General features: G+C 41.5%; 1 protein-coding gene across 2 annotated transcripts; it reads left to right on the top strand.

Annotated features, from left to right (window-relative positions):
• The first annotated feature begins 13,886 nt into the window (after nucleotides 1-13,886).
• BASP1 (brain abundant membrane attached signal protein 1) lies at nucleotides 13,887-66,359 on the top strand. 2 transcript variants are annotated; one of them, XM_015249671.3, is made up of 2 exons: nucleotides 13,887-14,137; nucleotides 64,799-66,359. In XM_015249671.3, exon 2 carries the CDS (start codon nucleotides 64,808-64,810, stop codon nucleotides 65,477-65,479), a length of 672 nt encoding a protein of 223 aa, XP_015105157.2. In that variant the 5' UTR covers nucleotides 13,887-14,137; nucleotides 64,799-64,807; the 3' UTR covers nucleotides 65,480-66,359. The 2 variants fall into 2 exon arrangements, with proteins under 2 accessions (XP_015105157.2, XP_072814927.1); XM_072958826.1 differs by lacking the exon at nucleotides 13,887-14,137 and adding an exon at nucleotides 20,450-20,542.
• Nucleotides 66,360-72,089: the final 5,730 nt, after the last annotated feature.

Raw genomic sequence — 72,089 nt, 5'->3', positions numbered from 1 at the left:
ACAGTCAAGATGCAGAACGTCTCCATCACCTCAGGGTCCCTCAGGTGGCCCTTCTGTGGTCACGCCCACTTCCTGCCATCTCCCCACCCCTTCCTGGACCCCTGACAAACACTAATATGTTCTCTATTTTCATAATTTTTAAATTCAAGGAATGATATATAAATGGACTTGTGCCATATACAGCCTTTGGGGATGGGCTTTTTTCACTCAGTGCAATCAGAGAATCATCTACGGTGTTCATGTATCAGTAATTGTCCTTTTGATCCCTCAGCAGTACTGCAGGGCATGGACGTGCCATAGCGTGTTCCTTTATTCACCCGCTGAAGGAGGTCTGGGCGGCTTCCAGCTGTCTGTGAGTGGAGCTGTGTGCAAGTGGGCTTCACAATGCTGTCAAACTAAAATTTTGGCTGTGCCTTTTCATTAGGAAGCCATTTCTCCAGAGAAGCCTCCAATCTTCTATGGGGTTGGAGGGTACTTTCTGGCTGCAGGAAAATACAGGCACTGAGCTCTGGGAAGTGTTTCTGGCATCCGGTTATAGAAAATGGGCTGAGAATTCTACCATCATTGGGCTGACTCTCAGTTCATGTGCCCGCTTTCAGGTCTGTGCCTCACGTTTCTGCACTCACCAGTAACGATCAGGCTGGGGCCTCTTGGAGTTCTAGAGCGTGTTTCCAGTCAGGGCTGGGGGTCGGTGGTTTAGAGGTGGTTGCGTCGGATGAATGGTTGGTGGGGGGATCGGGGGGTACATTCATTCTACACAGGGACTTTCATCCCTCCTCCAACCCCCCACACTGCCCCTCTGCCTTTGGGGATCTGCCACCTCCAAGTCTTCCAAAGAATTACAGTTTAAACCGTTTTCTTTTTCATTAAAGGGACCACTTGAAGAAGTACTGTTGTGAATTGTGGAACTGTGATGCTTGACCTGGGTTGACAGAATTAGCAGGAGCTGCGGGTCAGAATCTACATGACTCAGGATGCTGGCTGTTAACAAGCTAATGTTGAAAGCCTTGTTAAGAACACTAAGCGGTTACCAACTTGAAAGTCAGTTTGTACTCTTTGGAACATTAGAATGCATTCTTCCAGACACATCAATGAGGTGTAAAAATAATTCTAATTTTGCACCAAATAGACTTCACTCTGTTACTCTGCCCTAGGACCAGTAGGGGGAGCATGTGCTTCCCTTTTCTTGATGCCAAGGACGTAAGTGGAGAGAACAAAATTATTTAATGGAATGGACTTTAAACATCAGAATACCTTAGGTTAAGTAACTGGTTTTGATTGGATGTACTTAACAGTCAAAGAAATGTGTACCTTCTGAGTAAAGAGGCGGTAAAGGCAGAGTGCCAGCGCCAGGGGAATTAGCACCGGTTACTCAGTGACTACTCTCGAGCACATGCCGTCCATCCCATGATGGCACTTACTCGTCCACACTTTCCGTCGCTCTCCACGTGGCGGACGTCTGAGTCTCTTTACTGGACTCTAAATCTCATTTTAAACAAATGATGCCAATACCTTCTAATGCAAGTGAGATAAAGCCTACTTTTTTTTATCATGAATATTGCAGGTCAAATGAATGAATGGAAACGATCAATGATTCTAATAACTTCATCTATTGCTTAATATACATCATACCCAGGGCTAAGCATTTTATAGATATTTGTTTACTTATTCTGACAACCACCAGATACGATTTTGTATCAGTCAATTTAGATTAAGTTATCCTGCAATACTGAAATCTATAATGATGAAAAACTTGATGGCCATCTAAGAAATTAATTCAGATTTCTGAAAATTTGGTTGCATGTTTACTTTCTTTTCTTATATATTATACATCTTATATATTGTATATATATTTGAAATGTCACTTTGAATAACTGATTTTCTATTAAACATTTGAAATGCATAAGAAAGAAATTGCTTAAAATCAGTAAATAAGTCTTTCAAATAATGTTGTAAATGTATTCTAAGTTGTGCTCAGATGCTACAAATGTTCTGATATATTATTTCAAAGACACCAAAAACTTAAGCATATATTTTCAAGAAGTGTTTTAGCCAATCAAGACATTTTATTATGCCCTGTTATTCAAAATTTTCTAATTGTTGGCTTAAGTGGGACGTTTCATATCAACAATAAACAGCTCCACTAAGAACAACAACAACAACAAAAAGTTATCCTGCAATAAAAAGGAGCCCCTAGATCTCAGAGGACTATGACAGCACATATTTATGTTTTATTCACATGACGTGTCCATCGTGGGGCTGTATCCCTGGGACCCAGAAGGCAGAGCAGCCTCTGGGTGGATGTTGTCGTCTCAGGTGACGGGACAGGATGAGCTGGTTCTTAAAACTTCTGTTCACAGTCACTTCTCCCCTCCATTCAATGGCCAAAGTAAGTCCCATGGCCCCTCCTGACCTCCCTGTGTCAGGGAGGTTTTATTCTATTTCCTGGAGACACATCTCAAATCATGTGGCCAAATTTGATATCAGCCAGGGGGGAAGTACCATCTTGCATCCAGAAGAGCAGCAAATATTTTGAGTAATACAACCCACTGCAGACAAAACGAAACCAGCAAAACCAAACCAAAACATAATGTCAAGGACTTAATAAGGCAGAAGTGTTAAAATCAAACCTCATATGCCACTTTTTTTTAAAACAGAGAAAGAACTAATTTTCACCTGCATGTTTTTATTTCAAGAGGTAGTTGGGAAAGGGGAAAAAAAAAGTGAAGATATTATCTTTAAGGGCTAACACCAAGAGATTTCCTTACAAAAGGGCCAATCTGATGTTATTTCTACAAATTAAATTCAGGTTCTAAAAATCTAGATTTCAGACAGCTTAGGTGGTCTCAAAGAGGATCCCATTTCACTTTGGGGAATTCTGTAATGGTTCACATTCATCACGTGACTCTGAAACTTACCAAATGTGTGACATAGCTGAGGCAGCGTTATTGTTTTAAGAGGAAATAATTTCACATCACCAGCAGCGTATTTTAAACTCTTGGGTACCTAGCCAGTCTTTGCATTTTATTTCCTTTCTCCTGTTGCATAGTCTTTTCTGTCAAGCAAATACTTATCAAGACACATAAGTACATACCCCCCATGCTAGAAATTGTTTTCTAATTCATTAGAATGTTCATTAAAAAGTCACCCCTTCTCTGGGTCTAGCATTTATCACACTACGGCAAGTAGCCAACCAGGTGGCAGTGTTTTCTTGTACAAGCCTGCCACCTTGTGGTCACTTGGAAAACCAGACTTGGCAAAACAGGTGCTCTGCAGTACTTTTCCTTCGATAAGTATTTTTTGACCTCCCAGTGTGTACCAAGCGGTGTCCTAGGTACTCAACTCACGACCGTTAATGAAATGGACAAGAATCTCTGCCCTCCTGGTGCTTACGTTTTAAAGGATAAAGACTTGCGTTTGTAAGTTAAAATTTGGAAATGTGACCCCCTTTTATAACCTGTTAACCTAATATCCTATGGGCATGTGTGCCGTCTTCCCGATCACTCCTCCTGCTTTATGTGAGCTGCTGTAGGTCAGCTCTTCCCTGTCTTATTCTCTGGATCCAATACCTCTTTCCCTGTCAAAGACTCAAGGACCCTGCACCTGTAATTACCCCCCCTCCCCTATATTCTCAGTCTTCCTCCCTCTCGCACATACACATGCTCCAATAGCTGACATCAAGAAAAAAAAAAACCAACAAAAAAGCCCTTTCCTTAATCCCAAATGCTCTCTAGCTAATGCTGCATTTTTCTGCTTTCCATCGCAATAAAATTTTCCAAAGTTTTTAATCCCTTGTGTCCACAAGAACCTCGTCCGCCTTGTTCATTGCTGAATTCTACTCCTCAGAACAGTTCCTGGCATTTAATAGGCTCTTGATAAATGTTTAGTTTGCACATGAATTCCTTTTGCAAGAATGGTGACTCCCATCAGACTTTGGTTTCTGGGTAAACTGGTATTTGGAAAACAGAAGTAGACAAGGCATTAAATCGATGAGAATCACGCTTAGCCCTTGGGAAGATGCCTGAACCTCATGGCTTCCCAATTTGTAAAATGAGGAACTGGACTACATTGGCGATGACAATTACCTATCAGTCTTGGGGTGAGATCTAATTGGTAGTGGCATCTTGGGTACAGTATTACAAAGAATGTTCTGGCTGGGAGAAGCCTGCTGTCATTGACTGATATGGATTGATCAGTGGTTGTGGCTGTGTACGCTTGAGTCACGTGGTTTCCCTCAGCTCTGAAAGTAAAGTGATTTAAAAAGACAGAGTCTCAAAACCTTGTTTTTTTCAACTGCATTTTAGATTTGAACAAAACTTAAACCTTTGAGCAGTTCTCTACATTTAATGATAGAGTAAGAATTAGACTCAACATTACAAACAATGATCTCCAGGAATAAATCTAAGATGAGTGAAAACAGATCTAACACCTACATATTTAGCCAGAGTTCATCTGACGTCTTATAGCACCAAGGAAAGGCCTTTTACTGTAAATTAAAAATGTTCCTTTCAGAAAAATGTCCTGCACTGTCTGGTGTTTATTATGCCTAGTATTTTATTTCCCTGTAAGATGTGTTATCTTCTCTTCTCTTAAGTTGGCTGGATTCATTTGCTTTCTTTGCTCCATCTTGCTTCTTTATGAGGAGGTAATTCCAGACCAGACTGACAAATATTTCAAGCTATATTTCAATTACAGGGACAATACATGTGAAATGAATGAGATTAAGACACAATAAACCTCAGAAGGGAGGGTAAGCCCTTTTAAATGGAAATCAGGATTAAATGGAAATTTTCATCACTTTACAGTTCAGTTAGTTATAAATGTTTTGAGTGGATTAAAAAGCCATCTGAATGGATATGAAGACTTAAAAGAATGTGTGGAGTTATCTTAGTGAAAAGAAAAGACAGTGATTGGAGATCTTAGCAGGAAGAAATTCTTAATGATCTAGATCAGGTTGGGTAAATCGTAGCCCTTGGGTCAAAGCTGACCGCCAACATGTTTTTGTAAATAAAGTTTATTGGAACACGGCCCCATCCATTTGTTTTTATGTTGTATGTGGTTGCTTTCCTGTGACAACGGCAGAGTCCCCAGTGGCAGACAGAAATCTCGTGGCTTGCAAAACCTAAAATATTTAGTATTTGGCTCTTTCTAGAGTGTGAGTTTCTCCATTAGATTTTATATTTTTGAAGGGAAGGATTCTACGTTGAACCTTGGTTTTTAATTTCTCTTTAAAAAAAATCAGTCCCTTTAAGATGATCAGTTAATAACAACTTTAAGAAACATAGTATAAAACATAGATTGATGCAGTGGGTGGCATTTTCTATCAGTAGTTACTGTGTCCTTTAAGCCAACTCTGTTTTTCTCTGCTCTCTGAGAAAGTTCTGTACCTTCTGCTTCCCCATCCTCAGCTGGGCTCTGCAGGGCGTCCCACCAGGAAGGGCGCTCTGCACAGCAGGACATCAGGGCCATGACCTTCCAGCCTGGATGCTTCGCAGGAGCCACTTAAGGCATCGTTGAGTCCATCCAGTTGGTTGGTTGGTTGGTAACAACTGCCCTCAGGAGTCTGCCTTCCTGGTCCAGGCTGCCTCTTCCAGCCTCTGGAGCAATTTCCAGGCCCTTGGGAAGATTTTAAGCAGCTGCCAACAAGATGTAAGGTGTCCGTCGCTTGCCAGACTCCCAGGGCATCCCTTCAGGAAGAAATGGGGGTGCCCTCTATTTCAGCCAAAATACAAGCCAAGGTCTTAAGTTTAAAAGAAACCCTTAAAATACAAATATTTCTTATTATTTTTCTGCCAACACAATAGTCAAGTCAATTCTTGTGCTGCAGTGTTTGCTTAAAGTTCACATCAAAATGCCTGGTTTTTAGTAAGAAGCAGCTAAGCGAGAGGGGAGGATGATTTCCCGATGGCCACCCTGAAGTCTCCTAGGAGCCTGAAGTCCCAGGTTGAAAACTTCTGCCTGAGACTGAAGTGCAGAGGTGGCATCACAGCCTGCAGTGAAGGTGGACACATATTCTGAACAGACCTCGCTCCCCTAACGGACAGTGTGCACAGTCCAGGGAGAGGGTCCCTGCTTCCTTCCTGCACCCTCCATCCACTCGGAGAATCTTCCTGTGTGCTCCAGCACAAAGATGCTGGTCTGGACCACATTATTTTTACTCTTTTCATACAAATACTTCAGTAGAATTATACTAAGATGGTTTCTGCAGTTTGCAGGTTGATATAATAAATGACCTTATGAGAGAATTTCCGTATCTCCAGTAAAAATCGTTATTGAAAAATTGTCTTTAAGAAAAGCAGTATCTTTTACATAAAGGGATATAGTGATATGTTCTTCTTAAAGTTGATAGCTGGGAAGAGTTGCCCCTTCTGACACACCTGAAACATTTTCTGTTATTAGAAATATCAATAGACCATAATATTACGATTTTTTTTCCTCTTGGCTGCCAGGAAGCTTAGAGTTAAATTCTTTGTGCAAACAGAGTGTCATACTTCAGGTTTTCCGTCAGAACTATCTGTGCCCTCCTGTCTTCCCTGATTCGGTCCTTAACTCTTATTTTTTCATTCCTTCCTTAATGGTCCTGTTGGTGGTGCTATAAAACCAGCTTCTTGAAGACACATTCTCTGAATGTGTTTTCTGAATTGGCTGAAGGTAAATCCATTTTCTTATATAATTTTCAGAACAACTCAGTGAAGCTGGTAATTTTCCCATTTTCCAGATGAAACCACTAAGGTTAAAAGACAGGGAGGATTGTGTTCAAACTCATAATGCTAGAAAGCGGAGGCGAAGTTAGGATTTGAAACCATTACCGTCTAAAAACTGAGCTTGTCAGCTCAGCCCCTGAGATGGACAGTTTCCCCAAGTCATACTGCAGTGGAGTTCAGCAGATGTAAAGATGGGATCAATTTTCCCATGGACGAAATGATCACAAGGATGAACAGTGAGAAGACTTTAATCTACAGAGTTGATAGTAACTTTTTCATAGGAGACTGAGACTGTTACACCAGATTAAATCCAAGCAGTGAACCAACACTGGAAAGACAGCGTCTAATCCTGTTGGTAATTAAATATATGCAACTTAAAACATATGATGGATGGATCTCATTTCTAGAAACTGAAACTGAGGAAGTATTTTAAAAGATGAGAACTATGTGTTTGAAGCTGCCATCGCAGGATTTATCAGGAGTAAAAGCCAGAAAGGAGACAATAATTGTCTTCAATAGAAGATAAAATGCTTAAGCGATTTTGATTTAGCAGCAATGACGCTCTAGATGCCCATTCAAATACACCGAGGAAGACATAAAACACAATGTTTCACAGAAAACAGAACTTTGTGTTGATTATGGGATCATTCATGCAAAAAGTAAGTTAATATCTGATGGAGTAGCAGGGACTAACTTTAGGCGAAAATCTTCCTGTTTCTGCAATCATCTCAAAAGCTGGGCATGCGGGCTGGGGTGGTCTCTTGCATTAGAAGTGGGTTGGATTAGGACCAAAAGGGAAGTACCAGGGCTTCGACACATTCTTCATCCAAACTGAGCCACTAATTTAAAGGCGAAGAAGCAAAAAGATGCAAGAAACAGAAGCGTAGTGTTAAAATACTGGGTGCCCGAGAGGCAGTTTCCACGTAGGGACTGCCCAGCCCGGAGCCGGTTTCTGGAGCAATCAATGTACCAAATGATATATTCTTTTAAAAAAATTATTGTATTTATTTATTTACTATTATATCATTTTATTTTACTTTATCTTGGTGGGGGGAGGTAATTAGGTTTATTTATTTTCAGAGGAGGTACTGGGGATTGAACCCAGGACCTCAAGCAGGCTAAGCATGTGCTCTACCACTGGAGCTATACCCTCCCCCAAAATGATATATTCTGATTCCCAAAGTAATGAGTGGTCATTGCAAAAACATTCATTCAGCATAGAACTTAAGAACATGGTATTAGAAAGCTGAGCAACCCTCCACCCACCTCTGAAATGACACCGATTCCCAGTGAGAGCTACTATTAGCAGTTTGGGCTGCAGTCCTGCAGACATTTCCCATGTGTTTATTTATAATGTAACATAAGGACAATCATACTCCCTATATTGTTCAGCAACTTACTTTAGGCACCTTAGAAGCTGTTTTTGACATCTTTCCTTTTGTTTGACTTTGATCAGATGAATATTTTAATCACTGCAGTGAAACTGCTTTTCTTTTTTGTTTCCTGTCCTCCAAGAATGTAGATGCTTTAAGACAGGAACCACGATTTTCTAGATGTGTTCAATACCCTGGTCCACCACTGTGATGGTCTGCCTCGTTGTCACAGATGGCATTCGGTTCCCCTTAAAACTACTGACACCATAGCTGGGTTTTGGTTTTTTTTTTGAGGAGGTTTTTGGATATCCTCAACTATTTATGCCAGTTTTTCCCTTAATGTATTTTAAGCCTGGCTCTCTCATTTCTGACTATCATACTTTTTTACGTTTGGGGAGAAGTCATTCTTTCTGACACTGAGTTGGTCTTATCTGAGTAGGGGATTCCTGGTCTTGAGAAGCAAGAGGATCACAGCATCTGACCGAGAGACTTAGGGAGTCCGTCCAAAGGGCGGAGTTAGGTTGCTGTTGGAATTTGACAGTATTTGCACTTGGAGAAGTCGGCAAAGCAGCATCCCTTAATTTACAGCCCAAATGCACATCCTCAGCGGTCTCTTTGGCAACTTGCTTTTGCACTCACCAGTTTGTTTTGGCCACCATTCCCTGCACTGCAGTTAAAGTAAAAATATTTTCATGACCAGTAGGGGCTGATCAGAGAGCAGGAGCTGGTGGTAACAAGGAGCGGGGCTGGACTTAAGGTTCACACTATTTAACGCTGGAACCTCGGTAGTCTCGTTTACCCAAAAGGGAAGCCACGTGAAAAACTGCTCTACAACATTCTTTATGCCATTGTAAAGTAACTTGTTATTTGAAGGGTTTAACCGGTGATTATGGGGGAAGGGTAGCCAAGGAATTAAGGACTATTTTCCCAAGACTAAAGTCCCTCTGTTCTAATCCCCTGCCGTGTGTCTGTAGAAACAGGCAGGCACTGCCTGAAAAAAGCCCTCACTGGTTAGTGAGGCAAATGTCCCTGGATCACCGGTTTTATGTATTTTCTTCATAGAAAATGCTGATGAGTTGAAAAATTGCTTTGAGATTGAAAGGATTGATGGGGGTGGGGTTGTGGGCGGGATTCTGGACTATGAAAGGGAGAAGGCAGTTGGGAATGAGAACTGTTTAGGTAGGGTACAATGTTGTGTTTTATCCGTTTTTTATCGTGGGCAAAAATGTTCCCAGTGTGGTGCTTAGGCCAGGTCGCTCCTTCCACTTCAAATCCAAGGTTTCGTGGTAAATACACGATTCCTTAGACTTCCCAGCTATCCTGTTACAGGACATACCCAGGAGGGTGAACTAGGGGACCTGCCGTTAAGCTGTTTTTTTCCAGTCACCCAGCGTGGAGTGACAGAGTGGAATTCAGAATCCCTGATGGGAACCTTGGCCATTGCTCTGCAAGGGGGCGCCTAAATTAGTGTTCTAGTCCACCTAGGTGGCAAGAAGGGCTCAGGGTGCAACTCAGTCCCTGCTAAAAGGAAAATCACTGTGAAATCTTTGCACTTCCAGACCTGCTACTTGCTGCAGACACCGTGTACCATGGCAAGAAGTAGTCCCCCATGCAGCGTGTGCTCTTCCAAAAAAAAAAAAAAAAAAAAAGAATCAGGTCTTTTCCAGCCTCATGCTCTTTCAAACCACGGATTCTCAACCTCCTCATACTGACATCTTGGGATGGATAATTGCCCGTTGTGGGGCTGTTCTGCATGTAGGATGTTTAACAGCAAACCTGATCTCTACCCATGAGATGCCAGAGCACTTCTCTGCCTTATACTCCCTTCCCCCAAAGCCTCCAGATACTCCCACAGTCCTCTGGGGAGCAGAAGAGCCCCTGCTTGAGACCGACTGATTGAAACAAAGGAAGCCCTTTCACTGGGCTACATGAAGGGTGAGGTTGTAATAATGGCGCTGGGGGTAGGGGATAGAAAGGGAGAAGGATGCGATACATATACAGATTTCAATATTTTCCTTGGATTAAAAATGATTAATATCCTTAAGAAAGAAAAGCTGTCTACTTTTCTACGTAATATTGGCTGTTTGGCCTTTCGCTTGTGATTTGTAGAAGAGATCTTGTGATCAAATTACAGCAGTTCAGTCCTCCACTCAATACTTAGCCGTCGAGCTGAATTGATCAAATTCCCTACATGGGTGTCCGAGGGCTCGCGTTAATTCAGTGGCCTTGAACGGGAGCCAGTCAAAAAGATGTCAAGCAGAGGTGGCTGGAGTGACACGGGGTGACATTACTGTCACTGTGCTTTTTGCTTCATTCATGTTGGTCTACAGGTTTTACTTGGGACCTGAATTCCCTTTTTACTGTTTAGGAGGAAAGGATGGGGAACTGAGGAAGATGCTAAGCCTTGGTGGGTGATATGAGAGGTACCAAGAGGGGAGTTATGGGTGAGGTTTGGAGGTGAGATAAGATGAGGTCGATGTAATCATCTATTGTATGCGTCTCAACTGACCATAGATATGATTTGAAAAGCTAAGCACATGTTGAAGTTGTCATAAACCTACTAATTTAGGTGCCAATGAGACCATGACATTGCAAGCAATTCTATGGCAAATCCTTTAGCAAAAATCAGTCATCACTGAATCATTTATCTTTTTGATGAATATTTCCATAATGCAGGTTATGCTTCACTGGAGCAAAATGTGTAGGCAATTGAAGATGACCGTGGAATTCATTTTACAACCCAGGAAGTTTAGCTTTGTTTATTAAGGAATTATTCATTCCTTTTGGAGAGTAAAGCCATTTTTATTTTCATGACTGTAATGTTGAAAGGTAATTAAATTTGTCATAAATTGCACCTTTAACATAGACTCACAAGTTCATTAGTCTGTAATCTAAACAGCTAGTGACATCCACAATAGTTAATATTAAAAATTTTCTAAACTCCAGAGCTTTAAATGCTTATTCATTAATTCCCTAAGTATGTGTTGGAAAAAAAAAACTTTCGAGAGCATGCAAATTAAAAATGTAAGATGTTAGATGAACAATTAAAAATGAGACTAAAAAATCACCAAATTGGATTTTACATAGTAATGTGTTGAGATATAATATTTTGGGTACCATTTGATGTATAACTATAAATTCTGGAAAAGCTTCCATTCTTAAGATTAATAGCACTATGAGCCAGTTTCATCATTATGTCATTAAAGAATTCTTTTAAAAAATCTTTTAAATGAACAACTAAATCTGATGGAAGACAAAACTGAGGGGACCTGCAGTCTCATTGGTGTAAGCTTTTGCCTCCCATTTCTATGGCAACCTGGGTTCTGTATTCCAATCACACCTTCTAAAGGCTTGCTTTCTCCAACATGAAAATTTAGCTGGAAGCACTGAAAGTACCAAATTATAATTTTTATGTATTTTTTCAAAAATCAGAAAAAGAGAAGCTAGAACTGAGATAACATCCAGAGATTTATCATGGAACCACAATAGGAACATATGTTTATGAATTTTAAGATAAGTTTACATGCCTGGAAGATCACAGGGACAAAAACTGAATGCTAAATGAAATAGCTACACAGATATCCCATAACAAGTACACTCAATAAATGCTTTGAGCATAAAATTGCTAATGCTTATTCAATTTAATAAGTTAAAGACTTAGACACTTGCTCACAACAATTAAACAAAAATGTAGAGCCCAATAGTTTTCAACCTAGAGTGATTTTTGCCTCCCAGGACACATTTGGCAATGTCTGGAGACATTTTGGTTGTCACAACTGGTGATGGTGGTGATGGTCATATGTGTTACTGGTAACTAGTGGATGGATGGAGGCCAATAATGATGCTGAACAGACTACAGTCCACTGGGCGGGTCCATCCCCCTGACAACAGAAAATTATCTGCCCCAAACAGGAGGTTGAGAACTACATCTAGCTTCATAGAGGGTGTGCTGGAATGAGGGTCAATTAATACTGACCATATTAAATTATTCAATATTTATGTTCAAATAAATAAAAAGCTTTAGAGGCAACCCTAGTTGTAATTTGCTTCCCTGTTCTTATGCCATGTTTCTCTTATACCATATTCTTTGTTCTTTCATTTCAATGGCAGAAAGACAAAAGAAGAAATGAAAAAGACAGCAAAATCCCTCTGCCCCTGGCTTTAACATGTGAACATTTCCAGCCCGCAGGCCTTTGTCTAATTTGGTGCAACACCTGTGCAGTCCAGGAGCCCGTTCCGCTGCAAAACCTCTAGCGTAGTATGGGGTCTTCACGACCACCCGGATTCATTTAAAATAGTAATTAAATTCTGGTAAGTTTTTTCCTATTAATTGAAAATGGACTTACCTTTCCCCAGCTGAATGCAGATGCAATTGCCTTTGGAGTCTGCCTCTCTAAATATGGTTACATTTTGTCACCCTGATTTTGGATAATATTCCTGCTCTCAAATCCACGCCCAGGTCAAGAGGGCAGAACCATCCTGGAGAACCAGCAGCTCCATCTTTTTTTTTTTTTCTTTGCTGAGATGTAGGCGACCATGAAAGTAATCCAGACACAGCCAGAGGGCGCCCAAATGCCGCAAATGAGAGTTCCAAAGGTTCAGATGGGTTTTGCGGGAAGGTAAAATTGGCTTTTGTTTAGTGAAAGAGTTACCGTTGTAAGCGATGTCATATTACGTTATTATTATCTTTGCATTGGCTTGCCAACAGATAAGCAAGGTGAGCATATCTGCCCACCCGGGTGGTTATTTCTTATCTCGGTATTAAACAGAGTCGCAGGCCCCCGGGACACCCTGACACACCGCAGTTGGCCACGGTTTTGATCTGTGCGTCTCTGAGCGGCACTGTGCGGGTTGCCTCGGCTAACTCAGTCTTCCTGAGAGCTGGCTGCCATCAAAACCCGACGGTTCCTTTCCCAGGGCTCTTGTCTTCACTCCCTCCTCTCCCAAGTCCCGAGAGCACCCTCGCAGGGGCAACGCCGCTCGCCTGGACAGCTGGAACTTAGCGCCGCGCTCGCCCAAAGCCGCAGCTTTCGCGGCTCAGCCCAGCGAGTGCGGGAGCCGCCAGCCCAGCGCGCTTGGTGCCCCGGGGGCGCCGCCCAGACGCGTCTACCGTTGGAGGCCACCCTCAAACCCGCGGGCATCTGTCCTGACGGGTGGAGGGGAGCTAGCTGGTCACCCCCAACCTCACTGCCTGCCCGGGTATCGGAATCTCAGCCAGACGTCTCGAGCGGCCGGACTGGGATGCTGAGACAGGTATCAGGTGGCAGGGGGGCGTCATTCATCACCTCCAGGCAGCCCTCTGAGTGTGAGCGAGAGCCCGAGCACGTCTTTTCCAACCGTTCCAGAGAGGGAGAAAGGGGGAGAGAGAGAGGGAGAAAGAGAGAGAGAAAGTGCCTGTAGACAGCCCCGCCGCGCGGCGGGGGAGGGGAGACGACGAGGGCTGGGGGCAAGCTACTGGAGAGGAATGGAGGAGAGGTGGGGAGGGTGTGGGAAACAGGCATTCAGGGCTGATGTAGAGAGGCAGGAGGAGCACAGGGATGAAGGGAAGGGGGGAGCGAAAGGAGAGGACAATCCCTTTGGAGAAGGGGGTGGGGGGGACCCGGGATGGAGGGAAGGAGACGTAAGGAGAGAGAAGGGCTGGAGGGGATTGAACGGAGACGGGCGGGGCACCAGGACTGCGGAGAGTTGAGGGGAGGCGGGCGGGGCACCGGGATGGAGGGGAGGGGAGGGGAGGGGAGGGGAGGGGAGGGAGGCGGGCGGGGTGAGCGAGAGGAGGGAGGCTGGGCGGACGGACGCGCCGGGGGAGGGCGCTGGGCAGGAAGGGGAGGGGGAGCGCGAGCGCGAGAAATGCAGAGGCTGCAGCGGCGGCGGCGGCGGCAGTAGCGGCAGCGGCGACGGCGGCGGCGGCAGCGCTCCAACTCGCTCCTCGCTCCGGGCTCCGCCGTCGAGCCGGTGAGAGATCTTCTGCCAGCGGCCAGGCACCCGACCGGACGACACCAGCGACCCGGGCCCCTCGGCGGCACCGCGTTCACCCAGGGGCGGCACAGGCACCCAGAGCCGGTAAGGAGGCGCGCCCTGTCGCCCCGCTGCCGCGGCGGACCCGGGGTGCCGGCATCCCCGGGGCCTCCGTTCCCCTTCTGCACCCGCCCCACTCCCGAGGCCCTTTGTTCTCTCCCCTAGCTGCAGCCGGGGCTGAGGGGGAAACGGTGCAGGGCCCAATTAGACGGCGCCGGACACGGGATCCCCTCAGTGACTGCTCCGTCGCGCTACGGGGATCTGGGGTGGTGGGGGCCTCGGAGGTGGGTGGATTCCGCCACTCGCAGGGTGGGGAGGATGGAGGGTTGGTGAGCCTGATAAATGGAGTTGAGGGGGTGGGTAGTGGGAGGGAAGCTTCTAGTTAAGGAGGAAATTGCCGCCTGTGAAACCCTTTAATCCACTGAGACCCGAAGAGACGGTTTTGTGAGGCTGAAGAGTTATCTGTCATCGGCACCATTCACAGCCGGGAAGAAAGCGCTTGGTGCGAGGGGCGCAGCAGCAAAAGATGGAGGGTGGGGGTGGGGTGGGGCGGGAGTTAGGGGGAGCAAGAATACGGGGACTCTGGTGTGATCGGAAGGAAGGAGGTGCTTTTTGGTTTAGCAAATGGGTTTCCTTGACCTGTGGGACGCCCGAATCTTGGCTTGGGGTGGCCAAAGAATGCGAGGTTCACACGACAACGTGCCTCCAAAGCACATTTGAGCAGATCAGAGCCCCAGCCTCGGACGTGGCTGAACTGCTTTCCCATTAACCGGTGGGCTACATCTGAGCATTTATTTTTTCGAGTCTTCGCCTTCGCAGAATGCGCTGGGTGCCCCTACCCGCGCGGCCCGGCGGGGAGGGTGTGAGCTTGAACCTGACAGCGCGCGGCCCCTAACGGCCCAGACCCGCTGTGAGCGAAGGTTTAGGGTTTAGCAGGTTTTGCCTGAAGCGCTAACACTGAAACCCGACGCCGGGTCCCTGTTGCCCCTCCCCGCCTTACCGTCCCCTCCCCCTCAAGAATAAAAATTGCAGAATCCCTGGATCCGAGCGCACACACAATGCGTGGCTCCAAACCGCATTCTTTTCATGAATATTCATCGAACGCTTGGCTGGGCTCCTTATCTGCTTCCCCAGAGACATTTCCGCCTTGAAACGAACTCCGCGAACAGTCTTTGCCTGTGTAATTTTCACTCCGCTGAAATTAGTACAGCGCTCACGGGGGCATTTTTAGTACCTTAAACAGAATTGACGCCACACCTCGGTCTGCCGCGAGGCCACTAGCACATCTGTGATGGCGGGTTAAAATTGGACACTAGCATCGATGTGGTCTTCCTGCTATAGCAGTGTGGATCAACCTCCCAGGGATTACCGGGGCTGAGATCCTCAGCACTGCGGGCAAAATGAATGAATCGGGACTGTAATTACCTATTCCTTTGTCTTGGCCTCGCGCATGCGCCTGAGAGCAGGGTGTGGAGGGCCCCGGCAGCCCCATCTGATCTCTGCATCACCCACCCACCCACTCCCTTACCAAGCCCAGGAACAAAGGCGTTTACCCTAAATGTTGCGTGAAACCCTTGGACACAAATGACAAGTTTTTCCCTCCTGTGTGTATATTTCTTCCTTTCCAGCCTATCTAATCGTTTGCTTTCTTAGTGATTTCAACTGATGAAAAATAAGATTAGCCTTGATGGTGAGGGCAAACTGGATTAAATATTTTTTTGTAACCGAACACTGCTATTTTCTAATACTGTTCATTGTTCTTTTCCTGCATCGTTTTGCACTGCAGTGATGGTGGCTCTCTTAATTTGCATCAATTAACCGTTTCTCTGACAGATTTTTGCTGTTGGCCATTTGATTAAGGGATATTCGTCTTAAAACTGACAGTGGGTATCGCCCCTAGTGTCACCATTTGGGAAAAATGAAGACATTTTGGCATTTATGTGAACAAGATGGCCTACAAAACCCAGAGCTGAGAAAATGGTTACCTTATCAGGATCCTAACTATATCTGTTTTCTCTTGATTTCTTGATTGTTCTCCCTTGATTTTCCTCATTGTTTCATTAGGGATCCCAAAGATGAACCCCATGGAGTTGGAAATCCACTGATGGGGAGGAAGAAGTCAGCTGGGGCTGCTGGGGTGAAGATGATGGTTGATTAAGTTCTTAATTTTTTTTCAATGTCTACCAGAAACCATGATATATATATATACATACATACATACATACCTTTGGTGGTTGATGGATGATTTTCTTCCCAATGATGTATTATCCAAGGACCATGTACGGCCCTTAAGATTTCTTTTTGGGCTAGTCTGTTCTATCAACTGAAAGGAGACTTAACTGTGTACAAAATAGGAGCTAAATATTATATTTTCGCAATGGCACGTTATGCTTGAAAGAATTTTATGCTTAAGTATTCTCAGTACATCCTGGTAAGACAACACGTGGCAGGAAAATGGGAATCATCTCTTTTGTCCCTTTTAATAAAAACTTGATATTGATCAAATTTAATATAGCAGAGCCTTTACTTGGTAGGGTAGCTGCCTGGTACCCTCTCTACTTCATAGTACTGAGTGGGTTTTTTTGTTTGTTTGTTTTTTATGGTTTAGGGGGCTAGATGTAGATTTTTCTTTTTCTTTTTAGGTTTTGTTTTTGAGGGAGGGATGAGTCGGCAGACAGACCATATGCAATAGCAAATATATAACAATATGCCCCCAATTCAATGAGTCTCAGGTTTTTGAGCAAGATAATTTTTCAATTGAATTCTAAATGATCATTTACCTTATTCTTTTATCCAGCTAGCTTTTTGGCAAGCTGTAGCAGGTGGAGAAAGGGAAAATTGGGCCTTGTGACAAAATGCACCAACAATGACTGTATTATCAGTGGCGCCAGTGGCGGGCCTCTCCTTAGCTGGTGCTCCTGCTTTCTTTGTGGGCAGAAGAGGGCCTTCCCTCCCCCCAGACCACCCCAGGGTGAACATCTAATTTGAACACCCTAATCTGAATGGAAGAGCCCTATGGGCTTCGGCTTCTTATCTTTGGAGGCGTCTTTATAATCTTCCTGGATTTACTAGAAGATGTGATGTATTCTGTCTCTTTAGTTTTTCTTTTTTTAAAAAAATTCACATTAAGAACAATCCCAAACTATTGTTTTCCGTGGTCATAAGTGGAGTGTGAGAAACTTAGGTTTGGAGAGGATTTGCTCACTCTAAAATGGACATCTGTAATATTTCACTGTGGGGAAAAAAAAAGCAAAATCCAAACCCTTTTTTAAATCAGTTAAGGTGCCATGTATATTTATACACACACATAATTTATACATATAGACTAATGCTATAAAATAAGATTTAATTAATGATATGAAGTGAAACTGATTGGTATAGACTATCATTTTATAGTGCTTCATAATAGTCTTCGGAAAATAATTAATTTTCTGTTTTTCTCAGTGTATATTGAAGGGAGAGCCTAGCTAGTCTACTAAGATGCTCACTTCTAAGTTTTACCAGTGTACCCCTGAAACAAATGGGTTGTATTGAGCATCTTAAATTAACATGTTCATTTACAGGCTTAAACATTCACATGAAGCACTACCGAACTTGAAGAGCTGTAATAAACAATGCTTACTAAATAAAAGATTTATAAAGTTGCTCTGCCTTATTTTTCTGATCACTTGTAAAATTTTGTTTTGAAAAATATCCAGAAAAGGCCTACCAAGTATCATTTGTCAAAAGCAATTGCCTTTGGTGTCTGATTCTGTTAAAAGAAACGCTTTGATTTGCGCAGGTCTTTATCTTTCTAATATGTAGTTTTTACCTACTCATTTTACACCCTTTTTATCAAAAGATTCACATCTTCTTAATGACTGTTTTAGCTGGTAAACTGGAAACCAGGTAACTGAGGAAAAGCCAAACGTGTAGATGCGTTGAAGTTCTCGGGGAAATGGGTGTGGTATCTGTCTTTTTGTCAAGTTTTCTCAACTCCCTGAATCTTTTCCATTTATTCTGACTCTTAAAACTTTGGATGACACAATGCAATGTGAATTTTACTCTTCAGCTTAATTATGGTGGGTTAATAGCAGGAAATAACTGAGGTTGTGGACAGCCGGAATTTTTTTTTTTAAAGGAAGTAGTCTTGATCGGGAGGCGTCCTCGGGCTTAGTTGGTTTGAAAAATCTCTAGGCACTGGCTGGGCCACTTTGGGCAAATTACTTCAAACCTCTCTAAATTTCACTTTATAAAAATTGCTATTGTAAAATTGGAGTAATAATTCCTGTTTTTAGGCTATCCGAAGGATGACACGTATGTCTGGAAAGTGTGTAAGGACAGTGGCTGGCTCTTAGGGGCCCCTCGCCCTCTCAGTCTGCATTATCAACACAGGCGGTGTGATTGACATCGGTAACTAATTTCTCTATATTAAGCTGCAGTTTTCTTCCATGCTGATTAATCAAGACCTGAGGGTTTCCGTGTATTCAGTCAGAAATAGGATATTTCAAACCACATAGAGATACATATTTGAAATTCCGTGAGACAGAAATGTATGGGAATTTGCCCCAAAGTGGATTGAGTGAAGCCAGAATGGCCACCCTCATCAAATTTCCCATGGCTGCTTCTGGAACTCAAGAGACAGCATTTAAGTTCTTTTGAGAAAATATAGGAGTAGTCTTAAAACCACAGGAGCTCCCAGCCTGCCAAAGGAGGATTTTTGGTAAATGCCATTCCCTCCACTGCTATTAAGACAGACATCTAGGTAAGTGTCTTGTGAGAAAAAAAATGTCCAGTAAACCTTATCAAAAGTAAAAGATAATCGTGTAGATAATCAGATTCTTACCAGGAAAGAGTAAAAGTGGAATTTTGAAACGATACAAGCCTGGGAAGCAAGGTGATTAAAACAACATTCTCTTCTTCCCTGTGGAACTCAGAAGCCCGATGAGATGGGATGCAGAGAAAGTCTCATCACGTGTTTTCCTTCTGCGTGCAAAGAATTTAAGTAACTTACAAAATCAGGCTTTCTAAAGGCAGCAGTTTTTTTTTTTTAAAATAAAAACAGGGAAAGCAGGAATTGTGTGGACTAGCCAAGGCTGCCAGTGAGGGGAGGCTGTGATTGAGCATACCTCGAAGTCTAGGAATAAATTCCTGAAAGCCTGAGAGATTTAGAAATAGAAGCCATCTGCAAGCACAACAGGGACCCAGGTCATAAGGAAAGATGTCAAGATGATATAAGAAAGTGGTGTTCAGTGGGGAAAGGCCGGGCATTTACACATTTCCTTCTTATCGCTTAAACACTTTATGAACTTGTTTTTAAATTGATTTTTTTATTCTCTTGTTCATTTTGGATGAGGGAGGAAGGGCTGGTCTTCACTGGTTTGTTTCTTGAACTTTGCTTTGAAATATACGTTTCAGCTATGGTTTGTACACTGTAGGGAGTATGGTGTTTAGAAAGTGTGACTTGGAGGGCTGAGTGTGGAGCCAGATTCACTAGGTTAAGAATCTTGTCTCAGCCATTGTCTAGCTGTGTGATCTTTGGTAAATTGCTTAGCTTCTCTGTGCCCCACTTCTCATCTATAAAATGGGGGGGTTATAATGCAGTTATTATAGAGATTAAATGAAGTCATCACACACTTAGGACAATGCCTTACACATATTTTCTGCATCTCTATAATGCACTTTCACTGTCAAGTGATGAGGAGACCAGCTTTCTTTACTTCATCCTCTATGTCTGTAGCTGTCTCTATGCTTATTTCAAAGGTCATTATTGCAAGACAGGCTGTTGGTGGTGCCGTGGACAGGAGTTGGGAGAACATAGAAGTCTGTGGTTTAGAAAAATCCTCTTGTACTAGTTTCAAAAGTCCAAAGTGGGTAGATGGATACAACTCCAGCCTCCCAACTGAGTTGGTATTGAAATGAAAAGCAATGATGTGAAAGTCCTGAGAGCCTCAGAGAAAGGCTCAGTGTTTTGATATGTTGACATCTGGACTCCACTGGATGACCTTGGGTATTGACAGAAGTCCTTCATATTCCTGAAACTTGGTGTTGTGGTGCCCTGAATCAAGATGAATTCATTAGCATTTGAAAGGAGTATCTTAGCCCTTAGTACAAAGATTGTATAAACCAATTTAGGTGTTTAAAATCCTCAGGACACACCAGGTGCAGGCTTTCGCTTTCCCACATCCCCACCACCCACTCCAGGAGTAAAACTGAAGCTTATCTTATGCAGGAATGTGACTGTATCACCTGTTGACAAAAGTCTTTGGAAATAATTATCCCCCTGGCAACCTCAGTCACTGTGGAATCTTAAAAAAAAAAAACAAAAACAAGAAAGTTCTTTGGAATTTCAGATATTTGAGATGGATCATCCTGGAATCTGGTTTGACCTTTTAGGCATTTAATTCTGGGATCTGCTTAACTAACTTGTTTTTGGCCTTCTGGATCCTTGGGCTTTGCTGTTCCATGAAGGTCAAGTCATTCTCATTTTGGCTAAATTATTTTTTTAATAGTTTCTTTAAATGGGTTTTTGACTCTTATGAATCAGGATGATAATTATATTTAACTTTATCTATCAGATATTCACTGTAGGAAAGAGATTTTGGATATGGTGATTGTATCATTTAAAAAACTTCATCAAAAATTTTTTTCTTTTATATCTAGAGAAGTTTAGGAATGAAATTGGACACTTAATGAAATTGACTATTTATTGTATGTCATATGCTTTAGTTGAATTTTATCCCCTCAAAAAAATTGTTAAATGCATTTTATCTGTGAATAAATGAAAAATAGAGGGTTAAATAATGTACCTGAGATCCTGGAGCCAAGAGAATGTGACAAAATTTGAACCCGTGTCTGATGGCCCCACGCTATTCTGTCTTTCCCTTAAGTCTTGGCCATTTTATCTCATGTCATATGGACACTTGAGGATAAAACGGATAACCTGTTCCAACATATTAACATCTTCAATAGAGAGAGTTGTACTAAGTTGTAACATGAAGAATTATTTATCATAGATGAGATACAGCTTACAAAAAAGTTTTAATCCATACATATATTAAGTAACCTAGATGAGAAATTCTTCCTTGTCATGGTGAACACGGGCTGATGTCCTTAAGTCACCTCTGTTCTGGGATGATGAGGATGAAGAGGATGAGGATGATGGCTCCTCTTCAGGACTTTGGATAAATGTGGGTAGTCGGCCCCTTCACTTTCCTCATTACACTTCACAGGTGGCCCACAGTAATCACTCAAATGCCTTACCTGTAATTCAGCTTTTAAAATACTCACCAGAGAGGCTAGTCAGCCCTCCTGCAGCTATGTAGTAATGGTTGCCTGATGAGAAATAAACCAAGTCCTAAATTGGCTACCCCTTTTTTTTCTACCTCGATGCAGAGTTCATTTACAGAAAGTTGGTGATAGCTTTTACGTTCTAAACTACAGCCTCAGTCCTTTGTAAATACTTGCCATCATAAGTTTGAAAGCTCGTAATTGAAACACTTACTCTGTAACTCAAAAGGACCTTGGACAATTTGGTGGCTTAGTCAGGGTCTCATGAGCTGGGTAGTGGCTGAGTAGAAACGCAGGTTATTTCCCAAAAAAGCCTCACTCCTGCCGCCCTCCCTTCTTTCTAATTGAGTCAAACTCTTACTCACTGTCCACAACTTTAAAAAAAAAAATTCCTACCATTCTTTGGCTCTGAGACCATTTTTTGGGAATCCGATCCTGATCCTGTGTCTCTCCCTGCTGCCCTCCTCAGAGACAGACCCTGGTCTGCGTTTTGATAGCATCCCTTGTGCTGCTCTCTGGTTGCTACCTGCCACTGCGCGATCTGCTCGCCATCTCTACTCCTCAACTTACCTCTTTTTTGCTCTTACACTACAGACACGTGGTTTCCTTCATATGGCAAAGAACTTACGGCATACGCTGAAGTAGTTTTTCCCATAAAACTAAATGTTAGTATCATATCTTTGTTTTCCTGCAGAAATAAGCAATGGTGCAGGCTTTGGAGCCTGTAGGTGGAGGATAGGAGTTTGATAAGAAAGCCAGTTGGTTTTAGACTTATTTGGGGGCTGCTGAGTGAGCGGAGCGGTCAAGCATGGTGCCCTAGAAGAAATGCTCTGGAATCTCTTGGAAGATCCAACGTGCACAGTGACGGACAGGAACTTTTATGCCAGTTTCTCGTGTGATCTGGCTTACTGGTTTGAGAGCTGCATAAAAGACCTGGTTTAATCTTTTCTTCTTTAGAATTGTCATTTATAGTATTGGGGCTGATTTAGGAGATTTAAAAGGGCTAGAAGTTTCTGAAGTTGTCATTAAAATATGGAATTTAAATACTTAAGTTGTTAAAATACTTCATAAAGCTTAATATTCGGATGTTTGAAATGGAGTTTAGCAATGTAAACTGTTTATGTGCATTTGTATTTTGAGAAACTGTGATAAGATTAGTTTTAGATGAGAAAGTTTTAATTTATATTTAAAATGACTTATTTAGACATTTCAGTAGGTGGAGAATAAGCCTTGGGTGAATTTATATTTTTTTCCCAGGGAAACCTGCCATAAACAAGTGACTTTGCAGTTTTTGTAGTGCTTTTCATTATTACAGTTTTACAGGTTCAGAAATGAATATTTCTAAAATAAGCCCAAATTAAAACCTCTTTTTTTTTTTAAGTTTATGAAGAATAAGATGTCAGAAAACAGCTTTTCCGGGTTGAACTTTCTAAATTACAAGTTTCCTGGATTGCTTGGCGAAGTGAATTTGAAAAGACCCACATCATTTACCCATTGACAGCCGGTCAAAACACCGTTACCACACAGATTAATACAACAGCCAAGTTAAATATTAACAAGATCTCAGTGGGGAAATAGTTTATCAAAGGCGAAAACAGTAGCAACCATTGGGTAACTGTGAAGACATCCCTGTTCCCTAAGGATGGAAGACAGTCTCCTCGGAATTGTCGAGTCTTTACAAAGTATCGCTTTAAGCCTCTCTGGGCTTGTCTTGGAAACTCTACAGGCAGTAGGGGTATTTTTCTTTACAAATGCTCTCAGCGGTTTCAGTCCAGGTCAACAGCATCTGTATTTGCCGTAGACATATTTAAGATGACTGGAGAAAAGGAGCATCTAGAGAAATCAATGACTTACAGGGGGGTAGATTTGCAATGACTTCCTCCTGCCATTACCCTGCATTCCATCAAGAAGGTAGGCTGAGGTTATGTGGCCACTTGAGTATTTACTAAGGACTTAAATGATTAAATGAGGGGCTCTGGAATCGTCTCTGAATGACTCATTTTCCTAAAGAAAAAAAGAAAGACTCTCAATTAACAATTGGTGATGACAATAGCGCTTAGGATCTCATGGTCACCCAACCTCGGTGGATCCTGCCCCACTTACCATGGTTTATTTTGGCACTAGGGTTTCCTCAGTCGCTCTGGTGATCTTTTGTTGAGACCTCAAGCTGTGAATTCCCAGGGCTCACCCAACTGGACTTTGGTAGAAACCTGCTTCCAGAACTTTCAGTGTGTGGTTTTTAGACAAATAGTAACAAGTGTTGGTAGCAATGTTGTCCAGAAGGCTGTTAACACAAGACGGACAGTGGTTTCCCAGGTACGTGTTGCTTCATGTGGCTCACACCTGAATGTCACTGTTACCCCTTGTCTATCTGGCGATTGACTAATGGAAAGTCTCCTTGAAAGTTCTGTCGGTGGAAGAGACAGAAACACTAGGTCCCTACATTTATCTCCATCCTTTCTATTCTAACTGGTTTTGTTTCCACCATCCAGAGAGCTTCACCTTGATTTCATCTATATGAAAGTCCTCTGGGTGGGTGGGTATCGGCTCATCCTAGGAGAACTCAACTGGCCACAGTGCAGAGAGAAGCCACTACACAGTGGAATTAGAACACATGATTTCACTAAGGTAAGAGTTGTGGTTTTAAATCCAAAAGGAGTTCTACTCATCCTTCTAAGCTATGATGTTTAATTTACTACTAACAGAATGCTGAGAATGTAGCAAAAACTGTATTTTACGAAACTGAATTTGAATGTCGGCAGGCTTCCATCTCTCTGCCTCACCCAACCCTGTTGGTTAGTCCTTCCTGCTTAAAAAATATCACTTTGTGGCACTTTAAACGTCAGTAGTAACACATTCTTTGACTATATCCTGATTTCCAGCAGTAAGTATTGCCAAGTTAAGGGGAGAAGAAATGGCGGTTAGAGGAAGCAACTGGCGAATTAGTTAGGATTGGTCCTCATTCAGTTTGTCCTAAACTAAATTAGGGTTTGTACTCATGCTACCCCCCCCCCCCCCCCCCCCCCCGCCTTCTTTAAGACCGGGAGCTACGACTTGCATGCCGCTTCCCTGTGCTCATCCCCACTGCTGGGCATACCACCCGTGGAGACTCCTTTACCATTTTTGTAGTATGAGAGCCAAGAATCCCAGATAAAGGGTAAAGAAGTCCAGAATGACGTAATACTGCAAAAAATGTTACTGCTGTTTCTAAGAGGAGTGAAAAGAAAGCTCAAGCCAGTTTTGAGTTGGGCATGATTCCTGTTGCAAGAGGGTGTGAACTGGGGGAGATACATCTGAAAAACAAACCAGCCTCTCCCAACCCCTCAAACCCTTAGGGTATTTAGACAGCATAATAGAATACAATTAATGTCAGCAGCACAAGGCGGGGCAGACTAGCAGGCCCTGACTTGTTAGCAGTTGTCTGCCTGGTTTACCTGGTAGAGGAAGTACCTGACTGCTAGAACAAATGTTCTGGGTCGCTCATATGCACCACGGTTAGTGTGAGGTTTAAGTGGCTGGGGATGAATTCCCATTGAAATCTGATTCTGAAGATGTATTTAGCTACCGCCCTACCTAATTAACCAGTCCACTCTTGAGAGAGGGAGAGGCATGGGTAGCACTTGTTAAATATGGAGGTTTGTAAAACCTTCTGAAAAGGAGGAAATGGCTGTACTTGAGGGAAGTGGCGATGAGGTACTTTTGCAGCCATGGTTCTGGATGGAGAGAGGGGAACACCATTCCTTTCTGTTCCTAAGGGTGTCCAGATTCCCCTTGTGTGGGCAGGATTTCTGGTAAGTACGATACAGGAAGCAAAACTACATTGGTCTAGATCAACAGTCAATGACCTCTTGTTTCTAAGCCCCACCACTCCCTCCTTCTAGTGTTTTCAGGGGCAAAAAGGAGAAGAGAGCATGAGAGGAGGAAGGGGAGGGGTGGGAGAGGGGAGGATGGAGGCGTATCTGCAGAAACAGGAATGGTAGAGGCAGGGGTGCTTTGTTCCCGCGTTTCTCTGCTGGGGCTGCCAGAACAGAGCACAGGACCAGGAGGCTAGAACTCCAAGGTCAGGGTGTTGACAGGTTTGGTTTCCTCTGCGGTCTCTCACCTAGGCTTGCAGACGGCTGCCTTCCTGCTGTGTTCTCACAGGGTCTTGTGTCTGCGTGCATGCACCCCTGGTGTCTCTTTCAGTCCCAGTCTCTTTACATAAGGGCACCAGCCCGATGGGTGAAGGCCCACCTCAATGGCTTCATTTGAAATTAATTAACCTCTTAATGGCCCTATCTGCAAAGACTGCAGTTTAGAGCTTCAGTATATGAATGGGGGTGGCGGGTGGGGCACAACGCAGGTTGCGAAAATTTGTGCTTCATATTAAGAAAAGTGGTTTACAGTGAAGAACATTTACAGCCCCTGTGCAAAGTGCAGTTTCACTTGGCAGGAAGAAAGGAGTGGGGAGAATCAGCTACACTCCAGCCTGATTTAATCCTCACGACTCCATGTGAGGCAAACATATATCCTCTTCTGACAACATGAGACGCAAAAAAAATTAATTTTGCTAAGATTGGCATTACTAGGACAGGTAGAGCCTGGTGTGGGATTCAAAGCCTATTTCTGTGGCTTTGTTGTACCAGGGATGGCAAAGGGTGTATGCAGGTACCCCTCCCTCTGTGCACTCGTGCTGGACATGGGTACATGGACGAGGCCTCAGAATCCTTCTCAACACAGTGCTCTAGGCAGTCGCCACCATTCAGTAGGCGTTAGCATGCGGCATTGTTCATTCTGGCACTGTGTTATCATGCTTTTCCTCTGTGTGAAGCCTTTCCCATTTGGTTACCCAAATATGACAAGAATGAATAAAGGAAGAGAGAAGGATTTACTTAGTCCATGCAGTGTAATGAACTAGCCAGTCTTGAGTAAATCAAAATAGAGTTATTCTGGGAAAGCCCATTTGATAGTGGTTCAAGAAAGTGTCCTTCCTACCCTGTATGGAAGGGTTGACCAGATGTACCTGCCAGTTGACAATCCTATTCTGCCATTGGTAGGGGATTCACCCGACTGAATCTTACCACAGGGCAAGTTTTACTGGATGGACACTTGAAGACATTAGAAGATAACAGGCTTTACCAGAAAGCAGATGTGGGAAGAATGCTTGGAATTTTCTAGGTTTCTGTATGGTGCACCGTGAGGAGTGGGCAGTTAGTGGCAGGCATCATATGGAGTCTTTGATGACTACAAAAACCAAGGCTAATGAATTTTGGGGCCTTTCCAAGTAATAAAACAAGTAGTGATACTGAAGGGATTTTTTGAGGGGCACTCTCAGCGAATGTGGATGTGGGGATATCCTCACTTAACACTTTTGAGAAGATTTTATTTTTTAAAGCAGTTGACAGCTTTTGAAAGTGCCCTGTCGGGTGATTCAGTCATTGCCTTTCTGTTTCAAACTTCAAGTCACGTCATGTTGTGTTAACGATGGCAATAAAGAATATTACCTCATTAATCCACAGTGTAATTGAATATAATAATTCAATCTGACTATACTCGATGAGCCACCAGCCCTACACTAACTGAAAGCTGGTAATGTTTATTATCTTTTATTAAAATTTTTCACTGGTAAATTATTTCCGGCATAAAACCTGCAATGAGGGTTGCTGTAGAATTTTTTATCTTAAGTCTTTAATTCATGCAACATCTACCGCCAAGCCCACGTCTGTGGTCTTCGGTGCTCGCTTTCTGGTCGATAGCACCTTCCTCCATTCATTCCAGAAAACTGGGATCTTTCTGCTGACAAAGTTCTGTAAAGTCTATATTGTAATTACCCCTCACATACGTCCGTCCATTTCCCTGTACACTAAGTCACGGATCTAGTCGCAGCTTCTGTCCCTCCCCTTGACTGCTCCCCTAATACTCCTCTGAATCTAAGCATGGCACGCCTGTGCCTAAGACTTCTATATCAAGACTTTCTGTTACACTTGGAATAAAACATCAAAGTCCTTTGCTGGCCTGTGAGTTCCTGCATGTTCATCTTTTCCCATTTCCCTCTTCTGCCTCCTTGCATCCTCTCTCTCAGCCACCCTCTGTTCCCACGTGGCCTGCCTTTCCGGTCTCCCAGCGCTCCAAGCTCTTTCCTGCTGTCCTCCTGCCTGGAATATTCTTTTCCCCACTGTCCAAGTGCTCCTCAGCCTAACTGCCACTTTCTCAGAGGCGCTTCTCCTGACTGTCCCCACTCCTCTCGCAGCACTTGGCATTTTTGCCCCCACATTTATCAGAACTGTTGTGATTGATTAGTGTCTCTTCTCCTCTAGACAGAGAGACGCAGGAGGCAGGGATGTGTCGGTTCTGTTGACCCATAACAGCGCTGTACAACAGTTCTGGTCCATCCAGAGCAAACCTTACTTGCCCGGTGTCGAAGGTTGCCCATAGTCCATTATATTCATGGAGGGCACACGTCTTCTGAAAGTCACCTTTGGCGGCTGAGACGACCTCCGTTTATGGACACTAAATTTCACCTCATCAGTTGTGCTTACTCTGAAGATGAATATCTGATGAGCTCCAATTAGTGTAATTATTCTGTTTCCAAGCAGTAACCTTAGTAGTAATTGTTCTAAAGCCCTGTGACATTACGAGTAATTAGTCCTACTAATTACTGCTTCCAAGCTTTCTCCTAAGGTAGAGTCTCAAAGGAAAAATGAAATTGTGTTGTTATTTGGGAAACGAATAGTATGACGTTGTGGGGTTGTTTTTTTTTTTTTTTTCCCCCAGAAAGAAACCACAAGGAATGAAAGCTGATGCTCATGGTCATTCTGTTTCTCATCTGTTCCTCCAAGTTGTTGAATGCCGTGGGTCTGCTACAGATCCATTATACTGAACGTCTTAACCAATGCATTTTCATAACAGTCTTTGTGAAGTCAGGAGTGTTAGGCCTCCAGATGGCTTTAAATCTGAACACACTCGTGGATTGTAAACCTGCTGAAGTAAATGTGAATTTAGCCCTGGTTCTGTGCTGGGACCGCTTACTTTAAATGCTGAGTTCCTCCAGTCCAGGACTTTGCTTTGTTCATCTTTGGATGTCAGTTTCTAGCACAAAACCTATGGTCCAGTAAGGGCTGAAGGCACTGAAGGGCACTGGTTTATGGCCGTTTGACAAATAAGGCATATTTCAGAGTGTTGGGAACCACATCCGGGAACCAGCTTGTAATGAACCTTTAGCAAATATCACAGGGTTTTCTTTGGGGTGGGTGGGATAAACACAATTAAGACTACATCTGTGATTTACTCTTCAGCCCCTCGTTTACACGTACTCCTTGATGGTCAGTATTCAGCGTTCCTTGTCTCATCCCTGAGTGTCTTTGGCCTCAGTTTGAACTGAAATTCTTAAAGATAAATATTTCATGTTAACCCTGAGATCTCTCACAGGTCAGTGTCTAGTTTTCGAAAGCTGATCCTTAACGATGGAATTCTTGTTAACGAAAAAAAGATTTGTAGTTTTTTTTACAATGATAGGACACTGGTTTCTAAAGTAACCTGTAGTTAAGAAATAATAATGCAGGTTTCCAGGAAGCAAGTCTAATCTGACAATACAGTTTACTCATTCTAAAACATTTTTAGATTTGGTGCTTTATTTGTAAAATTTTTGCTTTAATAGGCTTCTGTTTTACATATTCAAAGTGCAGTTGTGTTGAGGTGATTGTCAGGTCTTTACTGTCTATATCCATTGGCCTCTAAGACATTGTCATATCATCTACATGATTTATACCATGAACACCGGCTACTTTTACTATGAAATCAATACTTTGTCTTAAAATGGTCTCATTTTAAATGAATTCAGTTTATGAATGAGCCAGTGGCATTCTCTGCAGCTGTGGCTCCTTCATCTCGCCCTCCTGTCCCTGATGCCACCCCCCCTCCAACAGGTAGGATGGCCCTTCCAGATGGACATAAAGGAACTGGCCATTGAGAGATGGGGGCACACCTAGGGATCATCTACTCTGTAGGATCAAGTCCATTTGATTTAAATTGGGCTTAGAATGAAAAGGGCAGTGATAGCTCTTTGCAGTTAATTTTTTTAATCTTATGCACTGTTGAGTGTCCCTAACTCACCCTACTTACTGACGGCTGATTTCTCACCGAACTTCATGATTTGCTTTGCAGCCTCGAGGTTGTAGATTATGTACTTGGAATCTGTAATTAGCTGGAATGACATGGTACTGATGGTTGAGCAGCAGTTTCTGACACACATGAGTAACTGGATGACTGATAGACCTTTAGATGTATATTTCCAAGCAGTTTCCTGGGTGATATTTTCCTTGCTTTATTTTATTTTTTTTAAATCCTCTCATGTGACTTGCTAGGGTAAAGGTGTCATTTTGGTTTTGAAATTAAGGAATATAAACAGAAAAGTTGCTGTCGCTGCAGTCAGGAAGCACAAGGCATGATTGGCTTTGAATTCCGCCATCTCACAACTCCAGGAAGCATTCATTCCATGTGAGTGTCTGTCTTCTGTTATTGTGGGTACATACGTCATTCCCCTTCAACTGTATGAAAATCATTCTATTTCTGCTCTATCCGTGCGTTATTGGGTTGGACACCATGATGTACACTTACCCAGCTGAAGATAAAAGTTTAAACATTTATTTTATATAGTTAAAAGGTGAAAGTGTTGCTTTGGTGATGAATTCATTCTTTATTGAAAGATTGGTGGCATTGTTAGGCATATAAGACTAAGCCTTTTAAAAGCAGTTCCGAAGAGCAGCCAACGTGGGAGTTTTCTACTCTGTTAAATGCAATGTGGGAAAATACAAACCGCGTTAAAATCTTGTAGAATCAGTGTTTGTTTATTGAATGAGCTGAGAGATGCAGAGACCTGTTACCTTGTTTATAAGGAGCTTACAGTCGGGGAAGGCAAGCGAGTACACCAGTAATTACAGCGAGACGAGTGGGTAGACACACAGGATAGAGACACTAGCAGATAATCATTGGATTAACTACATGGACCTCTGTCCTTTCTCTGTTCCACTGTCAGTAGAGCCGTCTCTTTCACTTGCCTAAACCGTGGGGAATATTCCAAGTTCAACTGGCTATTATTTAACGAGTTTTATGTAACTATCACTTTTGAGAATAAGGAATTCAGGATTGATTTCACTTAATTCGAAGGTCTTTTTAATCACTCTGTAGCAAAGCCATTTACATATCTTAAATTTTCATCAAAAACAAAGTACTTTGGGATTATAAATCAAAGGAAAAGCCTTCAAGAATAGTTCTTTTTATTTTTTTAAGAAAAAAAATGACTCCATGTACATAACTGTAATTCTTGTCAGTGATTTCTCTTTTTTTTTACATTTTTTATTGATTTATAATCATTTTACAATGTTGTGTCAAGTTCCAGTGTAGAGCACAATTTTTCAGTTATACATGAACATATATAAGAATAGTTAGTTCCTAAAACACAGTAAGAATATGCTTTAGATCTTGAGCAGAGCTGCTTCCTTAGAGTAACCGAAGGATGACGCCGTGGAGAAGCGCCCCCAGCTGCGGCTCCTCCCTGCCAGCCTAACTGCTGGGAGACAGGCTGCTCAGCTTGAGAAACAGGGGGAAGGATTTCTGTTCTCATCTTCTAGAGTCTAAGAAAAGCACCCAGTCGTTTGCAGGAGCCTTCAGATCTTTATTCTAGGGACATTACTCCCTGAATCCAGGAATGAAAGGTGCTTGTCTTTTGTTTAGAGATGTAATCTCCAGGCACACAATGGGAGGTGTGTGGAAGGGACTCTGAATTGCACATGGCATGTGACTAAGGAGTGTCTCTAGACAAAGAAAACATTTTATTTTTGATAATATGTGCTTGGGAAATGCTCATTCCAGTTTCTTCTTGGGTTGGGTACATCTGCAGTGCTAAAGTTGATAAAGTTTTCTGTTAATGTTTTGTCATAGGAATTATATTTCCTTATGTGTCTAGTCTTTTTTGCCCTAAAGTGCTGGTTTCTCTTGACTCCTCAATTATAGATAGCTTACAGGGATTCTTGAATATGATACATATATATTTAAAAAAAAATCCTTCATTGAATTTAGGGCAAGGTTGGTAACCAATCTCTCACCATTCCTCTAGCCTTCACCTTCTAGTCTGATTTGTACTCCCTGCCATCTGTATTGGCTGATTGACAGATGGTTATTTCTCACCCTCACAGGAAAACTCCTTGGACCAGAAAACCTGTCTTGCTTGACTGTTGTTCTCCTAGAATTTAAGGCAGTAATTGACCCAGAATAATTGCTCAATGTAAATCAATGTATTGATCTTGGAGATTATTCTACTTTGGGGGAGAAGAGCAAAAAATGATTATTTTTTACAGTTTTAAAATTGATTGTTACATGAATTTAAACCAGTGCTACATTGTGGGTCTCTTGGGCAAATCATTCTGAGAGCTAGTTTCCCGGCTGATCAGTGGGAATTCTTCATTCTCTGTTGATGGTCTTTCCTAAGTAGTTAAATGGCTACTGAATCGATTCTGAGTTCATGTCCTAAGAGTTTGGTTTCATGTCATTGTTTACAAAAACCAAATATATATATTTTTTAATGGAGGTACTGGAGATTGAACCCAGGACTTCATACGTGCTAAGCGTGCACTCTACCACTGAACTATACCCCACCAAAACAAATAATTTAATAGTAGGAGTTAAAAATTTATATAAAATCTTCAGAGACCCTAATATCTAATAGGTGAGTAGGTGGCGAGTGATGCACACTTTTAATTAGTTCCATCTTAAACAATTCTTCAGCCTTGATGTAATTAATAAATGAATCAATTCATGGCGAAAACGGTATTGGGTAATTCCCTCTGAAATTTTCAAAAGCTAGAATTTTTTCTGTATACCTTTGAAAGCTTGTTCATGGAATGTTCCAGCCCACCTTGCAGTAAACAACCAGGAATTCTTCCTGGAGGTGTCGTAAGGAAGGCTGATAAGTCTCTCTGATAAGGAAGCAAAGAACCCTCCTTGCTCGTCTGGAATTCTTTTCTGACTTAAAACACAAACCAAAAGTCGGGTTCTTAACATTAGTGACTTGGATAATTTTCATTTGGAAGAAGGGAAACTGCCTGAATCTGGGGTTGAACTTGCAGGTAATACAGGTGTAGACATCCAGAAATGAGATGCTGCTGCAAGGCTTCTATAGTCTGGCCCTTCCTAGGTGTCCCCTGACGCTGCTTTCCAAAGTCAGAGCACTTGCAGCGTCACCAAACTAGTACAGAACGTAACACGTGTGTCAAGAGGCTCTTTAATATGGATGCTCATTTGGGGGAGTCCTGTCTTTTCCCAGTTCGCAGTCGTGGGCGGGTCTGAGCAGTTTGATGCTTCTACTAACTCTTTATTTGCTTCACGACTCGAAACATGTTTGCGCGCTATACCCATTCCCTTGTCTAGGTGCCTTGCTAGTCTCTATTCGAATTACTCTGTCTTTTCAGAATAGCAGTGGACTTCGCTTCTCCTTAAAATCATTCCAGATGCGTTTGGTTCTGCTCAACGTCTCAGTCTTATTGTACTGGAAGAGTGGTCACTGGTTCCAACCAACTCAGTTTACCTGGCTGGCTCTCCGAGTTTTTATTGCGAGCAAAATAAGACTTCAAAGGAACTGAAGAAGCTGGGGCGTCCTTTCTCTCTTTCAACTAACACCTCCTGATGTTTATCCTTGGGAGTAATTTGATGTTTATTGGATGAAACATGTAGTTAGGTGTTAATGGAGGCTAATGGCAACCTTCAGAACAGTGTGTAGAAACCTTTAATATTTTTTGTTGAGCATTTGATACCCTGTGGTCAAGGGTTTCTATGGAATCCATGACATCCAGGAATAAAAATGCTTAGAGGCCCCCTAGTGGTCTCAACCGAACGTACTGAAGTGTAGCCACAGCCATTTCACCCCTGAACTTGACCCACCTTTCCTTCTCCATCTCTTGCTGTCTCTTCTTCCTGCCTCGTGCCATCTCCAATTTGTCATACTATGCTCCATCACCGTGAACTATTCCTAATTTCTGATAAACATCTGAAGTGTGGCACAAAAGATCTGACACTTTAAATATGACTCATTAGGAACTGTATTTAAATATTGATACGACAATGACTTTTCCAAGAATCTGTGGAATGTAAACTCATTTTTGAGTGTAAGCTATTAATCACCAACCTTCTATTCCACTTCGGTTATCTTTGGTAATTGTTAAGTGCATTTCCACTCGGATAAAGACTGCCCAGCTTTCTGATAAATGTCTGGAAAAGGGGGATGGCTTTAGTGCTAACGCATTTCAGCCAAATAAGAAACCAATGGAGCTGGCTTGAGCCAATAGAATGTATGAAGGGGTCGGGGAATAAAGCCACACATCTTCTTATTCTTACCTGGATAATCAGTCAGCACTTGACTTAATATTACACACTGCTTTAGCTCTTGAAAGAAGATAGGGCATATATGAAAAATTCCCTCACCTACTTTGGTTTTTCTTGGTAAACCTTTTTTTTTTTAAGGTGTCGTTTATTTAAAAAATTTTTTTTCTTTGGTTGGGGGGAGGTAATCAGATTTATTTACTTACTTTTAATGGAGGCACTGTAGAACCCCCTGCATGCTAAGCACACACTCTACCACTGAGCTACGCGCTTCCCACCAGGAAAACCATTTGTGAAGTTGTCAAACCCAGGGTCCAAATAAGGTAGATCACTGTTAGTCCGTGTAGCCGGAGGCCATATGTTTGGTGATGATCGCTGCCTCTCCGCCACTCACCGTGGGATCTAGGTCTCAGCGTCCTGAAGGGCGTGTTTGAGACAGTCTTAATTACAACTTCTGTTACTTTCCTTCCAGGACCTTGCAAAGCAAGGCTGATCGAGTTTGGACTCAGTGAGGAATTTAGACGCACGTGGCTTATTTTCATTTGTTAAGTTCTTATGGTTGAAAACAGAGGCTTCACTTAGTGTGGCAAAACTCCTCCAGTTTGGATTTCCCCTCCCCCACCACCTTGAGTCTGCAAAGTCCTCTTCGCTGTAAGCGCCGTGCTGGTGCTGGTGGAGTCTGGAAAAGTCACTCAGTGGTGTGGTGGTGGTGGTTTTTTCCTTTTCACTCTGTAGTCCTGTGTTTGGAACAGTTAAGAAAGATGCCATTTCAAAGAGTCTACCAAATAAAAAGCCTGGGCTGTGGTGATTTTGATTCCAAGTTGATAACATAAAACCATCATGACAGGGACAGCAAAACTATGTGAAGGTGTTGTTTTTTTTTTAAATGGCATTTCACAACACTTTGTAATCTTTTAAAATTATATTATTACAAAATAAAACCTTTTCATCTACTGAACCCTGGCAGTGCTCCCAACTTTACAAAGACTGACATTTTAAGATGTGGCAACCTGGTGACTTGTCATCCCATTGTACGAATGAGGAGATTGAGACGCAGAGATACAAGGAACAGGTCACGTAGCCAGTGTGACCAGCTGTTCTTGGTCCACATTTCCCTGCTCTTATCTTGCCAGAAGCATCCTGGTCAATAGGAGAGCTTAGTTTGTTCCTTTCTGTTTGGGTAATTTCTCTTCAACTTCTTTAAGTCAGTGCCACCCATCAGCTGCGTTTGTTGGAAATGAACAAGTTTCCAAAGCTGTCATGGGTCTGTTCCGGAGCTGGAGTGGAGCCCGTGTGCACAGCGGTGACTGGGTGGGAATGCGGCCTGTGGGTCAATTCACCAAAACAAAATTGAGACTCCAGACCCCCCTGAGTGACCAGGATCTTGAGGATTTGGGGTCAAAGCTGCAAAACCAGTACACGGAGCCAGCTTGCCAACTTGGGATTTTCTGAGACTCAAACTTAAGCTTAAAAATTAAATCAGGGGACTCAACTGAAATATTGAACTGGACTGTGGTCCCTCCATAAACTATGAGGTGTGCTGCATTTAAGGGGAAGCAGTTATCCCAGAGAGAAAGCACCCCGTCCCCTCGAAATTCTGTATCCTTTCTGGAGTGGCCGAGGAAAGAGCAAAATCTCAGTAAGGTGCTGTTTTCTTGTGCTTGTCCCCAGAGTAAGAAGGCATGCTTCATGCACCCTCCGTAGTTTTGACAGTTACTGTCAGCCACAGTGAATTTGCAGTTCCTTTTTTTTTTTTTTAAATTTTGTTGACTCAGTTAATAAAAAAGCAAGAAGAAGTGGAAGTTTAGCGTGCACCCCTGTCAGCAACAAACGGTGGTAAGAATGATCCTGTGGGTTCATCTCTCCCTCCCTCTCTCCCTTTCTGTTTTAATACTTTTCAGAGTAGTTTTAGGTGCACAGCAAAATGGAGCGGAAGGCACAGAGATTTCCCATGTATGCCCTGCCCGGATACATGCAGAGCTTCCCCGCATTATCAGCAACCCCCAGCAGCATGGTACATGTGTTACAGCTGGTGAACCTTCCTGACACACCGTCATCACCCGAAGTCCAGAGCTGACGTTAGGGTTCACACTTTGTGTTGTACATTCCGTGGGTTTGTACTGATGTATAATGACATGCATCCACCATGACTGGATCATAACTTTGTCTCTTAATCAATGTTCAAGTCAGGCCTTCTCATTTAATTTAAGGGGGTTTGAGTGTAAGTGCATTTTTATGTCATTATGACTACTGATAATATGTTTTAAAATCTTTAAACAGCAACAAAAATTAACATTATTTATAGTCCTGCATATTTGCTCAACTTACTAATCTTCTAACAGAGTGGAAGTTTAGAAAAAATCAACTCAGTTTTAAGAAAAAAGTATCTTTTCCCTTCTAAAAGGAATTTTTGTGGAGGGGGGAGGGCATCTCTTTAAATAAGTGAACTTGTGCTTATAAAATGACATTTTTGTAAGTCCTTCCATCCCCAGGAGTTTTCCCTTTTCTTAAAGTCTGAGTCTAAGAGTGTATCATGTGTGTAAAGGGAAAATGAACATTCTGGAACACCCATAGCATACTGCCTCCACCAGGCTCAGGCGATAGATGGTGAAACAGAACTGTGATAGACCGATCTGGACTTAAACCTTTGCTCCATGCCTTGTTCATTCCTATATTGACTTGGATCAGTTCCTCCAACCTTCAACCTTCTTAGCTTCAGCTAGTTTGTGCCTTACTGGACGCGAATGATGTCTCCCTCCTGTTATGAGAAGGCTTCTCCAGGCACTGGAATAATTCCTCCAGAAGGGGTGATAGTTACTGTCCTCTCCCTCCCTGCCCTAATCTTACAGCATTTTTGACATGTAGTGATTCTTTTGTTGGGGGATTTGTCTTATTTGTGCGTGGACCGGGTAAGCTCTCTGCTGCCAGCCCAGGTCTGTCTCGTCCACGGCTGGGTCTTCAGCATCCGCACCTTGTACGTCTTCAATGTCTAGTTACCAACACTGCCGGCGCCAGACAAAACACCGGAGCTCTTGCCAATGTGTTTAGCAGGCACCGTTTCTCCAGGGCAATACGTGCTGGGTGCTGTGGGAAATCAGGTAAAGTTAATTCCTTGCAATTATATCCTTATACTGTAAACTAACACTGAATGGGAGATTTCTGCTTGGTATTTTACGTTCTCAAATATTGGAAGATAACTTTCTATTCAGTGAGAATCTCTATATTAAATATATCCAATATATATCCTCTTGAGAAGAATATATACGTTATACATTCCCTCATGTGTCAGGGGCTAAACTAATAAACCTGAGAGGGGAATTTTAGACAGAGAATTGGGCCCCGGTTATTATTTCAGTGATTGCTGTTCAATCAGAACTTTGTTAGACACAAATTATTAGAGAAATGATGCTGTGCTTTGTGTCAGCTCACAGCTCTGTAACTAGATACGAGCTCATACGGGTGTTTGTAACTTGGCAACATCTGCAGGAGGGGTCTTTTTCAAAATCTCATTTTTCTACCTCTGAGCCTCTGGGGGTTTGAACTCTGGCCGTGAACGCTGAGAATTGCCCTGTCTTCCATCGGTCATTTTGTATCATCTTTTAAAAGTCATCTGGATTTCTGAATGTTTGATTCTTAACTTGCGTTAAGATTCTGAGCATACAGAGGACTGGCCATCTGAGAGGGCTTTGGTCCAGGGACCCTCTGCGCGGAAAAGTGCTCCAAGGGCTCACTAAAGGATGTGGATCCTGACTTCATCCGTGTAACGATGTTATTGTGATGTTTTTGTTTGGTTCAGAGGATCGAAAACCGTGTTACTGTGTCTTCCTTCAGCTAGGGGAGAAATCAGTTGAAAATCAGACCGCCCAGCGGGGTATGTTCCTCTACTGTCAGGCTTTTGAGACCCATTCGCCAAAGCTGAAACTGTCTCCCGGATGCCGCTTCTTCAAAAGGTACCCGTGGTTGGGAATCAACTTTGATGTGGCCCGAAAGTTCCTGGGCGGGCACTTAAGTCTGCCTTTGATGGAATCACCCCTCAGTCAGATTTAAGCAATGTGACTGAAATTGTGTCCCTTTTGGCATATAAGACAGTGGCAGGAATGAAGCTCATGAGTGCGGCTGAATAATGGGACTTCACATGTCCTAGATTTAACTTAAAAGAATCAGTCGAGTTCTTGTTAATGAGAATCAGGGGATAAGTGTATTGCAGAGGATTTGGAAAATAGTTAGCATTTTTGTGGTCTCTTGAGCAGTGCCCCACTGCTTCCTGGAAGAAAGACATCAGTGAGCAGAGAAATTGTGACCCCCTTTGCATCTGGGACACCACGAAGCTGTCTTAGGCATAGACTGGCCGGGAGCCCCAGGGTCATGAGGTTTCTGTCTTGTTCTCAGTTACTTATGATTACTGCAGTTGAAACATTTAAATATTCCAGATCTGGGATGGGGAACAGATGGTTTCATGCTAGTCAGTATTCTAGTAAATATATTTTAGATGGTTGCCTGCAGTCATACTGTTAGAATTCTCACTTCAGCTATAAATGCAACAGTCTCTCTGGCACACACTTAAATTTAGCTGTTGTTTGTAAACTATGAAAAGACCACGTTCACAACCAGTGTCTATTACCTGGAGAAAGTGACCAATAAATGTGTGTATCAGCAGCCTCTGCTGTGACTTCAATCTGTTGATCTGATTTGAAAACAATTGCATCGTATAAATAGAAGGGGTTTTTTTTCCCCCATCATATGTTATGGTGCTGGATAAGGATTTTGTCACTAAAATTTATTGCCAAACGTCAGTGCACACGTGGCACGGATTCTACAGTTGACGACGTTGCGTAAATTTCAATGGGAGGTTATGTCTGCAGAGTTCGACAGAGTTCATTACTTTATTCAATGTTTATTCTTTTTTGTTTTTCCCCTGCCCCCGCCCCCTAGGTGTTTATTCTAAGATTGAGCGTTCTCATTGCATGAACTAGAGGATTAACAAAACCAAGTTCAGTCATGGAAGTGTTCTTTCCATCTCAGAAGGAAGGTGCAATGTCTTGCCTGCAAGATGTCCGTAGCTCCCAGCCCGTAGTCCAGCGTGGCGCCCTCAAACAAACATGACCATGGGGCCCACATCAAACAGGAGGGCACCGGATAACCAGCACCATCAGACCTTGCTATAAATACATGCCACATTGCAATTGTGCTTCTTGAGTAGCTTTTAAAGCACTTTTATGTCTTGTTGACCTTTTTAGGCCTCCTTGATTACCTTTTTCTAGTCTCATACCATCATTCCACAAGTTCTAGACTCTCTTACTCCACATCATAGTCAACGTTAAAACACTTGCATCCCAAATTAAGTATAATTTGCATAACTATACATCTCTGTGTTGAACTGTAGCAGCTCACTGGCATACTATTACTGTAGACACATTTGTCCTAGTCCACTTGGGCTGCTGTCATAAATACCATAGAGTGACTTAAACAGTAAATATTAATTTCACTTAGCTTTGGAGGCCAGAAAGTCCAGGCTCAAAGCACCAGCAGATCCGGTGTCTGGAAGGGGCAAGTAACTCCTTCAAGGTCGGTTTTATAAGAGCACTAATCCCATTCACCAGGGCTTTGCCTCTTTGACTCAACACCTTGAAAAGACCCCGCCTCCAGACACGAGCTCGTTGCGGGTTAGGTTTCAACGTGTGAATTTTGGTGGGGGGTAAGGGGGGAGCTACTACTCAGTCCACAGCAACACAAACACTTACTGGTTAAAATCTGGAGGTCTTCTTTTTATATTTTGGAGGCTGTATTTTATTTCTTTGAGAGCTCACGTTTTCAGACTTTCCAGGGCCCTTGGGAGCTCAGACACCCTCGCCCTGTGCCTGCAGCGGGGCCTGACGCAGGAACCATCCCTGTGGCTGGCCTGCGTCGCTTCCCCTCTCGGTGGGTGGGTCTGGCCTCGTGGGGTGCGGTACCAGTCAGTCTTCCTGAAGCCTTTTGTTCTTCACCTGGAAGAAAATTTGGTGACAGGTGAGAAGCCGTCTACTCCTGTCTTGTGCAGGCCTGTAGCAACGAGTCAGAGCTGTCATCCATACCCTTGAGTTGCAGTGTCCAGGCCCTTGGACATGGTAGTTCCCTCCTGAGCTGGGGACCAGCGAAAGTCTAGATGGATGGGATGAAAACTGATGTGGACTTTGAAAAGCCAAATTCAGCAACTAGTTCCCAGAGACCCTCTCTGTCCTGTTCAGTCAATGCTAAGGTGGTGTCCCAGTACACAGGTTTTGAACTCTACTTAAAGTTACTCTTTGCCTTTTTTTAACTTCTGTTTATATTCTGTCATGTTTTGTATAGATGGTGCTTCTTCCATACTGACACTTCTGTCTTTGCTTTGCTTCTCCCTGCCTCATTAATTTCTTTTCTTTCACCCACAACCTTTTTCTTGACCATCTTTAGGGCTTCTCATTCAGGTGTGTTCCTAGGGTTCCTGTTTGCTTTTTTGCTTCTTGCTGAGACTCACTGCTGCTAGTGTTGTTTGGCCCATCTGTATTGAAGTACACCTCTTTTTTTCAATTTGATATACGTTCTGCTTGACGATAAAACGTTAAGAAATCGTCATGGTGGGAGGAAGTCACGTGAATGCTTTATTGCCCCATGTGTTGAGACATTTTATTTTACCCTGAACTTTTGGTGCCTAAAATGATTTTGAGAAATCTACTCTCTGTTAGTATTAGGTTTTGCTGCATAGATAGGACAGAAAATCCAAAGTTATAATGGCTTAAATGAGAGGGAAGTGAATTAATTGCCTCTTACACAAAGTTCCAGAGATGGGCCCCCTCCCGCGCTGATGTGGTGGTTCAGTGGTGTCTTTCTGTGCTCGTGATTAAAAATGGCAGCTGGAGCGCCAAGCTGTCTTTCTTTAGAAGAATTTACAACACTTCAGGTCATATTTTGTTTGCCAGAACTTGGCTGTGGAATTATGAACAGTTTTTAAGCAATTGTATGTGAGAATGGTGGTGGTGGTGGTGCAGGCTGGTCCACAAAGACCCATGTGTATCTGCCCAGGCAATGAGGGGCAATGGTGGTTCTAGTCTCATGAATGGGAATGCAGGAAAAGGAGTAGGCTCAGGTAGGTGGGAAAGGTAGCAGTGAGCTCACCTGGGGAGAGCTTGAGTTTGAAATCCCCAAGGGATATCCATATTGGGTCAATGGTACACTCTGTGTGCATGGCTGTGACACTCAGGAAGTGACAGTGAGCTGTAGGCACTTGGGATCCTCAGCATCCCAGAAAGCTCTTGAAACCGTGCAAGTGGGTGGATCTCCCAGGTAGAGCGAGGCCTAATTGATGAGGTGCAAAGGCGATGCCCCCATGGACCTTTGAAGGAAGTCGTGGACAGGAGAGGAACTTAGGTGGAGGCTGGAAGATGAGAAAGATAGGTCGGGGAAAATGAAAGGAAAGCAGAAGCTGTGTTTTCTTCCGTTTCCCTTTCTCCATTGTTTGATATTATGGCAGTGTCCCAATGATGTGCATTTGAACTTCAGAGAAGGCCAGGCCGGATATCATCGGAAGGGTGTCACAAGGCCATGTCCTCTGCTCAAGAGGCGTGTTGAAGTCTTTGTTGTCTGTTTTAATTGTTACAAATAAATCTTTTCTCATAAATTGGATATTATCCCTATTAAAAATTTTATTTTATTTTTTTATTGATGTGTAGTCGGTTTACAATGTTGTGTTAGTTTCTGGTGTACAGCATAGTGATTCATATATATATATATAATAATTTAATATTTAAATATATATATAAATATAAATGTTCATATATATTTCTATTCCTTTTCAGATTCTTTTTCATTATAGGCTATTACAAGATATTGAATATAGTTCCCTGGTCTATACAGTAGGACCTTGCTGTTTATCTATTTTATATAGTTAGTTTCTCATAAAGTGGGTAGTATCCCCATTTTATGCTTGTGAAAAAACAGGCTCACAGAGGATGGGAAACTCACTCTTTGCCGTGCAGCAGAAAGGAGTGGAGCTCTGGCTTAGCACCCAAGCAGGTGTTTTGGTTCTGGTCTGGCTTTTGTGCTGTGGCACCAAACTTCCTGAGACTGGCTTGTCCAGAGTTTTTGACCTGGAAGTGCTGGGTTGATACAGAACCTAAGTCTCTTTGCTCTTGGGCAGTCAGAATACAGAGAATAAGTGATAAGAGGTTTAAAAAAAAAAGCTATCTTGTTTCCCAATCTTAAAACATTCCCATGTGACATTCTTCTTTACTGATAATACCGAAAAGGGCCTGATTAATCTTTGCAGCATCTTTTAAGCTTGAATCACACTCTCATCTGATTAGAACCGAGTCACTGGTTAAGTATGTTCATCCAAGACTCTAGACTGGGGTCAGCAAACTTTTTCTTAAAGGACCAGGTAGTAAATATTTTAGACTGTTGACTGAAATAAATGCGCAGCCTAAAAGTTGAGAGTTAATGTATTTGGTGAGAGGACTCAAGCTGGGATGACAGCCTCTCAGATCGCTCTGAAGGACTGCTCCCAAGAGGTAGGGGAGGAACTAAGATATATAGGAGCTTTACAACAAAGATCAGGTAGTTGGAACAATAAAAGATTCCTTGTTGTCTAAAGAAAACCAGGCATCTCAAGTTAAAGAATTTAGTGCTTTTCTATGTACGGGAGGAAGCAAACATTTGGGCTCATTGAATTCATTCCTTCGACAAGCACCTAGCTATCTAGGGCCAGTGTCCTGTTCTTTCTTACCCTGAGTCCCCTCGGGGTGCACCATTGTGAGTGGCTGCAGAGGCAGAGCTGCAGGCTTGTCTTCCCTGGGGTGTGGGGCAGCCGCTGATGACTTGATGGTTTTAGCATTCTTTGTTTACTGATATGGTTTGCAACATTTTTCGTTCACAAGACTTTGCCAGCCCTACAATTTCCGTCACAACTACCCAAAGCTTTTGCAGCGTTGAAGGGCGTGACTGTGTGCCAATCAAGCTTTATTTTTAAAAAAACAAGCAGGTGGCCTAGTTCACTGACCCCTGCTCTAGAAGAAAGCTTCATTCTAGAATTTCTGCTTTTAATCCTGCAAGCAAAATTATCTGACAAAATTGTGAACATAAGCAATTGTTCCTTTTCATTTAAAGAACTCCAAATATTGAGCACATTTTGTTTTTAAAATTAACTTAGCTCTGTAATGAACTTTTAGATGTGTAATGACAGTTTTGGAAGAACAGCTGCAAAATATGAAATGAGATTCCTTATTTGGTTCTCTATTTTATTCTCTCCTGGGAGTCCTGATGGAATGCTGAATTATCAAGGTCCTTCCAGATCTCTCAGAACAATCCATATCTTTCAGGTCAACCCCTAAGTCATGGAGAGCCGTGGTTACCAAACTCAAGGCATTGAGTTGCTTTGATCATCACCCACATGTACCCCAGCATCTGTGGGGTTACAGGCTGGAATCTGTGCCGGTGAGACAGTTGGGACACTTTCACTCTTAGCAAAGTTCCCTGCGTTTGCCTCACCAATGATAAGCCCACTAGCGCATTCAGGGGGCTTTCGGGAACAGAAAAATCCTTGACCATTTGTTGCTTTACCTCCTGATTTTTATTTGTTTTATGCAAATAGATGTATGTAGCTATTTTAGAAAAGCGTTTTTCTAAAAGTGCAGTTTGCATGTTGACAGCTTCCTGATAGGTTCAAATTGCTCATCTGCAGTTGTATAGTAGGTGAGTTTTTGGTAATAGGAACTAGATGGAATTTTTTTTTCCTTTTTCAGTTTTATTACATAGAATTATTACAGTCCAACTACAATTATACATTATATTGTATGTAAATACATATACAGTATACTGCACATTTTATTTTAGCTTACATATATGTACTGATCATTGTTTCTAAGAACAGATTAGAGTTTTAACTTTTTAAACTTACATAGTTATTAAAGGAATAAAGCCATTAGATGGGATTTTTAAGGGAACTGTCTTCTTCCCATGAAAGAACAAAGAGGACTTGAGCATCTTGTATGCAAATAAGTGTTGATTATGACAAATGAAGATAATTAATTCAGAAAAGACTCACAAGCAGATTCTTGATTCTTTTTATCAGTTAGTTCTCATTTACTTGTAGTTGAAAAAGCACATTTTTACTAAAAATCATTGTAATCCATCCTTCGCGTTCATTTAAAATTGCTCTGTCCCCCCCCAGGCAAGGCAGGCCGTGTGCGTTGTATTAACACAGGATGCATCTTCGGTGAATATCCCTTCCGCCGCTGTTAAATGCTGTTTCTCTGTTTGGCCTTTGGTTTTCCTCATGACTTACAGGAAATAAAATATTTCTTCTTGTGCAGAAGGTCTTTGAAGTTAGAGTGACTGGAGGAACTGAGAAGACGTGACAGGATTTGGCAAATCCTCTGTGTAAGTCTATTATAATCACCTGTGACAGTCAAATTGTACTAATTCCAAATAAAAAGAGACAATTTTGGCTGAGAAGATGGTTCGGATTTTAGTGTCACTTGCTTTCAAAGCTGCATCATAAATGGAAAAATCTGAATAAGTAAAGCAAGGTATGTTGATAGACATGTTCAGTTTACAGTGATTCTTCAGTAGGTAATGAAGAACTCAATATGCTTTGAATGACAGATTTTAATTTGGTAAGATTTGCAAAGCCCCCATTTGAGTCATCGCAAAGTGTGAACCACGTGATGTAGAAGATGAAACTTGTACTTTACACCGTGCTTGGTGATGATCCCTAAGACATTTTAGGCTTGGATTGGTAAGAGGTCCAGTGTTAAAGTGGAGAGAATGAATCTTAAAGCCCCATCGGTGTTGAGTGTCCTTATTTCAGTAGGTGGCACGTGGACAGCCTACTTCAGTTGATACTGAAAGAAAAAAACATGTTCTGACACAGATCTTTATCTTCATAGATGCTCCTTCTGTTTTGGATGCTCTCAGGTAATTTCAACTCACCTTCTGCTTCTTTTTAGCCTTCCAACTGACAGAAGGTACCGCTTTGATTTTTCTTCATGTTGCATTATAATTTATTCTAATCAGCAACCTATTTATTTATTTGCTCATTTGGACTCATTACTGATTTGGACAAGTGAACTGTTGGGGACGTGCAAAGTTTTCTATATTGCTATTTATTGTAATAGTGTTTTAGACACATGAGAGATGAAGTAGTTCGATCCCTTTGTTTTACAGAAAAACCCTGTTGGTCCAGAGATGTGAGGGAGAGGTGGACAGTCACAGGAGCTAGAAGATGCCGTTCTAGCAAAGATTCTCCTTCCCTTTGGCTCAACTTAATCTATTTTAGGTCTCGTGGTAGTGACATAGTAAAATAATTCACCCACTTAATACTATAATAAGTTCACTAGGATTTTCCCGTTCAAACAGACCCATGAGTCATAGCTGAGTGCTGCCTTCGAAGCTTGTATTCTGCACTCTCCTTACATCCAGGGGTTCCATGGCATCTGTGGTACCTGGGCCAGTCTCAGGCTGTTGTGTGTTTTGAAATCTCTTGCCCCATGCTGATGCCCGGTATAGGTCAGGAAATGTTGTAATGGGTACCCCGCTCCCTCTGATGCTCTTACAGGGTAGGAAGTTGAGGGAGTGCAGGGTTGGTGGTGGAGATGAGCAGCAGAACCCTCGGGATCTTCACTGAGCCTTAGTTTTTTCCTGCTTATGTGAATCCACTAAGCTTGGTTGTGTGCAGTCCACCTTCTGTTTTAAAGGAACACTGCGTTGGCCTTTGACTTTCTTATTAAGACAGTCCACCCCTCCTCAAATGTCTCTGTCACAACTTCAGGATTGCTTAAGACTCATGCTGCCTCTGGCATATTCCATTTAGCAACGTCCTACAGACCTGAGGACATTTATAGACAGTGAATAGACAGACAGCCACATGGAGGAGACGTGGGCTGAGTGCATGGGATACGACCCTTGGTCTCCTAGTCAGCAGGAATTTGTGTCTGATTGTGAGTGGCTTTTTTGTTGTTGTTGTTGTCGTTTTGGGTGGGGGGTAGTTAGGTTTATTTATTTATTTGATGGAGGTACGGGGCATTGAACCCCGGACCCTGGAATGTCAAGCCTGCACTCTACCACTGAGCTATACCTTCCCCACAACTGACTGACTCGTGGAGTGTCTATCATTGACACCTAAAGTATCCCTTGTCCTCATTTGTCTCGTCTCAGCGTACCTCTCCACCCCCACCTTTCAGCCCTCCACTGTCAGCAGCTCTCACCTTGGTCCGTGTCTCAGACAGTTCACAGAAAACCTGAAGGAACAGACTCACAGACATAGAAAACACACTGTGGTTACCGAAGGGGAAAGGGCGGGGAGGGATAAAACAGGGGTTGGGGATTAACAGACACACATGACTATATATAAAATAGATTTTTTTGAAAAAAAGGACCTACTGTAGAGCACAGGGAACTATATTCAATATTTCTTAAAACATAATGGAGAAGAATCTGAAAGGAAAAAAATATACATGTGTGTATATGTATAACTGAATCACTTTGCTGTACACCTGAAACTAACTACACTTCAATAAAAAATTAAAAATAAAACAGCTTGGACTTCTCCAGGAGAGCCTCATTAGCAAAGATCTGCTCTAACTTTTGCAAAATAAATTGACTTTCTGTTGTAGTGTACTTGTTAAAATAACTTAAGCTGTATCGGCAGAATCCAGCCCAAAAGCTAGCACGTGCTGTTACCTTTGACCTTTCAAAGAGGCATGATTTTTCCTGTGACCTAGACGAGAGATCTACGGGCAGTAACAATGTTCCCGTGGATTTGAGTGCTCAGTATAATCCAATTAAATATGTACATTATTACAGCTCATTTGTGGAAAGATGAAAAAATTGCAGACCTAAGGGATATCGTTCTAGTCATGTGCATTACAAGTGACATAACCAAGCCCTGGGGAGTTGCAAGTGGCTTGTTCAGCATAAGCAGCTGGTAGTGGCCGTGGTGAGACGCAAGCCCAGACTCAGGTTCACAAAAGCAGGTACAAGGAATCGTGTTAGTTCCTTTTCCAAGGAGAGTGATTCAGATGAGTTAATTGTGTGGCTTGAGCAGCCCGAGAGGGCCTCCGCTGAGGCATTAACTGGGGGCCCTGTTTTAGGTTCCACTTGTCAGGATGGTATTTATCACCTGGTCAGCAGACTGAGATCTAACGTGATGTTGGTGTGCCTCCGAATGCAATGCTACATTCCCTAGTGGTTCCCTAATTCCAAGAAAAATGCTCATGGATATGGGCCATTGGTTTCCTTAACTTGCTTTTCTGAGCCTATAGGAAAAAATTAAAAAGTGTCTGGCTTCTCGCCTGATTTATTTATTTATTTAATTTTTTTTTTGCTAAGATTGAGGAAGGATATCTGGTTAATTATTTCCTTTCCTTTGTGTTTAAATGTATTATTTTATAGCTGTGGATGAAAAATAAGATATTCCTGGGGAAAAGGTTTATTGATATTTCCACTTTAAAACTGTTATTGAACTCTAAGCAGGTGAAATGGGCAAAACAGAGTATTGTGTGTGGCCCTTTGCTGCAGCCTCTCAATTGAAAGCAAGATGGAAATAGAGTTAGGAGAGACTCTCCCTTTTCCAAGGTTGTTTAAGGCCCTTCTCCCTTTTGATTTTCCATGCAGTATTTTCCCATGTATGTTGGGCTCATTTGGTATTTCGTGTTCTTGGTTGGCATTCATCTTTTTCCAGTGTTACTGAACTCAAGTTCAGCAGCTCACTGCTCAAAAGCCAATCCTCGAGAGACAGGTGTTGGTTGGAAAGGAAAGGTTGCTTTGTTCAGGAGGCCAGCAACCTGGGGAGAAGGCAGATTCGTGTCCAAGAACCAACATCATTCTCACTGTTGTAAGATTTTACCTGGTTAGTAACACTTACCTGCTCTTAAACCTACAGATTATGTAGTGTATATTGCAGACTTTAATCTAGAATTTAAATGTTAAGGGACATGATGGTGATGATGATGATTTTGATTAAATTGTACCAATTTCTATTTGTTTGCTTGTTTTGAATACAGTAATTTGTTCCATCTCAGTTCAACTTAATCTTGAAATTCAAGATGACTCCCTATTACATAGAAACAGGGCTGAGAAATGGTTTTAGGTAAAGGAGTAAAAGGAGTGAGTGTGTTAAATGAACTGTGTACTTTCCTGTAAATACTCTATTTAAATGGGTTAATAACCTCCTCCCCCTTTCTTTTATGGGTGAGTTTGAGTTTGCGGAGGCTAACTGTGCTGCCCAAGTTCACGTAGCTGAACTTGATCTGCTGACTCCACTGCCCATATGCTTTCTCCCACAGAGTATATTGGGTCAGGGCGCAGAACTCATTGGCCAGCTATCAAAGTTCTGTTTGAAACTAAAACAAAAAAAACCTGTTTTCTGAAACATGAACTCTAATTACATAAAATGGATGCTTCTGAAAACAGTATTGTCTCAACAGGGCGGACTGTAAACTTTGAACAACAATTGAAGCCTCACATTATGTGAGAAGGGAGTTTGCAGAACTGAACATCCACCGGGCTGTGCTTCCCCCACCAGTGGCAGAAGTTGCTGGGGAGACAAGGAACCGCCCACGGCCTGGCGGAGGCGCGGGGCTTCTCAGCAGCTGCTGCTGCTGGTCCGAACCTTGCTCTTCCCAGCAGGCTGCTGTGTGGTGTGCCCCGTGTGGCAAAACAAGGGCGCTAGTGGAGGGGTTAGGTGGGAGAGGGTGGGACAGGCGGTGGGGGGCGGGCAGTTAGGTGCCAGGGAGCTTTGGGGAAGGAGAATGAGCCCTGACAACTCTAATTTATTTGAGATTCTGGTAGCAAAGAGGACTCAAGGAGAAAATGGCTTAGTAGTTAATGAGATTTCATTGGGGCTGATGCCACCTTGTTCTGTCCACCGCCACCTTGTTCTGTCCACCATCACCTCCAGGCTGGACCTACGTAGGTCTTCTGCCATGCTTCTTTCTAGCTTGGTAAGCTCCAGTAATCACACTGGTCTTTGGGATTTTCAGGTTTTAGTTTTTACAGATGATGCAAAATCATTAGCTGACCCAATGCCACTTCCAACGCCATGTATCTGTATTTCTCAGTGAATGGCCCCTGAGCCACTGACTTCAGCTTCACCTGGTCAACTTGTTGAAAAATAGATTCTTAGGACCCACTCTGGACCCATTAATTAATCTCTGTAATGTGATCCCTAAATTACATTTTTAATAGGCTCCTCCGGTGACTTCTGTAGACATTAATTTCACTACTACTGTTTGATACAGATTGAAGTTTCGACAAAGAAGAAAATTTGAGAGACTTTGCTCCAAATCACATCATGAACAAGGAACAAACTTGTATTGAGTTCTAGTTGCTTCAGTTAGAATTCATAACCTTTCATTCATTACTTAAGAAACTATGTATTGAGCTTTTACCGTATGCCAGGTCTGAGGATAAAAGCATCGTCTTTTTTCTTAAAGAGTTCCATGGTTAGGAAGACATACCCCTCAGTTATGTTTTTAAAATCTTAGAGCATTCTGGGACTCAAACCTTTAATGTTTCTTTATTGCTCAGTGCCTCATGAAGTAGCCAAGATGCTCAAATTTGAAGAAGGCAAAAGCATAGCAGCTTGGGATAGAATGTTTAAGAAGCTTTGAGAGATATATTTGGATTTGTAAGGAGAGGCTGGGTTGCAGATGGCATTAAATGTTCCCCTGTGTTGCTTAAACTCAGCATTGTAAGAGCTTCTTGAAGACGGACGTAACTCATGCTATTTACTTGCGGATTGAATACATTGTTTCTTAATTCAGCATACATTTACTGAATCCATATTTGTGCTGAACATAAACACCAAGAACCAAAGCAGATTCTTTGTTTAAAAATCAAGGACACATATAAAGAATTCTAGAATGGTTTTCATCAAAAATGATTAAAATATGAAATAGCTTTAGGGCTGGAAATCTGACATTTGCTATTGGTGCCGAGGGAAAAAAAAGACACATTAAATAAATGTCAGCTTGTGGCAATTTTAGGTGATCATAAAAAGTGTGAACTACGCTTTATAATTGGAGATAGAAATGACTGGAAGTAGGGAAAGGGTACAGCTCAAGCGATACAGCGTCTGCTTAACATCTACAAGGTCCTGGGTTCAATTCCCAGTACCTCCTCTAAAAAATAAATATATAATTACCTCCCTCACAAAAAATAAATTAATAAAAAATTTTAAAAATTACTGGAAGTAAAGTTACAGTTCTTCTCGGTGTTAGGTGGGCCTCCTTCCTTCGCCTTGGCCAGCAGCAGGTCTTTGTCGAGTGGGTGCACCGAGCGAGCCCTTTGTGGCTCCAAAGCCCATGATGATCTATCTAGTCTGTTAACCGTTAATAAGCAGCAAAAATATCTCAGCTGCTGCAGGTTTTTTCCCTGTGCTTTATTTTAATTCCGTTTTGAGCGTTTGAAATTAGTTGCGGTCATAAGACATATTAGTTTCCTGGGTCTGTGGAAGAAAGGGATGGTTCAGAAGTGATCTCAGCAGTTTGCATTTCCTGGCTGGTTGTGGTTCACTTACTAGCTTTATTGACTAAAGAAGCAGGTGATTTATAACATAAAGTCAGATGTTAGAATGCTGCAACCAGGGCTTTTGAAAGGACCACCCGTTAAGTGCAAATAAATAACAATGTGAATGGACAGTAGACTCTAAAAGCATATTAGACTATTGATGAGAATGAATAATGAATGTTTTCTGATAGTGTTTGCTGCATGTGGCAGGATATTTTTAAAGGGGGAGAAAAAACACTTCTGCATAAAGTCTGCATTTAGTTAACCTTTATCTCCAAAGGAGAGCTTAACTGTCACCTGCCATATTTATAGCGGCATCATCAGTTCAGAGTTTTATGCTCAAAACTTGTAGAATCGATTAGGAGGTAGCTTTTGAAATGCATAGTAGCTTAGAAGAAAATTGTCTTTTCACTATGATTACAGTGATTTCTGTGTTCTCATCTTTAATTATGTGATGGATCCCAGTGCCTTAGAGTCTGCCATCATGGGTGATCCCTAGAACTTGGCCATGTCTCATTTAATGGAATGGAAATTTCACTTCTAATTTAGCAGACTTATTTCTATCACTAAGTGAAAGCTGAGTTTACATAACTCAATGGTGATGATTGTGTAGACTCTTTGATCTCCTGAGTTTATAACTTGAAAATTGCATGTTTCAGTGGAGAGTGAGTCTGTAATATTGACCAAGTAACCATCATGCATTGCCAACCTTAAAACATCACCTTTGTTCTGGGGTCATCGTATATCCGTTGAATAAATTGAAGTTAGACTTTAGGTCGATGTTGAAGTGAGCCCAGATCTGTTTTACTGTTAAAACTTCGAACATCGAATATAAAAGAGTTAAGCAATGATGATACAGATAAATGGTCAAAATGGAGACTTATCTAAAGACCAAGACTTGATTGCATAATAAGGAAAGAATAAGGGTAGAAAAGACTTCTAAAGAGTTAAGGTCCTTTTATATTTACATTGTGAATGCAGGTCTAGATATCGATGCATTTCTTACCTAAGAAACTCTTAAACCCTTTTGTAATGCAATGAGCCACTCTGCTCTCCTTTGCACATCAAATTGTTTCACCATCAGACCTCTCCTGGTTTAGTGGTCACTATGTTAATTCTTTAGCACTTTAAAGCATTTTAGTTGATGAAATGTCTGTCTCTTCCTTCCAGTACTTGAGAAATCCTAACTGTTATGTGAAGGAACTGAGAAGATAAATGACTGGACATATGAAGACCTAAAGACTAATGACTTAAAGACACAATCACATATTTACTAGAGAGAGAACTTACTGAGTCTTTGGTCTGGAAGAATTCAGATTTAACTGCATGCACCTGAACGAGAGTGATGTCAGTGCCCGGTCTGGGAAGACCCCTGGGTCTGGAATTTCACTCACTCTTCTCTCTCACTCCTCAGTCTGTATCGTAACCCTTACCGAACTGAGCTTAACCGTGGCTGACCCTCCTGAGTCTTCCAGAACCTTGCCCTATCAATTGTTTCTCCTTTATGTTTCTACTTTCTTTCTTGTCTCCTCCCATCTTCCTGTATATACTTTCAGTTCTTCCAAATCCTTATAAACAAATCAACAAAACTCCATTTTGACAAAATTGCAAATTCTTGCCTTGACTCTTGCTGTTACTTCACTGACTCTCTTTTATGTGGGCCTTTGTGGATATCTTTGCTGGCTGAGTTCTCTGAGCCCTTCCAGAGAGGCATATGTCTTCGCTCTTCTACCTGAGTCACTCCAGGGTCAGCTGTTAACAACTCATCGCAAGATCAAATCGTACAACCTCTGTTCTTATCTTTCTTAGTCTTTTTGCAGCTGAATATCACTCCTCCAGGCTGCTTCCTAAAATTCTCTCTTCTTTTGATTTCTGAGGCATATTTTTCCCCCTTTCTGGTTTTCTGCCTTCTGCCACCTAAATACAAACATTCTATTAGGCAACCTTGATAGGTGTATCCATCATCCGTCCCTCCAGGTGGATGGATCCTGACCCTTCTCCTAAAGGGGACTAGGGGTTTCTTAACACTCTTGACTGGATTCTTCCTGTTGGTTTGCTCTAACATACTCTCCACTTCTCCATCCTCATCGAAAGACAGCCTAGTCATCTTTCAAGGCAGTTTATCGTGATGGTTAAGAGTGCTCACTCCAGTGCCAGAGTGCATGGGTTCACACCACATCTCCAGACCACTAGTTGTATGATCTTGGGTAAGTTATTTGGCTCCTTTGTTTCCTAATGGTAAAGTGGAGACAGTAATAATAATTCCTTCCTTGTAGGATTGATGAGACAGTTGATGGTTTAATATTTGTCAAGATTAAATAGTAAGACAGTCTTAGAGTAAGTACTGTAGGTATAAGTACTTTTAATATTTCTACCATCTCAAACTGCAGCTTCCGTATAAAACTTTTCTGACTCTTGACTCCAACTAAAGGTCATCTCTTCTGGGAAAACTTATTTTTTGCTCTGTTATGACGCCTAACTTCCTCTCATTTTACTTGTCTCCGTTTGTCTTAACCCTAGTGCTGGACTAGAGTAGGCTCTCTTTCCCCTCTTATATTCCCTGCCATGTCTTACTTGACTTCAAAAAAATTTCTTTTCCTACCAAAGATCAGGTGTATTTTTCTGTAGAATAATTTCTGAAGATTTGAAGTTCTGGAGGCTACTCTGAATGTTGGATTAAAAAAAAATTTTTTTTATTTGCACTCTTTTTAATTGAAATATAGTCAGTTTACAATTTTGTGTCAATTTCTGGTGTACAGCATAAAGTGTCAGTCACACATATACATACATATATTCATTTTCATATTCTTTTTCATCATAGGCTACCCCAAGATTTTGAATATAGTTCCCCCTGCTATACAGTAGAAACTTGTTTATTTTATATATAGTAGTTAGTATCTGCAAATCTCGAACATCCAATTTGTCCCTTCTCAATACTTTTACCCCCCTGGTAACCATAAATTTGTTCCCTATGTCTGTGAGTCTGTTTCTGTTTTGTAAATCAGTTCATCTGTGTCTTTTTTGCATGTTGGATTTTTGATGAGTGATCCGCAGAGATACTTTGAGGGTGCTCTGCAGGGCTAGCCCGAACTTCATGAAGAAAAATAGTGGAAGCTTCACTTGTGGTTAATTTCCTTTTCTATTGGAGGACTTTCTGACTTTGTAGATGTAACTCATCTTAACCACCTCTTTGGGAAAATTGGGTTGCAACAGTGAGTGTATGTGCATCTGTGTGCTTTCCAAATATTTCTTGCACATTGTACAGTACATTTTTTACAATGTTGAACATTTTTTATTGTGACAAGTAAGTAGGTTATCTTGCAAATGTTTTCTCTAAAATTTTACTCGTGATATTTAATAGGTTTGCCTTAGAAATTTAGACATGAGTTGACAACTCTTACTATACTTCCCCATCCCCAGAGGACATTCCCAGACCCTAAATGTTGGAGATTTTACAGTTGCTAAATAGAAGCTTTCACCAAATCAGATACTGACAACAATAATTCAAGAATGGAAATTATCACCAGGCATTGACAAAACCTGAGAGCAAATCATTATGACAAAGCATATCCTAGTAGGAATACCAGAAATACACACAGGCTGCATTATCTTTATTTCATTTTCCTCTTTTAGAGCAAAAGTTTTGGCATTTGAAAGAAGAGAGCCAGCCATTTGTTGAAAACAGAAATTGTTGCACATAACCAACCATATGTTTTAGATTTTTTCCCCCTCTATTATTGAAAATGTATTTTGAATTTGTTGTGTTTCTCCATACTTTGTAAAATCTTTCCTTAAGGTTAAAAAGATTTTTCCCCCCTTTTTCTTATCCCAACATTTGCTTCAGCTTGGTTTAACCAACAACTTGGAGTCTTTTGAGCCTGAGTCATTATAAATCCAACATGTGTGGTGATGTTTGTCTGCAGACGCAACTTATGAGTCAGTTCTAACTTTGTATGTTACCTTAAAAAAAATCAATACTGGATTTTCTTGTATATAAACCTGTTGAACCTTGGCAGCCCTGAATTTGCAGAATGACACAGTTAATGTGCTATGGCCACAGATTTAACTTTGTCAAGAAACATTGATTCATTCTCATGATGTGATCAAAACAAGAAATAATCTCCTTTTGATTCTGTTTCCGTCTTATAATCAGAAGATAATGTATCAGCTTCGCAGATGGAAACAGAATGAAAAAGAGACTCTTTCTTGTCTTGATCTCACAGTGAAGCAGCAATCAAACCAGAAATAGTACTCCAGTCTCTGGCACATACTGTTGCATATTCATGTTGGGTTTTGCTATAGGCTTGGAGTCATCTTTTTCATCGTATTCTGTTTGATATCATCCTTAAGAACTTTATTCTTCTGGTTCTAGATGAAATGGTTAATTAATCCAAATTTGTGTGGCACTAGATGGGACCTTTGTATGAATTCAAACTGTCCTATATAGAAAGTACCTAGATATTAGCGCAGAGGTAGGAGATATAAGTAAGAATAGCACGTGAAGTCATAATATAGTAACTTTCAGATCATATGGAGAAATTCTCTATCGTTTCCTTGTTTTGTTTTATACACCAGTAAATGTATGCCAGTGATTTTCATTGTCACAGCATTATGTTGCTGTTCATTGACAGAGTAACAAAAATGTAGAAATATGCTAATGAGAAATGGAATTGGGAGATGCCTTGAAATACGTACTATTGCGGGAAGAATACAGTGCTTGTAATGCCCGTGGTGTTTGGATAGTTAATGCCTGGAAACTGTCATGATACAAGATTGCATTTTCTGAAGAGGGTCAGTGCTCTAACTGGGGCTTGCCTTTTTCATCTGAAGGTGTGGGCAACACTAACGGCTATCACCAGCGAAGTGCTACCTAAATGAAGCTTCTTCCATCACAAATGGTGATCATTTGCATGTCAAAACATGGAAAATTCAGTAGATGGGCTGAGAAAAACCTTAACCTTTACCAATAATCTTGCTCACGAGCAGGATGCAGGATGGTTCCTGAAGCTCTTTGGATGACCCAGCTCTCTAGCAAAACTTTTCTCGGATGCCTGATGGCATGCTGTTACTCAGATCTGCCTCAAAGGACTGAAATTTTAAAGTTGGTGGTGACAATTATTGTTTCACCTACTCAAAACTCCTTGTGATCCAGTATTTCTTCCTTTCTCCCTCACCTACACCCAACCAGACTATTCAGTAAAGGCTAAATAGTCTTTCAAGGACTAAAGAAAGGAAGCAGTAAGTGATAGCTCCTAGACCCCTCACGTTTTATTGGAAAGCCATGTAAGAACGACTTCCAATAACGGCTAAAATAGCGATTAAATTCCACCCTGGTGGGTAGAGTTATGTCAGCGTTGGCAATTGTCTTGACCAAAACCAAAGGGACATACAGGCAGAGGGGCCGAGCTGTGTGTTTTCACTTGGTAGCCAGAGGCTTTGAGAACCTCAGTCGCTGGAAGGGCAGAACTGTCTTCTATAGAGACAACTGAAGACCAAGTCAGCTTAAAGTCTCCACTCACCACAGTCTGCCAGTTGGCTCCTTTCTTAGCACCGAGGACAGGGAAGCTATCCCAATGGGCTTCCCGATTCATGATAACTTTGCTTTACCTTTAGTGCGAAATGAAGTCAGGGTTTAAACCCTCTTCTGCTAGATACTTCTTGCCTGTGAAGGTGCCCTACTGGAAAGCGTATGGGATAAAATGTTTGGCTTCAGTTTCTCTAAGATAAAAATTCAGAAAAAGATTGGATCCAGTGGAGGAGTAGATATTCGGAAGCAGTAATAGGGAGAATTTTTCTCTTTTTTCTGACTCTCTCCCTCTCTCTTTTATGTCTGGGTGATGAATCTTTGCTCTTACTGTTTTCAGAGCCACCATGACCTCATGCTGATAGTCCCAAAGCAAAGCTGTTGGTATTAAAAACCTGTAACTGGCTGGGAACTCTTTTCCCAGCTTATGATAAACTCCAAACAAAAATCTTCTAACATGTTGCATTTTGATAGCGCAGTGAAAATGGTGCTATGTCCTAGTTTTGTTCTGTGTCTCTTTCCATTACATTGGGTATAGAAATGAATTACCCCTTGATTTTGAAAATACGTGATTCATAAGAACATTCTTAGACACAACTGTTTAATTAAGAGAATCCACAAAAACATATGGACCTTTATAAACAAGTGAATTATTTTTTTCCCCCTTAGACGAACCATTCCATATTTCTGGGCTCAATTCAAAACCAAACAAACAAAAAATGGTTCCTCCCAAAGCAAGTGGTATAATCAGTTGGTGGTACTAGTGCTTGCTTACTGTTCACCTCTTCAGACTTGTTGAAGGAAGGAAAAGAGAATGAGTCCATGGCTAAAACCTTCAAGTTTGGCAAAAATGTAGACCATTTTTGTATTGGACAATCATTGTAACATTGGTACATTATTAACCATGGTAACATTTATCAAGATTTATTAATCATGGTAACATTTATTCTGACTCAGGAATTTAATCCACTTTCTTCATAAAATTCAAGATAGTTTATCATATTTTTTGCATAAGCAGATTAATCTAGATATAAATGAAACTGCCCCATATATTTTAAACTTCCTTTGAGACCTTTGGGTGAGGGAGGAGTCCATAGTCAGGAATTTGAGAATTTGAGAATTTTAAGATTTATTGAGGAAGGAGTCTAGCCACTACTAAGATAATTTTTCTCACCAGTAGCAAGTGGGTGAAAGCTGGTTTCTGACAGACAAAATATACTTTGTCGGGAGGCCACACATGACTAAGTGCTTGGTGTTAATGTCCTATGAAACAGCACAGTCTTGCCTTAGAAAGGCGAGTCTTCCATTTGCACCGAATGTGTGTTCCTAAAGGGTTTGCAAACACTGTTCCCAATGTCAACTAATTCTGGATGAGGTGGTAGATGGTGTGGCAAGAAAATCATTCCTCTGTTGTGCCAGTTTATGTTTTATAAGTGGTTTTTATCTATAGGAAACAGACTAATTAGTTTTAGATTACTAAATATTGAATTTATATATTTAAATGGTTCTCACGTGATGCAGGGTGGGAAAAGGTAAATCTTGGGGGTTAAGTTTCAGCATGAATTTTAAAGAGACACACTCAGACCATAGCATTGATCATAGGACATTTTTCTCACATACCCCTTTTGTTTAGTGCCAAGAAGGACCCATAAAATATATCTATCCATCTATATATGTATGTGTGTATATATATATATACACACACATGTATGTGTATGTAATTTTTTTTTCAGGAGGGGAATAAACTTCAAGTATCTTTTACTGAAAGGGAAATTTGAGACCCAGAGCAGGAGGTGACTTGCTCAGAATTTTATAACAAATTATTGGGGTGGGAGGGTATAGCTCAGTGGTAGAGTATGTGTTTAGCATGCACAAGGTCGTGGGTTCAATCGCTGGTACTTCTGTTAAAAAATAAATAAATAAAAATAAATATACCTAATCCCCATTTTTTTATTAAAAAAAATTATTAACAGCTGGGACCAGCATGCAGTGTGTTTGCTATTTTTAGCAAACGTCATACTAAGTGAGTGCTGGGTGGCTTGTTTTTGACATGAGCCTTAAAGAAAAGATTGATAATTTAATTTTTTCCTAAATGACATTTTGCCCTTTGCTTGTCTACCTTTATTTTCTCAAAATTTCAATTCAGTAGGCTATGCTGGTTAGATTGGTTTATATTAAGGTCAGGAAAAACAGATAAGAGCCTATTAGGAAAGTTCTGGATGAGTCGATCATCTTAGAATTTGAAGAATTGTGGTTGTTTAATGAAATCCCATGATAATTCAGTTTATGCAGAAGTGGTTCTGCCCAGTGTGTCCTGGGATCGTGTGTACAGAATAAACACATCTTAAATGATTTGAATGGCTAAAGAACACCTTCTGGCGTCACTGGCAGGCTTCCTGCAGCCATAGGAACAAAGAATTGAAACAGCTAGACTATCTTTGTTACAAAAAAGCATTTCAAATTATTTCTTGTCCTTAATCCCCCAAAGAATTTTTTTTCAGGTTTTCTATAGTGGCAATATATAGGATCAAATTTTTCTTTTTCCTTTATAGATATATATTAGTAGTCAACTTGGTGGTTGAACATTAGCTTGTAAACAGAATTTCCTTTTACAAGAAAAGAAATCTGTGTTAGCTCCAAGACTCAACAAAATCCTCCAAATACTTGCTTTGGGGAAGGAATTAAAACCTAGTATTTAGGCCATATATTACTTTATTTCATGTACTTATTTCTGAAGACAAAAGAATCCTCACCTTACTTAGCCTACCCAGCTAGGAAGTTCCTCTGTTACGTGCCTTGAAGACATTAGAGAAACACACCATTAGAGGTTTTGTGAAAGTTCTTAAATATAGACCGTCATTAGCAAAAGTCATCCGCTGCCAATAAACAAAGAGAAGTGTCAGAAATGAATGTGTCACATAAGCTAACAACGATGCTTTGCAGTCGGTCTCAAGAGGTGGTGGGTGGATCAGTCACCTGGATGCCGCCTCCTTCTGAGTCCCTGATGGATGTGCCAGCAAATGGCTGGCTGGACCACCACCACTGACCCGCTAACTTTCACAGCTTCTCTCCTGTTTTCCCACATCCCATCCGTGGTGGCTCTGATCACCTACCAGTGCTAGATTGTCACTTTCCTCTCTTCACTCAAAAGCAGAACTTTAAGTCTTCTGGACTATTTGTTTATAGCCAAGTGGGATTAGTTAACTAGAGCGAGGCTCGGTTTTTGTAAGATGGGGAAATGAGTCACAAGACAGCTGTGGGAGGTTTAAAACTCTGTTGGGGGGAGGGTATAGCTCAGTGGGTAGAGTGCGTGCCTAGCATGCATGAGGCCCTGGGTTCAATCCCCAGTACCCCCATTAAAAAAATAAATAAGTAAATAAACCTAATTACTTCTCCCTCCAAGAAAACCAACCAAACCAAAAAGAAAAAAGGAAAAAAAAACCCCAAAACAAAACACTGTTTGTTAGTACCTTAAAAATATGAAATGCTTTGGTACTTTATAATAAAGAAAATTTTGATCTGTGGAAAAAAAAAAATAGGGGGTGGCATTTGACTGCTACCTTTCCTCCTAAACGTCTTATGTTTAGCTTCTTAACAAAGGTAAGGTGTAGCTCAAAGTGTTTTGCCTTTCACATGTATATGTCAGTAAGAGAGTTTTCACCGAAGAATTTGGATCCTCTTTTCATCCTGATGACTGAAGAGGAGATTTTTTTTCCTCTCGTTTCCTTGAACCAGGTGATGAAGAGGTAGTGAAACGATGAAATGATATTTCTTTTATGATCACTCTAGCATCACCTCAGATTGGGAGGAAGGAGGTTTGATGACTAATCTATAAGTTTTACTTCTATCTGGAAAATGATTTCTTGGTATAATAGACTGTTTATATCTTATAACTTAATTTTAATATAAGCAGTATGGTGATGATGTGGCAACAGCAGATAACCGTACAAACTTCTTTTCCACACGTACCCAGTCTGCAGGAACATGCATGGAACACACCCCCTGAAAATCTCCTTGATGACATTTGAAAATATTTTTAAATTTAAATTTCTTAAATTTTTTATTTTGGGGGGAGGTAATTAGGTTTATTTATTTATTTGTTTGTTTCTATTATTACTATTTTTTCAGTGAAGGTACTGGGGAATTGAACCTGGGACCTCATGCATTCTAAGCATGTGCTCTACCACTTGAGCTACATATACCCTCCCCCTTGAAAATATTTTTAAAATATCTGAATTCCAGGGCTTCTAATTCCTGATTCTAGAACTTGTGTGTGGAACCTGTGTTCTCCTGGTCTCTTGGGGTTTGCAAGCACAGAACTATCTAAGAATTGCAAAATTAAATGGTGGGGAAAGGAACCAACATTTATTGCAGGCCCATGAAATGCAAGACGTTGTACTGATGCCTCATGTTAAATTTTCCTAAGATTGACATTTCTTATCGGACAGGAAACGAAAGGACAATGAAGTTAAGTAACTTGCCCAAGGGTTCAGGGCAGGTGAGCCGTGGAGATGGAACTCAGAACAACATCTCACCAGTCTTCCATGATGCAGTGTGCGGCATCTCTGTGAAATAATTCCTGTTCAACATTTTCCAGGTTAAACTCAGTGAAGCTCCTCTTTCTCTGTTGCTATTGGTCATTAGTTGTTTCCTATGCCAACTTGAATCCATCAGTCTATAGTGTTGGCCCTTGTAACATAGAATTCTCTTGTAATTTGAAAGGACAACTCCTGACTTTGCTTTCCTTTGAGATGTGTGTGTGTGTGTGTGTGTGTGTTTATATATATTTTTATTGAAGTATAGTCAGTTTACAATGTTGTGTCAATTTCTAGTGTACAGCACAATGCTTCAGTCATATAGGAATATATGTGTATTTGTTTTCATATTCTTTTTCACCATAAGTTATTACAAGATATTGGATATAGTTCCCTGTGCTATACAGTAGAAACTTATGTATCTACTTTATATATATATATTAGTTAGTGTCTGCAAATCTCAAACTCCCAATTTATCCCTTCCCACCCTCTTCCCCACTGCTAACAGTAAGTTTGTTTTCTATGTCTGTAAGTCTGTTTCTGTTTTGTAAATAAATTTGTTTGTCCTTTTTTTTTTAAGATTCCACATATAAGTGATATCATATGGTATTTTTCTTTCTGACTCATCTCATTTAGAATGACAGTCTCCAGATCCATCCATGTTGCTGCAAATGGCATTATTTTATTCTTTTTTATGGCTGAGTAGTATTCCATTGTATAAATATACTACAGCTTCTTTATCCAGTCACCAGTGGACATTTAGGTTGTTTGCATATCTTGGCTATTGTATACAGTGCTGCTAGGAACATTAGGGTGCAAGTGTCTTTTTTGAATAAAGGTTCCCTCTGTATATCCCACTCCTTTGAGATGTTTTAACTAATAAATCAACTTTAGTGTTTGATTATCATATCAACACATAGAGCTTAGTTCCGTGCATCAGCCTGAGTCTGAGTTTTCTTGCTGTGCCACTCAATGGCTGGTGAATGTCCCAAATGTGGAGAAATGAAGAGGTAGTCTTGGCCCTTTCATTGTAGCTTCTTCGATTTGGGTTTAAGTACCTTCCAGCATGGATGACTAGTTGCTGTATGTGTGTGTTTGTTTAACTGCTTTATTATTTTTTTTTAACTTAGAAGTTTCAACTTCTGACTTTCTACACCAACTGATTTCTTTCAAAATTAAAAGTAATACAAATAAGTGGTATAATTAAACTAATAAATATTAGTTTATAAATATTAATATAATTAAATAAATAATAAATAAATAAATAAATAAATACGCCCAGCACTCTCCTTATTTCTTAAGGATCTTGATACAAAGCTCTTCTGGCAAATGGGCTGATGAAACGTTTAGGGGCGGAGGGTACCTGAAATTCTGAATTTCATCCTTATCTTGTCCACATCTTGAGTTTTGAGTCACCCCAGATCTGCACCAACCGTGTGACCCAGAGTGAGTACCATTCTTGAGAGGAGAGCTCTGCCTATTTGCTGGCTTCTTGGTGGAATTCCCTTTGACCCCCCTGGCTGGGGCCTTCCTGCCTTACCTAGTTTTGTCAGATGGACTTGGCCTTTTGCCTGTGGTACTGGCCCAGCTAGTTAGAATTTCCATATGGGCAAAAAGGAGGATGCTCATGACATACTTACTACCTCATGGTACTGTTGAGAAGATTAAATAAAATGGCTTAGTAACGTGTTTGGGATTAGGGTTGTGCTGGACCCCAGGAAACAGTTAATAGATTTTAAGTTGTAATTTTAATTTACCCCCTAGTTGTAAGGCAAGGTTTTCACTCAGAATGTCTTGGGAAATAACCGGATTACCAAAGTTCTGCTGGATTCTTTAAGCTTCCCTCTGATATCTCACTATATCTAACAGAAGAAAATTAGCAAAAAGTAGCTGTGTTTATTAACTTTGTGTTCAAAAAACAAACAGGAATGGAGAGACACTTTTTTAGAATTTGATTCTGTAGATTTATTTCCTACCCAGAGACGAATCGCAACTGGACTTAAAACAAAGATAGGAAGTGGCCCTAACTGTGTTTCAGAAAACCAATTTTAGTAATGTAGATTTTAGGTTTGTAAACCAACATGACTTTAAGCCTCTGGGGATAGCTGTATAGAATTTCATGCTGTGTGGGGTCAGAAAGGGGCACTCGTGTTAAGTTCATATGCACACTACATTTATAGTTTGTCTTCTCTTTTGTAGTTTCTAAGTTGGTATATGGGTTTCTATTATAGAATTGGGAGAAGATCCTAAAGGCAGACCTGTCAGAGCTCTAACTTGATGCACCAAAATATCTTCAACTATCAGAGCTGTTACTTTGACATGCACCATTCGTGCATGCTGGGTAATTCAGAATTCAGTGAAAGAGTTGTAAACTATCATTTAAACTTCTGCTCCAGTGTATTCATATTTTTACTTATTGCTTTGTGACTGCTTATGGGATAAAAGTACATTTAATTGTATTTTTACCATTTATGTTTGTTCCCACTTCTGAGAGAGAATAACCAAAAATTAAGTCACACAGCTCACTGGACATCCAAAGTGGGTTATGACCAAAAGCCACTCCCTTTTTTAAAAGATACATGTAAGAGAAATTCTTTCTTTGGTAACATAATAAAGGCTTTCCTTGAGAATTAGAACTGTATTTTAGTCACCTTTTGATGTATTGCTTTTATTCTTCCCCAACAATTCAAGTTACTGCAGATGGGAAATTCACATGCAGAGTGGTGAGACAGATTTTGACTGACGAATAGCACTTTGCTAACCAACACCTGGCTTTTAAATGAGATAAATGTAGGTTATTCACTGTCATGAATCGTGATTCCAAGGAATGGAATGAATAAGCAGCAAATTTTCTGTTTTAAATGGATTATACCTAAGAAAAAAAAATACTGGTTAAAAAATACATTATAATTTTGCCTGGAGGCAGCCCTGACCTGAAATGGAACCAGGAGGTCTCATATGTACACCTGTACACTTGGGGCACAGGGCAAGGCGCTCTCTTTCCTTCCGCTGGACTTCTTATTTGTGGAGACTGAAGAGGATACTGGCATGTGATTTCTGTCATATGCTTCATCAAGGAAAGGCAACCGATTTTCCTCTTAAGAGCAACATTTCAATAGTTTCTCACTGATACCTGATGCCATAAAAATGCACTTGAAGAAAAAGAAATGCAGTGCTTGTTTAGCTCCGGCAACAGTTCTGTGCTGAATTTGTTATTTATAAATTTATAATTGATTGATTTGGATTAATGCTTCGGTGCCAGGGGAGAGCAATTCAAGATTCAAATACATTCACGGGTTTTTATACCAGACTTATTGTCAGCCTCTAGGAAGTTGGAGACTTTGAGTGAAAAAGGCTGTTAATGACCATTGAAGTTGTGTATCTCGTTTCAGTTCTCATCAGGAAAGTGATAATGAAAGATGTTTTTAATTACCATGGAGCTATTTTTTAAAATCCCAAAATACCTTGAAAGCAATGAACAGAAGTTGGACATAACTAACAAACTAAATGTAATTGGCAACACCGTGCTTTTCATTTCTTGGGTGATAGTTTCCTTTAACTGGTCCTACTTAACAATGAGATAGACCAAATCCTCTTTGCTTTTGGTCTTTGGAGGCATGTGTGCATATATGAACATATTTGAATAATGGAGTTTGAAGTGTGAGGTTGTTTTCTTCAAATTTGTGATTTGTGTGATTTTCCAGCTGGGCCATTTCTCTGGAAAGTATTTTAAAATTATGAAGTCTTTTACTCACTACAATATAGACTTAAAATGGCTGTGCCTGTCATCTTGTGCACAAGTGCTCAACATTTGGGGCTTGAGTTGGACATTGGAAAGCAGAAAAAACAAATACTGCTCTGATGTTTGTGAGTGACAAGCTTACTCTTTTTAATTACTGATTCTTTGGTCTCAGCTTAATAGGTCCTCTGCTGGCTGCGATTAGACCTTTTATAACTGAGTGACTTTATGATACACTTTTTTTTTTATGTTTAATTGTGGCAAAGTACATGTAGCCTAAGACTTCCCATGTTAACCATTTTCAAGTGTACAGTTCAGGAGCATCCTTCCTGAACTCTTCACTTTGTAAACGGAAGCCTCTTCAGTTTTTATACTCCGTAGACATCTTTGTCCGTTGGGGCGCTGTAACAGATTACCACCGACCGAGTGCTTATAAACAACAGAAATTGATTTCTCCCAGTTCTGCAGGATGGAACGTCCTAGACTGAAGTGCAGGCAGATCTGGTGTCTGGTGGGGACCTGCTTTGTGGTCGTGGACGGCTGGGTCCTGGCTGCGTCCTTATGTGGGAAGGGGACCAGGGAGCTGAGCGGTGCGGTCTTTTCTGGGAGGGCACTTAGCCCATCAGCCGGGGCTCCACCTGCTGGCCTGGTGACCTCCCCAAGGCCCACCTCCTCCTGCCATCACACCTATGGGCTTAGGAGGACGCGCACATTCCGTCCGGACCACAAGTAACTTTTCTCGTTGTGTGTTGTGTCCCGTTGTGTTACAGAACTCCGAGATGGGAGGCAAACTGAGCAAGAAGAAGAAGGGGTACAATGTGAATGATGAGAAGGCCAAGGACAAGGACAAGAAGGCCGAAGGAGCCGGGACAGAAGAGGAGGGAACCCCCAAGGAGAACGAGACCCAGGCGGCGGCGGAGACCCCGGAGGTGAAGGAGGGCAAGGACGAGAAGCCCGAGAAGGACGCCCAGGACGCGGCCTCCAAGCCCGAAGACAAAGAAGGCGAGAAAGACACAGAGGCAGCCAAGGAAGACGCCCCGAAGGCAGAGCCCGAGCAGACGGAGGGAGGCGAGGGGAAGCCGGAGCCCCCGAAGGATGCCGAGCAGGAGCCGGCGGCCGCCTCGGGCCCCGCTGCGGGCGGCGACGCCCCCAAGGCTTCGGAGGCCGAGGAGCCCGCCGCCCCCGCCAAGGATGCCAAGGCCAAGGAGGGAGGGGAACCCGCAAAGACTGAGGCTCCCGCCGCTCCTGCCGCGCAGGAGACGAAAAGCGACGGGGCCCCGGCTTCGGACTCAAAACCCAGCAGCGCTGAGGCTGCCCCGTCCTCCAAGGAGACCCCCGCAGCCACGGAAGCACCCAGTTCCACGCCCAAGGCCCAGGCCCCCGCAGACGAGGTCAAGCCGGCCGAGGCGCCGGCAGCTAATTCGGATCAAACCGTAGCAGTCAAAGAGTGACACGGACAGCCTATGGGAAAAAAGAACACCGTCTAACAGCAGCCCGTCTCTCTGTCTCTCTCTCTCTCTGTCTCTCTCTCTCCTATACTAACTTGTTTCAAATTGGAAGTAATGAGATGTATTGCCCAAGAAAAAGGATGATGTCCCATCGAGGGAGGGAGGGGGTGGGGAGAATCCAAATAGTATTTTTGTGGGGAAATATCTAATATACCTTCAGTCAACTCTGCCAGTCAGTTCTGGATTTTCAAGCTCAATGTCTGAAAGTAAAGTACACCTTTTGTACCTGAACCGCTGTTCCATGCACTCTGCCACTCAGATCCCAACATCCTGCCTTCTGCAAGGGGAGTCGGAGTGTTCGATTCTGCCCGCAGGGCCTGTGCCAAGGCAATCAGATCTTTATGAGAGCAGTATTTTCTGTGTTTTCTTTTTAATTTACAGCCTTTCTTAGTTTGGTATTTTTTTAATGTCGTGAATGAATGCCAACTTTCAGACAGCCCACTTAGCCTGTCCATATGTATCTCAAGGCCAAGACTCCATTCTTCCTCCCCAGGTATTTTTGGGAGTAACAAACATTCTCTCATCCTACTTAGCCTCCCTAGATTTTCTCATGACGAGTTAATGCATGTCCGTGGTTGGGTGCACCTGTAGTTCTGTTTATTGGTCAGTGGAAATGAAAAAAAAAAAAAAAAAGTCTGCGTTCATTGCAGTTCCAGTTTCTCTTCCATTCCGTGTCACAGACACCAACACACCACTCATTGGAAAATGGAAAAAAAATAAAAATAAAAATAAAAAAACAAAAAAAAAGTACAATGGATGCATTGAAATTATATGTAATTGTATAAATGGTGCAACAGTAATAAAGTTAAACAATTAAAATGAAGTCACGAAGACTCCTGGTTTTCTTTTACCACCACCACCCTGCCCCGCGCCCCCACCTCCCCAGTAATTACTGACAGACAGACCTTATGTATTGGGCGTTTTCATGAATATATTTGGACAGACATATAACGCAGGAGCCTCGACCTTATCTGTTTCAAAAATTAGCTCATCGGTGTCAGTAAATCTTAGAAGAATCGAAACTAAAAACTTACTATGTATGATATACCCCATAAAAATGAGGTGATGAATTTAATTAAAAGTCACAAATATTTTGAATAAAATACATTAGAAGACAAACAATAAACAGAGTTGATCACGAAGGGCTGGAGAGGAGAGAATTCCAAGATCTTAAAAGAAACATGCCACGTATGTCAGTTGTGAAACCACTGAAGATAGTTTTGTTTTATCTGTTTATTTATCATTGTTGTGAGAGAGCCAGGCAAGGGGCCCTGAGTGTTGAGCAGTACGCTGGAGGGCAGTGACTTTAATCCTGTTCAGGTTTAGCATGAACGACTTGTATGGCTTTTAAGCTACATTTAAACTGCCGGGCTTCCCTGCTCTACTTACAAGAGGGTTAGGGCAAAGCCCCTTCTGAAATATTTAATAGTTTGTGTACGTGCCTGATGACGGATTTATAGGATGGATAGGTATATAGCAACAGCTGTGATGTCACCTCATCCCTTGAAATCTCCCCCAGAGCTGAAACAGTGCTCCTCCGTTCGCTCAAGTTCCGTAGATGGGGAGGGGGTTGGAGGCTGGGGGTCAGGAGCGGCTTTCAGAGCAGCCAGCCATGAGCATCAGTTCAGTAATGTAAGATGAGTTGCTTCAAATCTCTTGATGTTGATTTGGGTCTTTTCCAATTGGATATTAGCCACCAAATCTCCAATATAAACTACTTAAAAAAGAATTGAACCCTAGCCACCCCAAAATTCCTCATGATTCTATCAGTTAAGTGGAAGTTTTTTTTTTTTTTGCAGGGATAGGGGGGTTGGATTGGATGGTAATTAACCTAGAAAATTTTCTGCAGAATTTGTGAAGGGCTAGTATACATGAATTAATTCCCAAAGGGACATGAGCGATATGGTGGATGAGGATGAACCCTATTCGGATCAAATGGGTTATGAAATAAAAAAGGAGAAAAAGTCCTCCAATTATCTTCTCAGTAGCCTAGTCTGGACCATACCTAAGATGTCGCCAGTGGATGAAATGGGAGAAGAAAACGGTGAAACTGAATATTAGGCAAATAGACTTGTTGGGGTTAATTCATATCTATGTTCAACTTTAGGCACTTTTGGTTCTTGTTTCTATAGTGAAATAAATGTGAAATTAATGCTTGGAAGCACAACAAACAAGAAATATGTAAACACATTAACCACCAAGCAACTGTTTTAGGTAAGGAAAAACAGCAGAGGAATGTCCAAATTATTGTGGGTGTGTCCTAGCTTATATAAAATAGCTCTGGGGGTGGGTTGGTAGCGGTGGTGGGGAAAGAACAGATTCTCTGAACCATGGAGGGCATTTAAATGGTTACTAATATTAAATACCATGCTTTTCTTGCAGATAGATGTGCTTGATGGAAGCAATATGTTATAAATTCACTGTTCATCCCCTTCTTTTAATAAAAAAATATTTCACTAGGCTTTTTGGTAATTAGAATACTCAAATCGTCCTCCTGGTGTATGTAGCGTTAATCATTATAAATTTGCCATTTAGGGCTAAGTGAAACTAAGAGGACGTTTTTCTTCATTTATTTACATTTAAATTTGTTGCCTGGGAGAATTAAAATCTGAGCTATTTTTCTCTTTTCTAACTCTAGTAGGTGTTCAAGCAACTTAAAAGTATCGGAAATGTGATCCCCCAAATATGTATTTATTTATTTGAAACATTTTTCCTTAGATTTGTTTTGAGGGGGGTAATTAAGTTTATTTATTTATTTATTTTAATGGAGGTACTGGGGATTGAACCCAGGACCTTGTGCATGCTAAGCATGTGCTCTATCCCTGAGCTATACCAGGCTCCTCACCCAAAATATTTAAATCAGAATTTTAACCTAACTGTGGCTCGTAATACTTAATTTTACCACACTAAGAAAAACTTCCTTTGAAATTGTGTAATCAGCAGCAAGTGTCTTCTATGTGGGAGTGACTGGCTCAGCCAGGAAGGAACAATGTTGGCATCCATTTTAATTTTGGATTAACCTAGATTGCTCCCTCCTCAAGAAGGATCTTGAAGGGAAGGTAACACACAGACTTGTGCTCAGCAGGCAAGTTGTTTGGGTACTCACCACACTCAGGCGTGTTCAACATCTCCTTTACAAAGAAGAAAGGATTCCAGGGTCTAACACTTATGGAGTGTCTGTGTGCAGACGGCAAGGAGGAAACTGACAGGAATTGAAATGAACTTGTCGATGGTGACCAGCGCTGTCTGTCTACCTTGAATGTCCTGTCCAGTAGCTGACACTGCCTCTGTATTATGGGGATAGACGCAAGTCCCCAAGAGCTGAGGGGGTGACAGACATCCCATGGTGACCATACCTGGCCTCAGCCCTAAGAACAGCCCATCTTCAACCTGTCCCTGGCCACTGAGGCAGAGGCCACACATGGCCATGATCCAGGAACGCCACTTGGCCATTCTTGAAGAGTCTTCTTTCATTTGGTGCAGTCAAGACCCAGGTCCAATGTACATTAGGGAATTGGTTGTCAGCCGTCTAGTGCTGAGAAGATGTAGACATTCTTTAGCTGCCAAAGTTGGGGAAATTATTAGGTGCCAGAAGTTATACAGTTTTTCCGATAAAGTATCCCAAAATCTTAATTTTCATGAAATGAAATACTATGGTATATTGAAACACATTATCTGCATTGAAACATTCAACATAGCAATTAACATTCACTGCCGGAGCTGCTTTGGGACACCCATCTTTTTTTGTTCCTTTACAGATATAAGGCTTAGACATACAGCAAATTTCAGTCCAGTTTCACTTACGGAAAAAAAAATCTATTTAGGAACTTTACTATTTTGTTGTTATCCAACGTCCTGTCTCAAGAGTGATGAGGTTAATCTTCAATCTTGACTTCTATTTTGCTTTTCCAGAGTAACGGGCGCAGTTATTTTGATCTTTATTTTTAACTAATTTGCACAAGTATGGAAATTGGATGATTGGAAGATAATTTTAAGAATATACCAAATAGCAGTGCCACTAATATTTGTGGGATTAACCAGATGAGCTATTATATGCATCTTTATAAAAGGAAGCAAAATTTGTTTCATTTATAATTGATACTGTTTTTGGTCAGCCAAGTAGTCCATCTTTAATCGTTTAGCTCAGGGACGGCCATTTGAGCCGGATGTTGCAATTTTTTCTTTTTTTTTTTTAACCCTTTCTGCTCATGGAAAAGTGAAAAGAGTAATACAGAGAGTTTTTTCAGAAAGGTATATCTCTTTGATTAAAAAAAAAAGATTTCTTTTCATGAGCCTATATGCTTCATGCCTTTTTAACAACAGAGATTTTATTAGTGTACAAAATCTAAAAGTCCAGAAACCACTGGTTTAGTACATTTCTCCCAGTTTTTCTCAGCCTTCCTTTTATTAAGAGCACTTTTCCTTGTGAAGCTGTATTCTTCCACTTGGATACATATTTAAATTCCTCGAGGGAATGTCTGTTTGAAAAAGAACTATGCTCTTGAAAAAGAATACTGAGTACAAATGTACACATTAAAGTAAATAGCAATGTCATATAGCTCTATCTCACGTACGCTTGACCTTCATATTGTCCCAAGGTCCAAATATCACATTTGTTCTCCATTTTGTTTCCTTTGAAGATGGTTTTATGTTTCCCCCGAGTTTCCCTCTGAGTCTAGGAAAATTCACTTTTAATATCACTCATTTATAAATTAATTGGTCTTCTAGAGTGTATCCACTTGTTTTAACTCCCTCAGGTTTTCTTTTTCTCAAAGAATTGCTGATCAGGTCCATGTCCTCAACGGTCGATGACAGAACGATGGAGCGATAAGCACCAATTTAGAATCATTTAGAAAGTGTTTGTGTTTGCTCCCCTCACATATGTTTCCGCTTTTGCATGCCCAGGATTTAAAAGCGTTAGAGAGAAAGGGTCTCAGAAGTGCCGTCTGGAGAAATTCTCATCTTCTTATGACTTTACAGGCATGTCCCCAATTTTGAGGCAGAATTTCAGGTAACAAAAGCGAAGCCCGTCAGGCTGCAGGCTTCCCTGAAGATGTGGGTGAGGAAAGGCTGCTTAAATTTCAAATGAAATTTGTTTTTTAAAACTTAACCTCAATATTCTGAGACCTTAAAAATATCTGTATCTTAAAGACTGAGTTTCAATCACTAGAAAGGCTATTGGCAACCTCACTATCTTCTGGCTTTTTAAGCTATGAGTTTATTCAAGTAGAAAATATGTTGGATCAGGGCACCGAAGACTCTTGCTTTATAATTGAATAAATCAGTCCCTGATGTCGACTGGATTGTATTTAAGAGCCACATGGCCAGAAAGTCAGGCCCATCACGTTACTCAAAGGAAAAGGGCACCTTTTTTACCTGGAGGTAAATACATTCACTTAAGACACACTTTTGTTAACAACAAGAATGGTGAAGAAAAGTGGGGAAAAAAAAAAATCTCTGAGCCCCTAAAAAGAAAGCAATCTTCTTAATGGAAGGGAAAGTCTCCATTTCGGTCCTTTACAGACAGAAACAGCCCTGTTTGGAGATTTGCTACGAGAAGGAGGGGGTGACACGTCTGATTACAACTGCCTTTTACGCAGGTTTGGGAAATTTGATCTGATAGGTGAACCCCATTAAAAGCACTGACTGGAAGAAGGTCCAATGGCAGCAGTGAACAATTTCCATCTCCCTGCCTCAGCACAGACGTCTAAGAATAGAGCAGCCTCTCAGCCGGAACCACCCACAGCAGCCACCAAAGTCTGACTAGTATGCAAATTCCCCAGAGGGTTCTTTTTCTTCTTCTTTTTTCTTTTAGCTGAGGATAATAGAGACTGTATTTTGCTTGCTACCTATTCAACTGCCGTCTCTTGCAGGAGCTGAAATTGCCTTGACATTCAGAGCAAATTCTACCGGTTCAAAATAAAATACGCACACACACACACACACACACACACACACTCACTCACTCACTCACTCAAATAGTAAAACTCAACAAAACCAAAAAGAACATAATTAGAAGACCAAAAAAAAAAGAGTTGCTTACATTTCTGATGCTAGTCAGAACTTCATTATAATTTTTTACTTCCTCTCTTCTTTATTCTGTTTCCTCTGCATTTTTGTCTTTCCCATCAAGTTTTCTACTACTTTTTTTGGTCAGCTAATTAAATTCTAAAGTGATGATGTCACTGTCTTTCTTCCCTTTCTCCCTCCCTCTTTTCCTCCCTCTCCTCTTCTTTCCTTCCTTCCTTCCTTCTTTCCTTCCTTCCTTCCTTCCCTTCCGCCATTGAATTCACACTGACTGGGGCAAATATGTACAAGGGGCCAAAATGATAAAAATTATATACATCTTAAATATGTACTTCTTAAATACACTTTAAATGTACTTTTTTTTGGCTTTGCATAACCCTTAATATTCCTTTGTTCTTTGTTCAGAAAGAATAATATTCTTTACTTGGAAATTACCTGTAATTTACTTTTCTCCCCTCCCCTGCCCCACCATTTACCTATAAGAATAACTGGGAGGCTAAGAGCAGATATGTTCAGGATAATTTGA

The sequence above is a fragment of the Vicugna pacos genome, chromosome 3 (assembly GCF_048564905.1).
Source record: "Vicugna pacos chromosome 3, VicPac4, whole genome shotgun sequence".
NCBI classification, from domain to species: Eukaryota; Metazoa; Chordata; class Mammalia; order Artiodactyla; family Camelidae; genus Vicugna; species Vicugna pacos.
The sequence above is the reverse complement of the archived record's forward strand: the minus strand, read 5'-3'. Positions and strand labels throughout refer to the sequence as shown.